A 72,089-nucleotide genomic window follows, 5' to 3' on the forward strand; every position below is an offset into this window, starting at 1 on the left:
TCATCTACTTTTGATTTCCCCTATCTAAATTTGATTTCTTTCTTTCAGGATCTATATGTATTCAAAATTAATCTATTTAATCATCAATTCAAACAATTTCATCCACAAATGCCTAATTTATCCAATTTACACTTTGGCCTTGAACTTTTACATTTCTTTCAATTTAGTCCCTATTTCAAAACAACACAAAATACACAAAATTTCAATAAACTCATATTAGGCCAAATTCTCATTAGATCCCTAGAAGCCCATATCTTTCATTTATTTTACATTTTGACCCCCCCAATTTACAAAATTCACAATTTAATCCTATGTAGACATTTTCATCAAAAAAATCACTTTACAAAACTTTAACATCTATCATTAAGCTTTCATATTTCATTATCAAACATCATAAAACTCAAGCTACCATCAATGGAAAATCACAAAATTCACAACCAATTCAAAAATTCAAGCATGGCTAGCTAAAACACGAAACAATGATCACAAAAACATAAAAATCATAAAAAAATCGAACTCAAAACATACCTCAATCAAGCTAGAGAAGTGCTGAACCCTAAAATGAATTTTATGTTTTCATCTTCCACAATATTCGGCCAAGATGAATGAAAATGAAGCTTAATTTAACTTCTGTTTTAATTATTTAAGCTTAAATAATCAAATACCAAATTTACCCTTAATGAACATACATTAAAAATCAACTAACTAAGGACACATTTGTCCATCCATTAAGCTAATGGTCAATTCAAAACATAAGGACCTCACAATTAATGCCTCATAGCAATAGACACTTTTGACTTATAGAAAGCAACTTTTGTATTTTACGCGATTAAGTCCTTTTATAAAATCAAGCACACAAACAATAAAATTTTCACACAAAATTTTCATACATATCACATATCATGTTTTAAATACAAAAAATAATATTAAAATATTTTTCTGACTTAGATTTGTGGTCCTGAAACCACTGTTCCGACTAGGGTCTAAACCGGGTTGTTACATGTATGGTAAGTACATAAATATTTAATGTGATGTTGTATCATGTTTTTATTGCCTAAATTGTATGATGAATTATGCTTTGATTACTCCATGAATATGTGATTGGTGCTCTGAGTATTAAAATCGGCGTTAGAGCAAGTTCAACAGAAATGTGGTATCGAAGAATCCCGTTTGAACCTTAGGAATAGTTTAGGATACAAGTGACATGTCACTAGGAACTATGTGATCTGAACTCATGAGTAGTGGTTTGAGTTCATGATATATGTGACATTTGAACTCATGAGTTGTGGCCTGAGTTCATGATATATGTGACACATGTTTTGGCGTTCCAGGTACTGGTCTTGTATGTTCTACCGGTAGTTGGGTAGTCCGGCATGTGTTGCGGATACCTGACAGCTTGTGTGAGTAGCCCATGTAGCTACATCTTGATCGATAACTTGTGTGAGTAAACCCGTGAGTAGCTCAAAAGTGAGAAACATGTGATATGTGATATGAGGTAGCGTTGGCTACATATGAGGCACTTAGGTGCAAGATTGTGATGTATCTGATGGTATTCCAAGTGTTCAACAGGTAGTTCTAAGAGAATTCAATGGGTAATATTGATGAATTTGTCAAAGACGAGAAAGTAAGTTATTATGTGCAAGTGGCACAGGTATGTACATTGAACTCGTGAGAAGGACATGAGATATGGTGAACTTGTGGTAAGAATATGTGTATATATATATGAATAACAAGTTTAAAAGATTTGATAAAATGCAAGATTATGTTCATTATGTTAAATGTATGATTAATGCTTGTTTAAGTTGCATTTTATTTGCATGTGAACTTACTAAGCTTTAATACTTACCCCCTTTTTCTTTTCCTTTCTTATAGTGTCGCCAAGCTAGCTCGGGGATTGGAAGACGTCGGAGATTCGATCACACTATCAATTGAATATTTGGGTATAGCTACTCTCATCATTTTGAGTATGGCATGTATAGGGACTTGGTCTTTTTGTTATGTGTCATATTGATTAGCCAAATGTGTTGGCTCATGAAGGTATTATGATTATTTTGTATACGGCCATGAGAGGTGGCTCATATTGATTATTTGGGTTGTAACCCTAATTATTTGTGCATGCATACAAATTTGCTATGCTTGATGTGGTTGCTTGATGGATGTGTGGTGATGTGTGATTTACATGTTATATGTATATGTTGGATGAGGCTCGTGATTGTTTGTGTTAATGACTGTGGTGGATAGCATGTTTGATTAATGTATGAAATATGATCAATAGGTATGACAATAATTGAGGTATAATGATGAATAGACATGAAATTGGTGTGGAATGCCATATGAAAGCCTAATGGTTTAAGTATGTGATATGTTAACACTACTAAGTCATAAATTAACCATTTTGTAAATGCTTGAGTAACCAAATGTGCCATGATCTATGCTATGAAGTGAGTTTGAGTGTGTAAGTGCTTACGGGTGGCAAATGGCTTGGAAAGTAGCCTAGAAATTTTCCACATAGTTAAACACACGGGTATGTTTCTAGACTGTGTGTGACACACAGTCTACCCCACGGGCATGTGATCCGGCCGTGTGTCCCTTGCACCCTAATTATGCAAAACAGAATGCTCAATAGTAAACACACGGGCAAAGACACGACGGTGTGTCTCAGCCGTGTGAAGGGCACAACCTTAGGACATGGGCCTGTGCCCAGGTCGTGTGAAGTCTGCACTTAATTTTTAGAATTTAATTCGCTAAACGGCCTAAGCACACAGGCGTGTGACTTGGCCGTGTGACCTTATTGTGTTGATGACGTCATATTTAGAGAGTTACACGGGTTGAGGACATGGACGTGTGTGACAACACGGCCTACCCACACGGGCGTGTGACTCTCCAAAATAAGGAAATTTTCTAAGTCTCCTTATTATTTTTAAAGTTCTCGATTTAGTCCCGAACTATTTCCAAAGTATGTTTTGGGCCACGTAGGCCCATACATGGGACGTTATGCTTGTAAATGAAAAGTTTTAAATTTGGACGGAAATTGATGAGATTAAATCCGATAATACCTCGAACCCTATCCCGGCGTTGGATACGGGTAAGGGGTGTTACTTATGAAATATGAGGTAGCATTGGCTACATATGTGGCATTTAGGTGCAAGACCTTCCCTGTATCCGATAGTATTCCAAGTGTTCAATGGGTAATCCGAAGAGTATGTCAAAGTTGACAAAGTATGCAACTATGTTATGAGTTGGTACAGGTATGTATGTAAAACTCATGAGTATGGACTTTAGTATGAGATGAACTCTTGGTAAGAATGCTAATGAGTAAGTTATGCCTAAGATATATGATGATATTTATGTTAACTTATGTTGAGTAGTTATATGATTAATGTATGATTTAGGTTGTTTATTATTTGCATGCAAACTTACTAAGCTTTAAAGCTTACACCCCTTTTTCTTTTCATTCCTTATAGTGTCACCAAGCTAGCTCGAGAATCGAGGGACGTCAGAGCTCGATTCACACTATCGAACGATTGTTTTGGGTATACTTGGTTTCAATATTTTGAGTATGGCATGTATAGGGACTTGGTCATTTTGTTATATGTCATATTGGTTTAGCCAAATGAGTTGGCATTGTTATGGTTAATGATTCATTTTGTATATGGCCTTGAAAGTTGGCTAATATTAATTTTATTGGTCATTGGTATGTTATTGTGATGATGCTTATCATGAAGATGAAATTGGCATTAATGGAAAAGAAAGTATGTGATGTTTATGCATGATAGATGTTAGTATGTGCAAATTATGTATTGAGATCTTGTTGTGGCTGAATTAGTTGAATGTATATACTTGGGATATTGTTATGTTTTATAGTGTAGGTTGGTGCAATATAAGGGTGACAAAATGGCTTGATACATAGTCTTATTTTTGGCCACATGGGCCGAGATACGGCCGTGTGGCTCAGCCATGTGTAGGACACTGCCTAGGGACATGGGCGTGTGTCCAGGGCGTGTGAAGTCTGCACCTATTTTATGAAAAATTTCAAAAATTAAATTCGCCAAACGGCCTAGTACATGGACGTGTGACTTCCTTTGGTGCATGTCGTCATAAATAGAGAGTTACACGGGTTAGGGACACGGGCGTGTGTGACCACACGACCTGCCCACACGGGCATATCCCAAGCCACATGGGCATGTGACCCTGTTTTGATGAAAAATTTTCCAAGTGTTTTAAAATTTTCTAAAGCTCTCGATTTAGTCCCGAACCACTTTTAATGTATGTTTTGGGTCTCGTAGGCCCGTTTTAGGGACGATATGATTATAAATGAAAAGTTTTAAACTTGGATGGAAATTTATGCCTCGGTTTTGTATGCTAGTTTGTGTTTAAGTCCGGTAATGCCTCGTACCCTGTTCTGGCATTGGATACTGGTAAGGGGTGTTACAAAGCCCCTGCTTTTTTTTTTTCACTCAATTGGGTGCTTAAACTGCCAAAATGCATCAAAAGTGCCCTTTGATTTTTAAAGTTAATCGCCCCTAATTTTTTTAGTTAAAACCACCACGTGCCACGACCACGGCATGACATGTGACAAAATGATAAAAAATAATCAATAAAAATTATTAAATTTTAATAAAATACTAAAATTGTAAATTTTATAAAATATATAAAACATATAGAAATATAGGAAAAATTATAAAAATGTAAAGAAATATAAAATTTATAAAAAAATTATAAAAATTATTGTACCAAAAGAAAACATTTTATAATTTTTCTATAACTTTATTGATTTTTTATCATTTTTCACATGTCACGTTGTGTTACAACACGTGATGGCTTTAATCGAAAAAATCTGGGGATCATTAACTTTAACGACCAACGATTAAAGGGCCTTTCTTATGCACTCTATAATTTTTTATGATTTTTTTTAAAATTTTACAATTTTTATAATTTTTTACGATTTTTATATTTATTTCTAATTTTAGTAAAATTTAAATATTTTTATATTTTTATTAAAATTTAATAAATTTTATAACTTTTATAGATTTTTATTTTTAATATTTTTTTCCACATGTCATGTCGTAGTTGTAAAATGAGGTCTTTAACTGAAAAACATTAGGGGTAGTTAACTTTAACGGTCAGCTGTTAAAGTTAACAATCAAAGGGCTTTTTTGATGTATTTGACAATTCAAGTACTCAATAGAGTGGAAAAAAAATTAGGGGCTTAATTGCTTTTTTTTTTAAGTTTGAGGGCTTTTTTATGCATTTTGATAGTTCAAGTACCTAATTGAGTGCAAAAAAAGGCAGGGACTTAATTTCTTTTTTTGAAAAAGTTTAAGGGTTTTTTTGATGCATTTTGAAAGTTCAAGTATCCAATTGAGTGCCAAAAAAAAAAGCAATGGCTTAATTACTTTTTTTCAAAAAGTTTGAGGGTTTTTTACACACTTAAACCTTCGATTAAAGAGTAAATGATATCTTCTCACTAGCATTGAATGAATTATGAGAAAAGATCGTGGTCACGGATCATTTGCCAGGGGTGAATGAGTATCATTACTATTTGTTAGCAATGGTCTTTTCACCATGGAATATGCAATGATGACTATGAGATAAGATAAGATCAAATTGGGTGAACGAATTTAACTTAAAGAAATTAATGATATCGTATGAGGGTAACACATAAATGACAAGACAATAGAACAAAAGCATAAAATTTAAGTTGCTTTTATAATGGTATATAATGATGAGATCAATCATCATACTTGTAAAAATACAATGTCGATAAAAACAAAAAAAAAGTAATAATAGAACCTAAACCTTAATATGAAAAATAAATCATATTAATACACATTATGAAATATATTTTTTTCAATGGTATTGTAAAAAGAAACCATCGTTTTTGCAATTTAATTTTGAAACATTGATTGCAGGTGAAAGAAGAAGAAAACTTCCAAGTTACTCATGCTGAATGCAGATAATTGCTTAAAAAATCGTGTTAGGAAGTGCTGCCATTGACCAAATTATGAAAAGTGTGACTCATTTTCATATATTAATTGCTTGTTGATAGGAATTTAATCAATGTAGAAAAAACCTTGTGGCAAGAAACAAATATGTATCCAACAAAGTAAAAATGAAAACTCTTTCTTTTCTATTACTCATTTTGATTCCATTATTGGAGTTGGTGGTAACTGAGAAGAAACACTCCCTTCCCCATGAACACAAGTTACGATTTAATTTCTCTCAAAAAAAAATACAATTTAATTTAGTTCTAGAAATCTTTATCAAAACTATGAAATCTAAAATGCTCATACTTGTAGAAGAATTTAGTTCAAGATGAGGGAAGAAGAAAGAAAATAAAATATAAAGTAAAAAGAATATATGTAAAGAAAATAATATTTTTATCTTTTTTATCGCATGGTAATTTTAATTGGTTCTTTTAAAAAGAAATAAACTTAATGGTTTGATTCATAATTAAGGTAACAGAGGTATAATTTGGGAAAAAGGTAGTTTAAGAATTATTTATGACCAAAAAATAGTTAAACACCAAAATGGGAAAAATGGCATCGTTTAAGTACCAATTTGTAGGTTAAATTTTTTTTAAAAAAATAGAAAGGTTGGAGTCATGGAGATACCAACTTCGGCGAAAAATAATTTAGATATCATTTGTGACAAAAAAAAAATTAAGTATCAAAATGATAAAAATGATTTAGTTGAAGTACCAATTTGCGAGTTAAGCCTTGATTATATGATGTAAAACTATACAGTACATTGAATATGGTGAAAATGCTTTAACTATGATTTGCAAATATTTATTAAGGTAAACTACTTAGTTAGACACCCAACTTTTAAGATGTTTTCATTTTAATCAACCTAAGTAAAATCATTTCAATTTGGTCACCAACTTTTAGGGCACTTTCATGTTAGTCATCCAAGCATTAAAACTCTAAAGGGGCAATTAATTGTATGTCATATCAAATTTGCGTATATGTCATATCAAATTTGCACATTCATTTTGATCACCTAACTTTTAGGTTACTTTCATTTTAGTCACTTAAAAAACATCTTTCTTAAGTATTGATTGTTGTAAAAAAAAAAAACTACAGTTAAAGTGAAAAGAGGTAGAAACTAAAAATACACCAAATTGTCAAATTGTACTTGTTTATCCCATTTCTGTAAAATTTAAATTTTTTAATATTGAAAATTTAAATTTCAAAATATCAAAATAAATTGAATAAATTGTTGAAAAATTTTTATCCATTAATGATGTCAACCAATTTGTTACTATAATTTTAAAATTAATTAATTTAATATACTTTTAAATTTTAAAATTTTATTTCACGTTTCTAGATTATTTTTAACGAAACCAACTCAAATAACTCATATTTAATAATTATCTATAAAACTTAAATTTCTTTTGATTATATAATCTTGAATATTCCATGCTAAGCTAAAAGTAAAGGAAAAGACCCTTGCAATTAATTAAATTTCTTGTTTTTCGTTTGGATAAAGAAGAAATGAAAATTTTAAGTTTAACTTGGAATGGAAGATAAAATTAATTAATTTTATTAATTGCAATGATTTTGCTTTGTTTTTAGCTTAGTATCAAAGGTTCAAGATCACTTAATAATAATAAAACTTGGGTTTCGTGAATAAGCGTGATAGATTAATTTTCATTGATAATTTTTTAAAATAATTTCAATACATCAAAATAAATTAAATAAACTGTTAAAAAATTTATCCATTGGTAATGTCAATAGATTTGTTACTATAATTTTGAATCTAAAAGTTTAAAATTAATATTTCAAAACCCAAATTTAAAATTTTCGCCAATGAGGTGAACAAATACAATTTAACATTTTTTTGTATTGTTTTAGTTTTTACTAATTTTCATATTGATCTTCGACTTTTTACCCTAATCAATACTCAAAAAAGATATTTGGGGACGACCAAAATGAAAGTAACGTAAAAGTTAGGCGATCAAAATGAAAACACAAACATGATATGACATGTATAGTTAACCGCCATTAAACCCTAAAATTGAGTAATCAAATTACATAATTTCATTTTGGGTGACCAAAATGTAAACACCCTAAAAATTAAATGTCAAACTAGATAATTTACCCTATTTATTTTTATAATATTTAAATTATTAAATAAGTAAATATATTTTAATTATTTTTAACAAATAAAATGAAAATGTTACTTTATACTAAATACAATAATTAAAAACATTATTAAGAAAAGTAAATAAAATTTAAATAATTACAATGCATTGATGAATAAAATAACGAAATTATTTGGAAATGTAAAAAAGAAAACAATTGATGATTAATTAGTACAAGTTTGTGAAAAGACAAAGGCGTCAGATTCCTGAATGTGGGTGGATTAAGCAAAACTCGAATTCAAGGATTATGAGAGAGATGGGATAGTAGCATAATAGCAATTTAACAAGCACTTAGATTCCTCAATTAATCATATAATAAATAAAGTCTCCGCCCAAAATCACTTGTTGGGTGCTATCACTATGATGTGTGTTTTCTATGATTCAACCCAATGCAGCAGTTTTTGTTTCTCCGCATCAATGTCCAAATTAAAGTAAATACGAAAATCGTGAAATATGAAACTGTTAATAGGCTGCTATATGACTTGCAATGTGACCGCAACAGTGACGCTGATGATGCGTCTGCTGTAATTGACGCAAACCCTTCTCGGGACTCTCTTCGCCTGCAAATAACACACCATATTTTAGTATAATAATGCCTCTTTACATAGAACCAGCACTTGCTAGTTGGATACCCTAACATTTTATGCTTCAAATCCGAGCATGAATTTTCTCAGGCTTTAATTTGGGAGATCAAAGAATTCAGAAGAATACAGTACCCCAAGAAGGTCTTAACTGAGTTCCACAATGATGCAACGCGACTGGTTTGTTTAATCGAAGCACGCTCTTTGGATTCACCAGCTTCATGCATCCCTGGAAGATACAATCACACAATAGTAAATGAAACATGTACCTTTTTTAAAGTCAATAAACACTTTCAATTAGAAGGAGAAAGAACCAATACCATCAGAAAGACAGCTTCTCTTAGACACTTTGAGTGAAGCTACTTCCTCAATAAGTTCGCGTTCTTTGTTACTACCATTACCATCATAACAACTCTTAGGTTCCAAACCAAAATAATTTCTCACAACAAAATCAGATCAGCAAACTATTGAAATAATCATTTCACACTTACCAAACCAAATACCTAAGCACCAAAAGATGTTCTAAAATCCAGACAGGAAACTAGCAACCCTCACTCAAACCCCAAACCTAAATACTCATCCTCAATACATTCAAAAAAACCCAAAAACTCAAAAACCTTTCAAAGCCAAAAAAGGACACAAAAAACTACCCTAAAATCAATAAAAAATTGGCCTATTATCAAAACCTAGCATAGTTGCCAGTTCAACAAATTCAATTGGCTGGGCTCAACTGAAAGGGTCATATGAAATGAGTTTTACTATTAAATGAGTACTAAATAGCAATAGATTAACTTAATGGTTTACATTGACTTAATGGTTTCATTATCAATTGAAAGGTAAGGTATGAGTTCAAACCCCACAAAGTGAAAGATATCCTTTCAAAAGATCAATAATAATTCAAAATAAGAAATTGATGCAAATCTGGAGTGTTTAACCAGAAAGTTGACTGCTCCAGTTATTATTTGGTTTAAGCATAACTTTTAAATGAATAGGTTACTAGTTCATGCCCACAGAGTCCAGTCCAATTTTTAAAACCACTGAGTATTGTTATATATGTATATCATCTTAACAAGGGATTTCCTAATTCATTTTGTATTAGGCATAGGAGTCAATTTTGAATTTTTCATTGATATAAATAGGAGTGGTTAACTGAGTTTAATCGATTTATATACTAAGCTGAACTTTTGATTTAAAAAGAATAGGTTGAACAAACTCTTAGGATGTGTCCGTCTCTTCAGATTAACATTCACACGTTTGACCACAATTGTGATTATTGTCATTAATCAAAATATCTCTCAATTCTATGAACAGAAATTTCAAAGAAAATATTCTTCCGTTTTTGTCATTAAGTTCCCTTTTAAAAGATAAAACATATTTTCTCCTGAATGTTTGTAGCATTTAAAACTTTTTACTCTACGTTGTGTGAATAAATAATTTTAGGAAATTATCATTTCTTATTTCAAAATCATTTCAAGTAGCTAAACTCATGCAAAGGGTTACCAGACATTGCCTCACTACAAGCAATGTATGTGAAGAGAATAATAGAATTTTGCTAAGTTTTCCCCTTGCACAGAATCTGTTTAACAGTGACTCCACACCTTAGGGTGATATAGCAGTTTTGACATGAGACCAAAATGGCACTGAGTACAACGTGTTTCTTGCACAAAAATGAATATTTGAACTTGACTTTTTCACAGAAGGTTCAAAACAAAATTTGGGTGGCAAGTAGCCGAATCAAGCTACTTGTAAGCTATTTGCTCAATGGCACTTGAGCTTGACTCATTCAATGTCGGGCTACTCTAGTAAAAATTGGAGTCAAGTTCAAACTTAGCTTAACTAGCTCTGTGACCTAACTTTTGAATACAATAATTTATACATAATATAATTAAATATATCCCTAGGTGTTCAGAGAGAATATGGAAATCAAGAGAGAGATTCAGAAATGGAAGCAATTAGAGAGAAATATACACTTGGGAAGACACAGAAGATTAGGGAGAAAACTAGACAGCATCATCTGAGGGGAAAATATCTCAAATATCACAATAACTAAATGTTCAATACCCAAAATCTATCTGAAACAAAAATGGTGAATGTACCTAAGAGATCCCTCTATTATAGGAACCTGGTCAAATTAGTCCCTCTACTATTAAATGGATCAATTTAGTCCTTGTACTATTAAAAAGAATCAAATGTGGCCAAATTGGAAAGAGTTAACATTTACAGTTCAAAAAATATCATTTACTATTTAACAGAGTAAACATTTTTAAAGTTTATATGGTTCTATAAATGAAATCTTTTGCTTGGAATAGAACTGCAATTGAAAAAAAATAATTTTCAGGACATTTTTATATAGTAAATGTTAACCCAGTTACAATTTGGACTTATTTGATTCTTTTTAATAGTATAGGGACTAAATTAATTCACTTAACAATAGGACTAATCAATCCAGTCCCTATAATACAAGGACCCCCCAGGTACTTTAACCAAAAAAAATAACATAAGCATTTATAGCTAAACCAAAACCTAAGTAAAGTGCAAATTACTTATATGTGCATTGGTGCACCCCTAATCACTTATATAACCACGCAAATTTTTTATATCATATCTTTTACAGCCAACTCCTACCTAATGTGCTACTTAACACAGAAGCTAATGCATTTTCAAGAAAACAATCCTCAGGGCGCAGCTTTTTCTTTGCTTTGTATGGAAAAGAAAAAGAACCAACACAGGTATAATCAAAATCTGATGCCTTGTGCTTTTATACATTTGGAGATACCTTTGATCATGGTTATATTTGGTGATTCATGCTGTTATTAGGATTTGGTTTAGTTCATTAGTTATTTTTATTATTTCAATTTAATGTAGGTTTCAATGACAGAGAAAATTGAGTAAGCAGTATTTCTCCTCCTGTTGATTATTGTGGTTTTCTCACCCTATTTCTTCTATAGCTCCCAATTTTCTCCTCCCTTGGTAATTCTTGTTTCTAATTATAAGTTTCCATGTTATCATTTTTCTCCTATTCCATGTCACAATCATATCATTCCAAAGTATCTTCCAACAAGCTTTAATCTCAATGTTAATCGCATAATAGAAATAATATTTTCACTGTTCCCTATTAGTAACTACGGAACAGGTCTCATACCCTCAATAAAAAGGTTAGGTTAACACATCTTCAGGAGCAAAAAGAAACACATCTTCAGGAGCAAAAAGAAATTCAGAAATAAGGACCATAGAAACTAAACTATTGCAATTGTAACTATTGAAGATGCATGAAGTAGTATGCAGGTATTGCCGGATAAATACCTGATATCTTTTGGGATCAGAACATTCACAATAAAGTGATGATCACCTCTAACTGAAGGTTTGTTGACATCTGGAACTCCCAAGCGTGAAAGTTTCACTGCATCACCAGGCTGAATCCCACAGGGGATTCGAAGATCTTTAATACCTTCAACAGTTTCTACCTGAAATTTAAAATTATTGATTAAAGATAAAAAGAATTCTCAGACACATGGAAAATTAAGGACCAGAAGTGCTTCAGTGTATAATGACTCGCTTAGAGACAAACTTACAGAACATATAGATACTTGCTTTACATTTTATGGTGCTTGATATGAGCACAAAAAACCAAAGTACTTGATATGAATGGAATATGTATGAAAAAACTAATTTTAAGTGGTTTTATCCTTGTATTCAAGTAGGCCTCCCACAATTGCGGAGTCAATGTAGACTGGATGTCTAACTTGGCATGATAAGCCAAGTAGTTTGTTGTGACATTTGTTCATCATAGCCACAGTTTTTGAAGTTACTATCCCACATAGGTTCCTTTGGAGTTTTTGGTGGCATTATATTCACTTGGACTTAATTATTCTAACTATGGCCAACTTATTCTCGTTTGGTTGCAAGGGAAATTGCTGGTCCTAGGTTCCTAAGCATCTCGACAGTAGGCTATGTTAAGAATGTGGTGCTCCTAGAAGCTGATGAGTAAAAAATAATTTGCCCAAAAAAATAATACAAAACATAATCAAGTTCCCATATAGGACGTTGGTAACAGAAAACCAATAGGGTCAGATATTAGCATATGCTTTAGAAGCTATTTTTAAGTTAACCTGGAAGCAGGGAGAATTCAAACACCATGGGGTATTCAGTCTTGAGAGAAAACTAGACTCCAATTCATCACAAGGTACTTGTTTGAGGCATGATATAACACAATTCTAACTAATTTATCCATATGAAATGCACTAACAGCCTCCAAAAACTGGACAAAGTCCAAGTTAGATTCAGAAGGTAAAAGACTAGCCATGCCCAATCCCACTTTCAATTCTTGCATTTCTTGGCAAGATTCAAAAAAACAAAAAAGTTGAATAAGGCATAGAAATCATCTTTAACAGCAGTTTATAACTAATGTCTTTTCCCTTGCGTTCTACTTATTTCATAATTTAGAAGGGGCTATTGGTCTGTGTTAAGTAAACAGCATATGTATGTTGAGGAATTTAAATTTGTTCCTCCGACTGCTTTGTGGGTTTATTTATGGTTCAAGCATAACTAGTAGAAGTCTTTATGAGGACAAGAAAAATATCATTTAGCATTTTATAACTTAATTCCATATCACATCAAAATTTTTCTATTTTACTGGTTTTAATTAGAATTATTTCCATGTGATATTTTGTGACTTTGAGGTAATGTGTGTGTTAATTTTCTGAACTTATGTACAACTTTTTATAATAATGCATCTATCAGTATAAACTTGTATATTCAATTTGGAATGATGCTCTCTGAACAATATCTTATGGGCTACCCCTCACCTTAAAAAGAATTGAAACCCCTTGTAATATATTAAGGGCTACATTCACTTTGTAATATACTAGCCAAACACATTAAGGCTGATGATTAAATTAATATGGGGTAACAAAAAGTCAACAAGTACCTTCACCACTGTCCCGAGTATTGCCTCGGTGTAGTCAACATTGATCTTTGAGTAAAGATTGAGACCGTCCCTCCAAATTCCTTGCTTTACTCCTATACGGAGGACTACGAAGAGGTCACCAGCAAATCCCCTAGAGAGAGAAATGGCTCTGTTATTGCAAGATACAAGTTTCCTATGTACAAAAAAATTCTAACCAAAATATATAAGATGGAAACAGATGTGAGAAGAGAAAGATTCTCAAAACAAAATGACTAATAAAAATAAGACGCCCAAAGCTCAAGCTGAATCTCCCTTCTTGTGTCTGATAGAGACTATTGCATTAAACAAACTAACAAGCTTTACTTCAGAGCACTCACCTTCATTACTTAATACCATTACTCTTAGCTAACAATAAAAACAAAATAAGAAATCAAAAGAATACAGAAATATAAAAATGAGTCATTTACCCAATATTGAAGAAAAAGATTCCTGAATATGGATAGAATCAAAGGAGTCATTTAGCAGATTGACCCCATTAAGCATGGAGGGGTCCAGCTTCAATATAAGACCACAGGAAACCTACTAATACATAACAGACTGGGACAACACCACTTAACAAAACCAACAAGAGAAATAGCCCCTTTTCAGGAAAGAGAACCAAGCTTCCAAAGTTCGTCATTTCTTCATATTGCTTTCCGCTTCTCTCAATTCCAACCCTAAGATCAATCCTACTCAATTTGGCTGCTTAGCCAACTATAAGTCAAAAACCAGAAATACCATCACAATCTACTATCAACTCACCCTACTTGCCGGCCAAGGAAAAAAGAAAACACTCACCCAACTTCATATCTCCGAATGAATTCATATATAAAAGGGGAAAAAGAGATCCCCATATGCAAAGACCAACATAAAGAAAACTTGACTAGATTGATACCTTTTCTTATCAACATTGCCTTCTCCACGTATTCGCTTTGTGAAACCATCAGCAACACCAGGGGGTATGATTACTCTCATACTCCGTTTCACTTTTACTTTACAGTAGCCACTACATCTTCGACATTTTTCAGTGATTATCTTGCCCTTGCCACCACAGCTTGAGCAAGTAGAAACCTAGAAATATAACATATTATCTATATAACATATGCTAAAGATAAAACTGATTTCTAAAATTAAATAACAGGTCAGGTAACAAAAAGTTAAAGTTAAACAATTGCTCTTGGGCTTACTACTTATAGTTTTGATTAATGACAGAAATTGTGCAGCCTGTCCTTTTAGCGATGCCCAGGGCGCAAGATGCAATCTAGGCATAGAACCATTATACTGCCTAAGGTCTATATACATGTTCTTAGTGTCTAACTCTCATCCAAATTTCCAAAACTCGTAGAGTCAGCGCAATAGGATACAAGTATATTGTATGTTCAAAGCTAACGGGAAAAAAAATAATTGCAGAAAGAAAAAGGACTAGGAAATAATCAAATAATATTAATCTAAAAGATTCCTAAGAATCTGCTAATCTATCCCTACAATCACATGGAAAAGGAGATGAGATGTATTTTACTACTAATTTACAAGAGTATTCATACAGAGATGAGAACTTTATACAAGGAAATAATCAAATAATATTAATCTAAAAGATTCCTAAGAATCTGCTAATCTATCCCTACAATCACGTCTAGAATCAAGTTATAGTTTGTAACAAAATCCAAGCACATAGCCACCAAAAAGTGACAGCTCTTTATTCTTTCCTTCACCCTCCTTGTTCTTCTTCAAATTTTGCTTCCTTTTTGACTTGTTTTTGCATATCCTCTTTTTCTTTACCTACCAAATTTAGCTATTTCCCACAACATGGAGGTACAAAAGTTTATTCCATTCTTCCCATTTAATATGAGAATGCCAAGTTCAAATGTAACACTTGAGTTTTGGTGCCCAATTAGCTCAACAAATAGCATGATTTAATCCTATTATTCAAGTTTAATATAAAGTATATAGATACTACGAATGCAGATCTACAATTCCTTCCACAAGTTGGCAAGAAAACTGAAAATAGAAAACAACAATTTAGAGAAGAAAAATTGGAGAATAAACAACTATTGCATCATCAATCACTTTAATGTAAATTGGAGAATAAACAATTATTGCATCATCAATCACTTTAATGTTGCCATGAGGATATAATACCTCTATTGCCACTCCAAATGGAGTCCTTTTGGATTTCGTTGACCCTCCTTTACCTCCACAATCGGTACATGATTTTATGCAACTACTAGTTTTAGCACCTGTTCCGCCGCAATCATTACATGTTTCAAGATAGGATACCATAATTTCACGCTCTCCTCCAAAAATAGATTCTTCAAAGTTCAAATGAAGTTCATACCTACAATATTATGAAATTCAAAGTTAGAAAATAAGAATTATTTACTCAAATCAACACAAATAATAATATAACAATAATTAAAAGTATAGCTTCTACCTCCTTTTTCAATCTAATATTTTAAACATTAAGGTTATATTGAGAAATATACTTTTATATTACAATTTGTAATTTTAGTTTGCATTTTATTAGACATAAGGTTAAGTTTGACAGTTTGCTTTTTGGTGTCCAACATTTTTCTTAAAGATCTAAGCATATTATGTGATGGCCAGGAAAAATCGTCCAAGTAGACAGTTACCAAATATCAAGATCGTTGCTTCCATTATTTCTCAAATTGAAGTTAAAGCCTCCTGGTTCACCCATTCCACCAAAGAACCCATCGGAACCACCAAAGAATGCATTATACACTTCGAATGGATCAACCTAAAGATGAACATTGATCATAGAACATGAAGCATAATCATGCATCCCAAATATTACAAATATATAACCACAAAACAACCACACCCACCCACCTAAACTATGCGTTGACCCAAAACAAATTAATAAAAAGAAGAGCAAGGTGGGGTAGATGAGAGGAGATTACTAGTGAACATAGAGCATGCCATTTGATACTTGCAGAGTGCAATAGAATTAGCCATTATCTTACCGCTGCTGAATAATCACCTGATCCATCATATTCTCCTTGTAAACCTGCCTCACCGAAGCGATCATATAAAGATCTTTTCTCATTATCTGATAGGACCTACATAAATGCATCATTATGACACAACATAAAAAGATGAATATAGTGCAAGTGCAATACTATCAATAGCTTTGATGCTTGGACTCCTCAAAAATGGAGTAACTGTTTCAACATGGCACGATCTTAGACACAAGTAACATTGCCTAATATCCAAGATATAGGAATATAAGGATATTTGAGCAAGGGCTTGTTATGAATTCAATAAAATAGGATATGTTTCTTAAATTAAAAAGTATTGAGTAATCAATTTAATTTAATGAAGATGTGAGTAAGGATAACAATGGCTTTTCTTTTCCTTTAGTTAATTTTTCTTTTAAAATGACAGAAAATTATAATGAGCTTCTTTTCTTTGAATCACAAATAGGCCTCTCGAATAGCAATATGCAAATAGGCTTTTCAATTTTCCAAACAGGGTTTTGAGTTTAAAAACCTGGACCTTAAAAATTTTGTAGGCCTAAGTAACACTTGTTAAGTCACCTGCCTAGGTGCTAAGGCACAGTGGAAAATCAAGATTTCACCTTTGACCTTCACAGGCGAGGCTACTTTTATTGGGTGCTTACTTTACTGTGCTTTGGCTACAACACTAGGCGACAAAAAAGCTAGCTTTCTAAAGCCAATTTTTGTGTAAAACTCAAATACCATTATTTATTTCACTGACGCGGTGAAGCAACTATTTAAGTTTCTTTATTTATTTATTTTTATTTTAAAACTCAAACATCATTATTTACTTCACTGAAGCGGTGCAGCTAACTTTTTAAGTTTCTTTTGCTTTTTTTTTTCTTTAACTCAAATAACATTATTTCCTTCATTGAAGTAGCGAAACTGACTTAAATTTCTTTTTCTTTTTTTATTTAATTTAAAACTTAAAATACCATTATTTCTTTTTATTGTATTAATTATAAACTTTCTAATCATCAATTTTATTATGTTAAAATTTTGTTAAATCATCAAAACACAAAACTTCAACATCCTTCAAACACTCAAGCTCTTCAAAACCAAAGGTAGACACTGCCAATCAAAAGTAAACATGTTCCCCCACCCCCTACATTCTTTATCTATTCTACTATTTGTTTTCCTTTTAATTCTTTTCTCCTTGTCTATTCTTTATTTATCTTTCTATATAATTTTTTTTCACTAACTTTTTGTAATAGACTAATCAAGGAAATTTAGAGCTACTGTCTAATGATGACTTTTAATTTCATGCTTATGCTGTTTTTATTTGAAATATATTAGTAAGTGAATTATTAGACTTGAACAAAAATTTGAATTTATAAAATTGAATTATATTAAGAGTTAAAACAACAACTACATTTTTGAGAGTCCAGGAGGATTGGAAGAAAAGAATGCACTTCTACAAGGAAAAGCTTTAAAAACAACAATACTAACCTCATATGCAGCACTTATCTCTTTGAACTTCTCTTCTGCACCAGGAGTCTTATTCATATCTGGATGATACTGTTTTGAATGATATATCAATTATTGCACAATATGTGAACTAAAGAATAAGTTAAAACATAAACGGGCAAAGTCACACAACTAGGACTTGACCTAGTAGTTTTTAACCATCCAATCAAGGATCAGCATCTAAGGTCTCTCTCTCTCTCTCTCTCTCTCATATCAAATGTAGTAAAATAACTGGTGCTAATCCAATTAATCGTGACATGTGCCAATGGCACATATATCGTGTTCTTTATTTTCCGTATTACTAAAATTGAGCTCAAGAGGAAGCTCGAGATTGCAGATTTACTTAAAGTAACAACATGACAACATCCGTTTGTCCGACCAGAATGTTCTTACTCTTACAAACAAATGCACTATGGGCAAGTTATCCCCAAAAAAAAAATAAATAAAAGCAACACTCATTTTATAATCTTACACAAACAACATGCTACCCGTAAAGAAAGGGGAATAGAGAAGGGAAAAAATATATTAGAAGACTTTCGAAAGCTCTTTTTTCCATCTCAGTTAGTTAATGTAATGGAAATGTAAGGAAGGATATGAAATGAACTAAACAGTGTATATATTTACTACCATTTTGAGCCTTATTACTCCATCAACTTTGCAGTGAAAAAAATTCTAGGGAAGTCAGTCCACCCAAATATGTTGCAGCCTATAGCTTTGAAAATAGGGGCATAGGGAATCGAAAGAAGCAAACACTATGCAACCTAGAAGAAAAGGAGAATGAGGGAAATAAAATATCATAAGGTTTATGAAAACTCTTTTTCCTTCCTCTAATTCAGTTAAGATAATGGAAATTTAAGGGCAAGAAATGAACTAACAAGTCATATATTTATTATCCTCTTAAGCCTTTAACATTCCATCTACTTTCCAATCATCCTCATGCATAGAGAGTCAATTTACCCAAATATTTAGCAAAAATCCTGGTACAATCAAGCAAAAATCATAAGCTGATCATCAGAAACCTGACCTACATGCAAACCCAGATAGTTCACTGCCCCTGAAAGATTTTAAAAGATAATACTAATCATTTTAGGATTCTAATTACATTCTTTCTCTACATAAACTAGAAAATATTGGACTGATTCCACAGGTGTTAGAACCAAAGACAGTCCATAGCTTCAGATTAAAGTGAAAATAAGGATACAAAGACATCACAATAATTAAAATTCACCATTCCAATTATAGAAGGTAGCATGAATATCTCAAAGGAACACTCGGCATTTGAAGCAACTAGGTCATTGGTTTGAGATCAACTTGATGCAAGAACTCTATGGAACTGGACTATCTTATAGGTTAATTCAGTCTTCCAATGGATGAATATAAAAATAGAGGACGAAATATGGTAATGGCGTGTAAACATTAAAAACTCGTATGAGTTCCTAATAGTTTAATCTATAACCTATGTTTTTACATTTTTTTTCAACTCTGATTAAAAACCTAGACAGATTGTTTTCTAAAATGGTTAATCTTAAATCAAATAGACGGTCTCATTAATCTACTACTTTATATCCCTTAATTTCATTCCATTTAGCATGAAAAAGAAAATGGCAAGGCAACAACACTCGTTACTTTCAAGCTATCCATAAGAAGCAAAGATTATATCATTTCAAATTTAAAAAAAAAAAAAATCAAATCCAATGTTATAAATTCAATCCTCCCAAAAGATGGAGTAATGTTAGACAACTGCGAAATTCTAAAATAAACAGCAAGCTAATTGGAGAAAGCGACGAACCTTGCGAGCAAGACTCCTGTAAGAGGTCTTAATCTCTTGCAAAGTGGCACCACGACTGACGTTCAAAGTGGAATAATAATCGGAGCCAGAGGAGGTGGCCCTGATTACGGCGCTGTGACGGCATTTCCTCTTGATGATACCAAGACGATAGTAAGGGGCGTGGGTTTTGCAGAAGAATTGAGATTCGCTCCATCTCAAGCCCAAGACAGAGGTTCTACTGCCACTGCCAGGAATTAGAAACGAGTTCTGTCTAATCCCACAATTGTGCAGCGGATACGATGTTGCCATTATTCTTGCACTTATTAGCAGAGGCTTGGGGTTTTGCAATTTTGTTGAGGTTTTAGCACCAATCTGCCCTGTTGTTTCCTTTCTGGGTAAATCATCCAACAATGCATATTTTTTTTTATCATTCCATTATTAAACTTACAAAATCGTTTTTTCTTAATTGCTACTAAAAATTTGAATAATTATATTATAACTTTTCAAACACGTTTCTATATTATTTAAATTTAAAAGCTAGTTTTATACAATAATAATATTTTAGTTTTAAGATATATGTTATTTTAAATATAATTATTTATTATTTTACTAATATCCTTCAAATAATCTCAAAATATAATATAATTTCTCATACTTTTAACCTACTAAATAATTATCTTATTTATTATAAATTATTCATACTAAATTTAAGTAAATGATAGAGTCACCCAATTATTAGCCTATTTCTATTTTGGTCATCAAGGTTTAAAATTTTCTATTTTAGTCATTAACATTATTGAAATTTTATATTTTGGTCACTCATTCTTTAAATCACTAATGGTGACTTCTTTTATTGACATAATAACAAATTTAGCCTTTCAATATTTATAGATTTTATTGATTTAATCCTAAATCTAAAAATTAAACAATTTTAACTCACAATTTTACATATTTTGTAAACTCAGTCTTTATTCTTAAAAATAATAAAAATATTTAAAAGTTCATTTTCAATAAAAATACATACAAATTTATAAAAATATTTTAAAATAAATGAACATGTATTTTTAGCAGTTTCTAACATAAAATTTGTCTATTAAAATAAGTTTATAAATAAAATAATAACCTTATAAATAAAACAATTTAAGGAGGAAATCCATGAAAAAGACTTATGATTCAACTTTTCCCTTTTTTTCAATATTAACGACAACCATATTCAGGTTGGGTTAAAAATTATAGCTTGTGGTCAAAAAGGGTGAGAATCGATGCCTATAGGTTGTTGCCTGTAACGAGTTTGTTACGTTTGAGGGCGGGCATGATTAGAGATATATAGGTGAGAATGGAGTCTTAAAGACCCATTAGGTGGAAGGCCTGTGGGTAGCTCCACAATTGATTCCTAATTCAATGGCGCGATTATGGAGGACAATGAAATAAAAAAGTTTAGAGTAAGTGATATTGATGATTGTAAGAGAAAGTGGTGCCCAACGCTCAATAAATTTGATGATGACTAAGGAACAAGGCCAGACGTATGATAAAAGTTATTATTTATAAAATAAACTAAAAGGAAAAGGAAAAGTTTGAATCGATTTAAATCTTGTTTGTGAGGTTTTTAAAAATATTTTATTCATAAAATAAAATAATTGTTTTAATAAATAAATTTATGTCGAAAAAAGAAAAATAGGTATTCATTTATTTATAACTTTGTATGTATTTTTATCGAAATATGAACTTTTATTTTTTTTGTTTTTAAAGTCTTTTTTATTTTAAATTTTTAAGAAGTAAGACTAAATTGAAAGAATATATAAAGTAAATAGTTAAACTTAGAATTAGAACTAAATTGATAGAATCTATAAATATTGGAAGGTTAAATTTTATCATCCAAATAAAAAAAAAAAAGAGGCCATTGTTAGTGATTTAACAGAGGAGTGACCAAAATATTAAATTTCAATAACGTCCATGAATTAAGGAGCCATTAAAAACCCAAATTAACATGTGAATTAAAGGAGTCATTAAACTCAATTTAATATTTGTCCTTTTAATTCCAAACAGAATTTAAAGAGATAAGTTTTGCTAAGGAAAAATCAAAATTACGTATTGGGCTAAAATATTTGCAGGGCCTAGAAGGGCTAGGTTGGTCCAAACATTTCGCGTCTCCCATGTCGTACGGGTGCACCCAAACCCCGACGAGTTTGGATTTGCACCCCCTACACGTGAGGGAAAGCATTAGCTTAGTCATTCAATAACCACCAAGTTGATTCATATATATAAACATATTCCAGATTTGATATCTAAGTAATATGGAACTGAACTTTCCATTTTCCTCAACATAAATTCACAAGTGGCTTACTTTGAGCATCAATTTCTCACTCATCACTCAACCATTTTGAGCATATGATATACCATTGTAAAGGTCTCATGAGGTAGAATATAAAACCATAATTTTATGATTTAAATCTTCACCTTTACCAACCGAGAATATGCTTCAAAGCTTCTAAAAATTTATTTTTTCCAACAATCCCCAACATTAATGAAATTGATAGTTTTAATGAAAAACATTGACTCGATGTGGTGATAGAATTTATGATTGATAGTTGCATGGGATAGGTAGGCGTCAGCCCTTGAACCTTCCCTTGTGAAAGTATATTTACTTTAGTAGCTGACCTGTACACAGAATGTCCTTGAATGGTTCTGTCGTTTGTGTAAATGTTGTTATACCTCACACAACTACTTATTTGGCAAGATTTTAGTTCTCATGAGTATGTTCATATGGTTGTGAACATCTCCTTGTTCTGCAAGAGTTTGAGAGAATTATGCCCTAGTAGTCTCCTCGAATCGACCCTACTTCACTCTCACATAGGTGACTTATGTTGCTCGGCTCACTGAAACATACAATGGCCATTAAAAGCATTGCTTAACATATCCCAGTTTTTATCATTGTTTATATCATAGGAATGAACTAGGGATAAAAACCCCCATAGTGATCTCACAAGGTCTATGCAAGTAAGTTATCCTTTTGAACCTAGATCTTAGGATCCCTAGTCAACTAAGTTGGGTTTTCCTTCACATAGCTCTTTTAATTTCCATGGGCTTTAGTCTCATTCCTTTCGATGTTTTATCAACTTGATCTTGATTTAAGCCTTTAGTTAGCAGATCCGCAATGCTATCTTTTGATTTTAAAAAAATAATAGAGATAACTCTATTTGAGATTAGTTGACTAACGGTATTGTGTCAACGATAATTCTATTTGAGATTAGTTGTCTAACGGTATTGTGTCGACGACGCATATGTCTCGACTTACCATTATACATTAAGTTCTGTGCTTTACCAATTGTTGCTTTGTTGTCACAATATATGCATATTGTGGGCACAGGCTTTGTCCTGTAGGAATATCCTCCTAGAAGTTTTGAAGCCATTCAACCTCTTCTCCAGATTTGTCTAGAGCTACAAACTCAAATTCTATTATGGGTCTGATTATAATCATTTGTCTTGAGGATTTCTATGACACAGCTTCTCCTCCCAATATAAAAACATATCCACTTGTGCCTTTAGCATCTTGAATATCAAATATCCAACTAGCATCAAAGAATCCTTCTACAATAGTAGAATATTTGGAATAATGCATTATGTAATCCTGAGTATATCTGAGATATCTCAGTACCCTCACAATTGCTTTCTAGTGGTTTTCCCCTGGATTGCTTGTGAATCTGTTTAAACTACTCACAATGAAAGTAATATCTGATCTAGTACAACTCATAAGGTACATTAGACTGCTTATGACCCTTGCATATTCCATTTGGTCAACACTTTCACATTTGTTTTTGGACAAATGTTGGTTCGTATTTATTGGAGTTCTGGCTATACCAGAATCATCCTTGCTAAATTTCCCAAGAATCTTGTCCACATAATGTGACTGAGTCAATATGAAACCTTCAGATGACCTTTTGATTTGGATGTCCAAAATCACATCAGCTAGCCCCATATCTTTCATGTCAAATCTTGAAGTTAACATGTCTTTGGTACGTTTTACCATTTCATTGTTACTTCCAACAATAAGTATGTCATCAACATATAAGCATATGATTATATACTTAATGTCGGTAGTTTTTACATACACACATTTGTCACACTTATTAATCTTAAAGCCATTTGTCATCGTGAGATTATCGAACTTTTCATGCCATTGCTTTGGTGCTTGTTTAAGTCTATATAAAGACTTCACCAATTTACAAACTTTCCTTTCTTATCCTAGAACTACATGACCCTCAAGTTATTCTATGTAAATCTCTTCATTAAGATATCCATTTAGGAAAGTTTTTTTAACATCCATTGATGTACTTCTAGATTCCACAATGTGGCAATTACAAGTATCATTCTTATAGAAGTTATTTTGGATACTGGAGAAAAAGTATCAAAGTAGTCAAGGCCTTCCTTTTGTCTATAATCTTTTATAACCAATATGGCCTTGTACTTATCAATTGTTCCATCTACTTTTATTTTCCATTTGAAAATCCAGTTAGAATTTAATGGTTTAATTCTTGAAGAAAGATTCACTAATTATCACGTATGATTTTTCATGATAGAGTCAATTTCACTTTTAATAGCATATTTCCATAAAATACTTTTGGATGACTATATAACATCGTTATAAATTTGAGGTTCAGCCTCTAGCATAAAGGTTAGAAAATCATATCCAAAAGATTTTTCCACCCTTGCTCGTTTACTCATTCTTGGCTGTAACAGCCCGATTTTGGGCCTAGTTGGAACAGTGGTTTCGGGACCATGAATCCGATATAGAAAAAATTGTTTTTATTACATTTTTATGGTTTACAATTTTACAAAATGATTTCGTGAAAATTTCGTTCGAAAATTTTGACATTTGAGCACTCAATTTAGCAAAAAAGACTAAATTGTAAAAAGTGCAAAAGTTGAGTTCTACATGCTAGAGGTGTCTAATTGTTATGAAATTTTAAATTGAAGGTCCTTAGATGGTACCATTTTACTTTAAGTTGGAAAAAAATAGACATGAGGTAAGAGAATTTTAGTATTTTGAGAAAAGGGCATTTTGGTCATTTGGTAATTAAATGAATTAAAAACCAAAAATCAAGCCAAAATTTAGTCCATCTTCTTCATGCTTCGCCAAAATTTGCAAGGAAGGCATAGCTAGGGTTTTTCCACTTTTCAAGCTCGATTGTAAGTCCGTTTTAGCCCCGTTTTTAATGATTTTTATGTTTTTGAAATCCTTGTAAACTAATCTATCTATTTCTACCATTAATTTGAGAGATGATTGAGGTCTAGGGTTTGAACCATGTTAGATACTTGTGTATTTTGATGTCTAACGCTAGATTATGCAAGTTTAATGCTAGATAAACAACTTTTACTGATGCATTGAGAGCACCAAAAATATCCTATTCCCTGTAAAATAGCGAAAAAGAAATAGTAAAGGGGAAGTAGGGTCGAATCCTCAGGGACCAGATTATACGAATGCTTGTTTTTCGAAATCCTAGGCAGAATCGTGCCCAAGAAAACCTACATTCCTAGAAAAAATAAAAAATAGAATTTAAGAATTGATTTTGGAAGCGAAAATAAATAAAAACAGAATTTAAAGTTTACTGAAATTATGATTACGAAAATAATAAAAATAATAAAGAGAGTTTTAAGAGAAAAGAAATTCTTATGGGAAAGTTCTAGCCTCCGGTTGTCTCATTCCACCTTGGGCTCAATCCTTGGCTTTTGGATGATCCTTCTCGACTCAAGTAAGCCAGTTATAGTGGAAGAGGACGCCTACAACCACCAGCTCCAAAGATTAGACTTACGATTTTTAGGGAACCTAACTCTAGCCAATAATCTATGTTAGATCAACGCTTCTCAATGGCGAATCCCACGCCATTTTGTCTCTTTGGCTTGCCAACCTCTGACGCAGTAAGTTAACGAACCGACTGTGTAATCCTTCCAAAACATACAAAGCGACCGCCTTTGCATACGTTGAAAAACTTACTTCTTAAGGGCCATGGACGAAAGCGTCAGCCTGTAGTGCGGAGAAACAATGAATACTTGGCGAGAAGGCTAAGTACGGATTCTAGGCCTCAAGAACCCTTTTTGGGGAATATTGACAACTTTCGGCTAGATAGGTTTTAGTGGCTCATGATAATGGTGGGAAAGTAAATAAAATTATGGAAAAAGAAATTTTATTGAAAGTAAAAAAAAAATATATGGAAAGAGCAAAAGACTTTTGGGGGGAGAGTGTTTACAGAAAAGATGAACCCCAAATAGAGTCACTTCACCCCCTATTTATAGTGCTAGGAAGATAGTCTAATTTAACTTAAATTCTAAAAGATAAATACATTTAATTAAAGATAAATAAAGATAACTAAAATAAAATCCTAAAATTAAATAACCCTAATATTTATCTTAATATTAATTATCCTAATATAAATAAAATAAAATAAAATAGAGTCTTCCAAAATAAAATCTCTTCTATTTGCTTTTAAGTCCTTGTGCCTTCCATGTTCGCACTTTTGGCACCATATTTGTCCCACGTTGCATATTGGCCCATTTAATCTCCAAATTGACACTTTTTCCCTTGAATTTACTTTTCGCCTCCAATTTAGTCCCTAAAAGATAAAAAGACATAAATAGCTCAAATTAGTAGGATTAAGCTCAGAATAAACACATGATTAATACATAAAAATACGTTATTCTAGAGCATTATCAAATTCCCCCTACTTAGCCCATGCTTGCCCTCAAGTATGGTTCCTGTCCACCGTGAAAGTTGGATTCTGCCATAAAAGAAATACCACTCCAAAGTTTTATAAGAATTAGTTAAAAAGGCATATGAAAAATAAAGAGAACCCTAAGCTTGCTTTATGTAAAATAGAAAAAGTTTTCCAATTAATACACACAGATTTGAATTATTTCATGGAAATTAGGTGGATTACTAAACCTACCAAGACACCCTCTTTGTTTCTTCCTTAGTCCCAAACTTTATTTATTTACATATTTTTTTTCTTTTTTTTCTCCTTTTTTTCTTTTTTCTTTTTAATTTAATTTAATTTATTTTATTTATGTATGTGTGTATGTATGTTGAACCTTTTGACGCGAAGAGTGATGACAGCCAAGCACCAAACCCCGGTTACTCAGCCCAACATACGTTTTATTTTTCTTTATTTTTTCTAAGAACCTGTCGAACCTTTTGACGCGAAGAGTGATGACAACCCAAGCACCAAACCCCGGTTACTCAGCCCAACGCATTCTTAAGAATTAATTCCGGTTAGCAGAGCTTTAACTATCACGGCACACAACCTTTTGACGCGAAGTAGAATGACAACCCAAGCACCCTACCCCGGTTACTCAGTCAGTCACGTTCTAAGCTGTACTCATAACCATGGAAAAAATTATTAACAATTAAATTAAAATTTTGAGAACTTCGGGAAAAACAATTTAAGTGTCAAGAACAAGTTTCAATAATCACCTAATAGCCATGAACATTAATTAAGCATGCAATCATTTTAAGCGTTCACTTTAGATTAAACTTGATCAATTTTACAAAAAGCAAGATAGAGTTAACTCTATTAATCACAATTATTTTTAGCCTAATAAAAATAAAATAGTGGAGATGGCATCATCTATGGGAAAAATCATAACTTCCCTAGAAGGTAAGAATCATGCATGAAAGTCAAACAGTGGCAAAGTCATGGTTAAATTCTTGGGCATGAAAAGAGGCAAGATATTCCAAAAAAAATAGTGAGCCAGCAACAATAGCAACAACCAAACCAGCAGCAACAACAAAAATTCAGCAGCTAAAACGACATGAATAACTTCCTCCCCCTACTTAAAACACATAGTCCTCGATGTAGACTAAATAAATAAATGGGTAGAAGAAAAGTTTAGAAGAACTCCCATGTAATCACTGTCGTTCACGTATGATGGTGATGAGATCCGCTAGTTGCTGGCCAAAAGTGTCGAGTCGAGCCTCGATACGCTCGAGGCGTTGTTCAACGGTCATCGAAGGTTGGGCTTGAGTGGGTGCGTTGTCATGATGTCTCTGTCGAAAAACTCGTTCAGTCGGTGTGGTGCGACGCCGTTTAGATGGCACTCGGGTGGTAAGACGGATGTGCGAGACCGATAGGTTCGGCCATGAGTAGGCAGTGGTTGCTGATCGTGGCGACTCTCAGCACTAGTAGAACTTGCGGCATGGTCAGAGGTGTCAGTATTGGTGTTGGAGTAGGTCCCGACATGTGTGGATGTGGGTTGGGCCGAAGCTCGGGTAGTCCTATCTCGGCGGGGCCAGTGGTGCGACGGTTCGGGTGCCACTCCTAGTGGTGGCATCGTGGCGTAGGTAGCAAGGGGTGACGGCGGTGGTAGGGAGAGAAGGGGGTGTTCGGCTTGGAGAGGTGATGGTGGTGCGGCGTTGCTTGCATTGTGTGACGAGAAGGAGGCCATTTTGTCGGGTGGCGTCATGGCTTCGTCGGGGTTCGGCGATGGCGTGGGCGAGGTGTGCGTTGTGTCGTCAGACAGCTCGGTCGGTGTTGCGCGAATCGGCAAGGGTGACGCAACTTCCGCGATGTTGGGCGATGACGTGGGAAAAATCGGTGGCGAGAGAGTAGCGCCATGCATCGACAAGGAAGAAGAAGAAGCGGAGGGGATGTCGACACTCAAGTCGACGGCTTGAGGAGCGAATTAGCGGCGCTGGCGAGGTTCACGGTGAAAGAGGGTTCGACAGCGGCGCGGCTGCGAGTTTGCACCATGGTGGACGGCAATCGACAGTGAGAGGGGTTGGGGAGATGGGTGCGGCGGCTATGGAAGAAAATGAGGGAAAATTTTAGGGATTGGGGGTTTTTTAGTTGCTGAAAAGTGGTGTTTGGCTGCAGGTGTAGGGCTGTTTGGCTGCAGGTTAGGGCTAGTCTAGGGCAGGAATAAAGATAGTGATATAGGCTGGAGTGGGGCTGTTTGGCTGCAGGTTTAAGGCTTTTCTTCCCCTTGCACTTTACTTTCATCTCGGTTCAACTATTTAAAAGAAGAGAATTTTATTAATATAATAAAATAATTAAAAAGAAAAAAAGAAAATATAATAAAAGAAAATAATAATAATAATAATAATAATAATAATAATAATAACAGAAATAAAATTTAAAATTGAAGATTGGGTTACCTCACAATAAGCGCTTGTTTAACGTCGTTAGCTCGATGCCTTGAATGGTTTTATGGTAGTTCTAACTGAATTTTCTCAACCGTGTGGGCCTAAAAATTCTCGTAAAATGGCTTCAGCCGTTGACTATTGACTGTGAACCGCTTTTCTAATTCTTCACTTTCTATTTCAACTGCGCCATGCGTAAATACTTCAGTCACAATAAAAGGGTCCTTGCCACCGAGATCGAAGCTTACCTGGGAATAGCTTTAATACGGAGTTCTAAAGCAAAACTCTTTGTCCTACTGAGAAATGATTCTGAACTATATTTTTTTCATGAAATAGCTTTGTTTTGTCTTTATAAATTCGAGCATTCTCGTAGGCATCATTGCGAATTTCTTTCAATTCTTGAATGTCCAATTTCCTTGCCTTCCCTGCGGGCTCTAACTCCATGTTACATTGTCGAATAGCCCAATAAGCTTTATGCTCCAACTTTACTGGTAGATGACATGCTTTGCCAAAAACAAGTTGATATGGGGTCATGCCAATTGGTCTCTTATACGCCGTCCGATAGGCCTAAAGAGCGTCATTGAGCCAAAGACTCCAATCCTTACGGTTGGGTCGAACCATTTTTTCCAAAATTGACTTGATCTCCCTGTTTGAAACCTCTTCTAGGCCATTCGTTTGGGGATGGTAGGCTGTTGCTATACGATGATGAACTCCATATTTTGATAATAGTGCCTCCATGACCTTATTGCAAAAGTGGGTGCCACGATCACTGATCAAAGCTCTAGGTGTTCCAAACCTAGAAAAAATAGTTCGTTTTAGAAACTCCACAACAGTTTTAGCATTATCATTACGAGTAGGCTTTGCTTCTATCCACTTAGAAACATAGTCTACTGCAAAAAGTAAATATACGTTTCCAAACGAAGCAATAAAGGGGCCCATGAAATCAATGCCCCATATATAAAAAATCTCACATACATGAATCGGGGATAGGGGCATTTGATTTCGTTTAGTGATATTACCTGTATGCTAGCATTTATTGCAAGACTTACAAAAGTTAAACGTGTCACGAAAGATTGTAGGCCAATATAGCCCACACTCCAATACCTTGTGAGCTGTTCGCTTAGGGCCAAAGTGACCTCACAAGCTTCTGTGTAACAAAAAGTAAGGATAGAGGTTACCTCGATTTTTGGAACACATCATCGTATTATCTGATCTGAGCAATGTTTCCACAAGTATGGATCGTCCCATATATAATTTCGAGCTTCGTGTCTAAGCTTGTTTTTTACGGATCGAGCTAACTCAGTGGGCAACGATCCCGTGGTTAAGAGATTAACTATGTCTGCATACCACAGATAGTAAGCCTCGGTTGAGAATAAGCTTTCGTCAGGGAACTCATCCTTTATGGGATCATCATCAAACGGAGTTTTTATCCTACTCAAGTGGTCGGCCACCAGGTTTTCACACCCCTTTTTGTCACGAATCTCGATGTCAAATTCTTGGAGCAGTAAAATCCACCTAATGAGCCTTGGCTTTGCTTGCTTCTTTGCGATCAAGTACCTAAGAGCTGCATGGTCAGAAAAAATAATCACCTTAGATCCCAGTAAATATGATCGAAATTTATCTAAAGCAAACACAATAGCTAAAAGTTCTTTTTCTGTGGTTGTGTAGTTGCTTTGTGCAGCATTTAGGGTCTTTGAGGCGTAACAGATGACATGAGGCTCCTTGGCTATCTTTTGTCCCAATACGGCTCCCACGCTGCGTTCGCTTGCATCGCACATAATTTCAAAGGGATAGTTCCAGTTTGGTGCTTGTACTATAGGGGCGGTTACCAACTTTTGCTTAAGTGTATCAAAAGCCTCATTGCATTTTGGGTCAAACTCAAATTTCTTGTCTTTCTGCAATAGCTCGCACAATGGTTCAGTTATTTTTGAGAAGTTTTTTATAAAACGCCTGTAAAATCCTGCATGGCTAAGAAAAGAACCTATCTCTCTAACAGTGGAGGGATATGACAGAGAATTTATAATGTCAATTTTGGCCTTATCAACCTCAATTCCCTTAGATGAGACTATATGTCCTAGAATCAAACCTTTGTTTACCATAAAATGACACTTTTCATAGTTCAAGACAAGATTAAATTCTATGCACCTGTTCAAAATTATCGTAAGGTTTTCAAGGCATTCAATAAAACAGTTTCCATACACGGTAAAATTATCCGTAAAAACTTCAATAATTTTTTCTACATATTCGGAAAATATACTCATCATGCATCTCAGAAAGGTAGCTGGTGCGTTGTAAAGTCCAAATGGCATCCTGCTGTACGTAAATGTGCCTAACGGGCATGTAAAAGTGGTCTTCTCTTAGTCCTCTAGCGTAACAGGGATTTGGAAAAAACCTGAATATCCATCAAGACAACAAAAATGAGTTTTACCAGCTAAACGTTCAAGCATTTAATCTATAAAAGGAAGAGGGAAATGATCTTTTCTAGTATAAGCGTTCAACTTCCTGTAATCGATGTAGACACGCCACCCGTTCTGCACTCGGACCAGTACTAAGTCACCCTCAGCATTTTTCTTTACTGTCACGCCCGTTTTCTTGGGCACGACTTGTACCAGACTTACCCATCTGCTGTCAGAAATGGGGAAGATGATGTCAGCATGCAGCAACTTAATTATTTCCTTTTTCACCACCTCCATCATATTCGGGTTTAAACGTCTTTGTGCCTCTCTCATTGGTTTTGTGTTCTCCTCCAAGTAAATCTTGTGGGTGTATGTCAAAGGGCTTATCCTTTTCAAGTCAGCAATGGTCTAGCCAATCGCCTCCTTATGACTCTTTAGTACCTGGATCAAACTTTCCTCCTCAGGTTTAGAGAGTTTATTTGAAATTATAATGGGTAAGGTATTACCTTTTCTTAAAAATGCGTACTTGAGATGCGCGAGAAGCAGTTTCAATTCCAAATCTGGAGCCTGCACAATAGAAGGTAGAAGTTTAGTTTCTGATAGGGACAATAATGTATTAACAAATTCATAATCATCATATCTATATTCAGATTTGTCTTCATAAGTTGACTCAAAAGTATCGTCTACTAATGAGTCAACCAGGTTGACACGGTTTACGCTTAAGATTTCGCTTGGATGGCTAATGGCATCGTGAACATTAAATTTCATGATCTCCCTATCAAATTCCATTGTAAGAGTGTCACTTCGAACATCGATCTTGGTGCTAGCAGTACTAAGGAAGGGTCGGCCCAACAGGAGGTCCGAAGATCCAGCAGTGTTGTCCTCCTCCATCTTTATTACGTAAAAATCTGCAGGAAAAATAAGTTCATTAACTTTTACCAAGACGTCCTCAAGGACTCCTTCGGGATGCACGATAGACCTATCTGCCAATTGAATAATAACACCTGTCTTTGTCAAAAAACCCACGTTAAGTGATTCATAAATAAAATAAGGCATTACATTTATTGAGGCCCCTAAATCGGACATAGCCTTTTTAATTCCTAAATGGCCAATTTTGCATGGAATAGCGAACATACCCCTATCTTTGCATTTAACCGGCATTTTCCGCTGTGGCACTGTGGAAACATTCTCACCAACACTTACCTTTTCATTACCTGTTATTTTTTGTTTGTTGGTGCAAAGCTCTTTGAGGAACTTGGCATACCGCCGAATCTGTCTAATGGTATCTAATAGTGGTAAATTGATCTCAACATTCCTGAATATTTCGAGGATCTCCTTGTCTTCCTTACTTTTTCGACACTGATATAATCGTCCTGGGAATGGAGGTTGGATTTTCGGCAATGGGGGTTTCGCTCGGACCTGTTCATCATTTTCTGGAGTTTCCTGGGCGATTTCTTGACCAAGATTCTTGCTAGGAATTGGTTCCAACACCTTTCCACTTCACAACGTTACTGCATTTGCATTCTGTCTCAGGTTTGGTTCTGTTTGCGATGGCAACTTCCCTTGAGAACTCAATTTCTCAATTGGCGTGGTCAATTCTCTTATAGACGCCTTCGTTTCTTTTTGGAAATTAAGAGTTTGCTGTTGAAAATCAGGGACATTAGCTGCTAATTTATTGACCAAAATTTCTAGAGAATTACCTGAATCTTGTAGCTGTTGTGGGGCACGATTTTGGTATGGCTGGTTATATCGTAGATTAGCCCCACAAAAAAGTTAGGGTGGTCCCTCCATCCTGGGTTGTAGGTATTGGCGTAAGGGTCCTATCGTATTTGTGGTGGCCCAGGAAAATTTCCCACAGCATCTAAATGGGCCATAGTATCGTAACACAGACTAGGGCACGCATCAGTCCTATGTTCGGGTGTAGCACAATTCCACATACTCGGGCTGGTTTTGCTTTTTCTGCAACAAGGGAATTCACAATATTAGTAAGTCTATCAAGTCTATCCTCAAAGGTAGAATTACTTAGCTGGTGAACCCTTCTAGAGGGTTCAGGATTGGCTCAAAATTGCTGGAAATTTGCGGCCATTGTGGAGATTAAGTCTCTTACTTGTTGTGGAGTCATGTTGACTAACGCTCCTCCACTCGCGTCATCTACCATATTCATCTCCATGGGTTTCAAGCCTTCATAAAAGTACTGGAGCAAAGTCTGTTCTTTTATACCGTGTTGTGGGCAACTTGCACACAACTTCTTAAATCGCTCCCAATAGTCGTATAGAGTCTCTGCGTCTTTTTGTCTTATGCTCACGATTTCTCTTCTTAACTCGGCTGCACGCGATGCAGGGAAAAACCTGTTAAGAAATAAGCGAGATAGATCAGCCCAAGTTGTAATGGATCTAGGAGGTAAATAAAATAACCATTCCCTAGCTGAATTTACTAGGGAAAAAGGGAAAGCGCGCAATTTAATTTGGTCCTCAGTTACCCCTTGAGGTTTCATACTCAAACAAACTATATAGAATTCTTTTAAATGTTTGTGGGGGTTTTCATTTTGTAACCCACGGAAAGTTGGCAATAGCTGAATCAAGCCTGACTTTAATTCAAAATCAGTATCTATAGTAGGATACGTGATGCATAGTGGCGGTTGTTCTGTCAGCGCTTCGGCCAATTGCCGAATTGTCTGAGCCATAGGTTGAGGTGCTAAATTAGGGATTTCATCAACCCTAGCGTTAAGCACTTCTTCTAGGGAACCGACTTCTACTTTTTCGCTTTCAAAAGTTTGAATAGGGTTTTTGTTAACCCTAGACTCTGCTTCGTCGTCGATTTTGATTTCTGGCGGTAGATTACTTTGAGTCCCAACCACCACTGACTACTTTTTCTTTAGCTTTGTTTCCTTGAGATTAGCTCTCGCAGTCTTTTCGGCCTCTAAATCAAACACAAGAGTTCCTAGAGCAGATCTGGTCATAAGAAACAAAAAAAAACAAGATTAGTACGTTACCTATCCCTGGCAACGGTGCCAAAATTTGATGCGGTCGTTGAGAGCACCAAAAATATCCTATTCCCTGTAAAATAGTGAAAAAATTAGTAAAGGGGAAGTAGGGTCGAATCCTCAGGGACCGGATTATACGAATGCTTGTTTTTCGAAATCCTGGGCAAAATCGTGTCCAAGATAACCTGCGTTCCTGGAAAAAATAAAAAAACAGAATTTAAGAATTGATTTTGGAAGCGAAAATAAAATAAAAACAAAATTTAAAGTTTACTGAAATTACGATTACGAAAATAATAAAAATAATAAAGAGAGTTTTAAGAGAAAAGAAATTCTTATGGGAAAGTTCCAGCCTCCGGTTGTCTCATTCCGCCTTGGGCTCAATCTTTGGCTTTTGGATGATCCTTCTCGACTCAAGTAAGCCATTTATAGTGGAAGAGGACGCCTACGACCACCAGCTCCAAAGGTTAGACTTACGATTTTTAAGGAACCTGACTCTAGCCAGTAATCTATGCTAGATCAACGCTTCTCAATGGCGAATCCCACGCCATTTTGTCTCTTTGGCTTGCCAACCTCTGACGCAGTAAGTTAACGAACCGACTGTGTAATCCTTCCAAAACATACAAAGCGGCCGCCTTTGCATACGTTGAAAAGCTTACTTCTTAAGGGCCATGGACGAAAGCGTCAGCCCGTAGTGTGGAGAAACGATGAATACTTGGCGAGAAGGCTAAGTATGGATTCTAGGCCTCAAGAACCCTTTTTGGGGAATATTGACAACTTTCAGCTAGATAGGTTTTAGTGGCTCATGATAATGGTGGGAAAGTAAATAAAATTATGGAAAAAGACTTTTGGGGGGAGAGTGTTTACAGAAAAGATGAACCCCAAATAGAGTCACTTCACCCCCTATTTATAGTGCTAGGAAGATAGTCTAATTTAACTTAAATTCTAAAAGATAAATACATTTAATTAAAGATAAATAAAGATAATTAAAATAAAATCCTAAAATTAAATAATCTTAATATTTATCTTAATATAAATAAAATAAAATAAAATAGAGTCTTCCAAAATAAAATCTCTTCTATTTGCTTTTAAGTCATTGTGCCTTCCATGTTCGTACTTTTGGCACCATATTTATCCCACGTTGCATATTGGCCCATTTAATCTCCAAATTGACGCTTTTTCCCTTGAATTTACTTTTCGCCTCCAATTTAGTCCCTAAAAGAAAAAACATAAATATCTCAAATTAGTAGGATCAAGCTCAGAATAAACACATGATTAATACATAAAAATACGTTATTCTAGAGCATTATCATTTACTAGGTGATTTTTGATGAAAATGTCAAAAGGACCAATTTGTAAAAAAGATTTCAAAATGTGTATAAAAGTGTGATTAAATGGAAAATGTGAGTTGTTATAAGCATTAAAAAGGTTCAACTAGGCTTGGTTCTTGATGAAATTGAATAGATTTCATTTTATGAGCCTCGGGACTAAAATGTAAATATGTCAAAGTTTAGGAGAAAAATGTAATTTTGCCATCATATAAGTTTTGGATTGAATTGAGTAATATGATTAATAAAGAGTTAAATTTGCTATTATAGATCAAGAGAAACGAGGTTCAGACCTAGATCGAGAGAAAAACAAAGTATTTGACAATTAGGTCCATTTACTACTATTTTTGTACCGAGGTAAGTTCTTATGAAATAATGCAGTGCTTTAATTATATTTTAAATGCTTTACTATTGTACGAATTATGATCAACTGTTGAGCGTGTTCGACAAAGTTACGACAAGCGTGAAATCCCGATTGAACCTTAGAAATAGTTAGGATACAAAAGTCATGCATTAGGGTTGCCGAGGCTATGTGTATGAACATATCTGGGATATAGATTCATTATAAGAGTTCGTGTAAGACCATATTTGGGATATGGCATCGATATAAGGTTTCGTGTAAGACCATAGTTGGGCTATTGGTATCGATACGAGATCCTATGTGAGATCATATATGGGATATGGCATTGGTGTGGTACTATGCGTACGAAATACCCGAGTATCCTTAAATATTCCAAGTGGTTCAACGGGAAATGCAATGAGAATGTCAAAGTTGTGAAAGACTATGGTATATGGTAAATTGGTATAGGTATGTACATAAAACTCATGCTAGTGAGTTCGATATGTGATGAATCCTTCAGTAAGGTTGTGATTGAGTAAGTTGGATTATGAGATTTAAAATGACATTTATGTTAATTTACTTTAAGTTAATTGTATGTTAAATGTGAGTTTATAATGCTTATTATTTACATGGAAACTTACTAAGCTTTATAGCTTACTCCTTTTCTTTTCCTTTGTCTTATAGTGTCACCAAGCCAGCTCAGAGATTGGAGATTGTCAGAGATCCAATAACACTATCAATTTAATATTTTGGGTACCATTGATTTCAATATTTTGAGTTATGGCATGTATAGAGACTTGGTTATTTTGTTATGTGTCATAATTTATTTGGCCTAATGTGTTGACCCATATTGGTTCATAATTCATTTTGTGTATGGCTATATGAAATTGGCTAATATTGGTTTAAGTATATATACATATGATAATGTTTTCATGGATGTGGATATTTTCATGGTTTAAGTTGATTAGTATGTGATGTTTGTGTATGATCAATGATAGCATGTGAATGAGGTATTGATGCCTTGGTTGTGGCTGATTTGGTTGAAATTATATGCTTGAAATGGTGCTATTTTGTTGTATAGGTTTGTGTGTGGAAGGGTGACAAAATGGCTTGGTAAATAGCCCTGTTTTAGTCCACACAAGTACACACAGGTGTATGTCTAGACCGTGTTTGACACATGGCTTGCCCCATAGGCGTGTGTTCCGGTCGTGTGTCCCCTGCACCTTAATTGTTGTAAAATAGAATGCTCAGAATTGAGCACACAGGCAGAGACACGAGCGTGTGTCTCAGCCTTGTATATGACACGGCTTTAGGTACGGATGTGTGCCCTGGGCATGTGAATTCTGCACCTATTTTATAAAAAATTATAAAAATTAAATTGACCACAAGGCCTAAGCACACAGGCGTGTGCCTTGGCCGTGTGACTTCTATTTATTCTTGGATGACAAATAAAGAGTTCCACGGGTTAAGGACACGGGCGTGTGTGACCATATAGCCTGCTCACACAGGCATGTCCCAAGCTATATGGGCGTGTGTGACCACACGGCCTGCCCACACGGGCATGTCTCAAGCCACATGGGCATGTGTGACCACACGGCCTGCCCACACAGGCATGTCCCAAGCCACATAGGCGTGTGACTCTTAAAACATGAAAAATTTTCTAAGTGTTGTGAAAGTTTCCAAAGTTCTCGTTTTAGTCTCGAATTACTTCCAATGTATGTTTTGGGCCACGCAGGCTCGTTTTAGGGACGATGTGAGAATGTAAATGAAAAATGTTAAATTTAGAGGGAAATTTACGTCTCAAATTTGTATGTTTGTTTATGTTTAAGTCCGGTAATGCCTCGTACCCTGTTCCGGCATCGAATACGGGTAAGGGGTGATACATTTAGTGGTATCAAATCTACAGTTTAGTCAATTCTCATACTAATGTAACGTGTGTAAGAGCCTAGCTATACATGCCATAAATGAATTGTGATAATGTGATGGCTTCTGACAAATTTAAATTGTGTTTTCATATAGTAAATGGATCACAATCGAGCTGAGGTTGATGAAGTTGAAAGTAATGCACCGGCTCCCACTCAAGGGGTAGTGTCGTCTAATAGTAGGCCTCCTATGGTTACTTAGGGAGAAGGGGGTAGGGAAGCCTTTCTCCATATGATGAATGAGTGCTATACGAAATTTGTTCGAACAAATCCGAATGCCCAACCTCTCTACCCCCACCTGTTTCTTGACCGGTTCCCGTAGCTCCACAAGGTATGGAGTTTGTAAGAATGAACAAGCCTCCAGTTGATAAGATCTAAAAGCATGGGGCTGAAGATTTTAGAGCTAATATGGATAATAATCCCGAGAGAGTCGAGTTTTGGCTCGAAAACTCCATCAGGGTATTTGATGAATTGTCCTGCACACTGGATGAGTGTTTAAAGTGTGCCATCTAAATTCTGAGAGATTCTGATACCACTAGTAGAATACACTGCTATCAGTGGTACAGAGAAAGAGGGTTACATGGGAATTATTTTAAGAGGAGTTCCGAAAGAAACATATTAGTCAGGGGTTCATCGATTAGAAATGTAAGGAATTTCTTGAGTTGAAATAGCTTCATATGTCAGTAACTGAATATGAGCGAGAATTTGTCAGGCTTAGTAAATATGCTCGAGAGTGTGTTTCCACCAAGGCTATCATGTGCAAGAGGTTTGAGGATGGATTGAATGAGGATATTCGTGTGTTATTTGAGATCTTAGAACTGAAAGAATTTGTGTTATTGGTCGAGCGAGCCTGTAAGGCCGAGGAGTTGAATAAAGAAAAGAGAAAGCTGATATTGAAACTAGAGATTTGAGGAAAAGACTTATGAGTAAGTCATTCCTATCTCAGTTAAAGAAGTCTAAAGAAATGAATTCTCGTTCGAATGTTTCAGCGGGATATTCACACAGAGATTGTGGGAAGCAATACTCGAGTTTTAAATCACAAGCCACTTCAATGGCAAGTGTGGGTAACGTGAGGCCTAACAGACCTAAATGTTAGCATTGTGGCAGATGTTATCCCGGTGAGTGTAGAATGAATGATTGAGCTTGTTTCAAGTGTGGCTCTCAAGAGCATTTTATTTGAGATTTCCCTAAAATGGCTGAGAAAGAAAAGCTTCAGAGCGTAAGGCCGAGTAATACTACTAATAGGGATAGGCCACCAAGAAATACCAAAAATGGAACTAGTAGTAAAGGTGTAACGAAAGATACAACCGTGAGATTCGAAGCTCGAGCACCTGCTAGAGCATATACCATCCATGCTTGCGAAGAAGCGACATCTCCCGATGTTATCACTGGTACTTTTGCTCTCTATAATACTAATGTAGTTTTATTGATTAATCCTGGATTGACTCATTCTTATGATTGTGTGAAATAGGTAGCTAGTAAGCTTGCCTGTTGAGTTTACTGAATTTGTAGTTAGAGTGTCAAACCCTTTAGGCAAACATGTGTTAGTTGATAGAGTTTGCAAGAATTTTCCTTTGATGATTCGAGATCACTGTTTTTCGGCTGATTTAATGTTGTTACCATTTGATGAATTCGATGTTATTTTGGGTATGGATTGGTTGACACTGCATGATGCCGTAGTGAACTGTAAAAGAAAGATTATTGAACTAAAATATGAAAATGGTAAAACTCTTCGGATAGATTCAAATGAGTCGAATGAGTTACCTGTTGTGATTTCTTCGATGTCTACCCAAAGATATGTAAGAAAAGGCTGTAAAGCGTATCTTGCTTATGTGTTGAATGCAAAAGTGTTTGAATAGTTCCGATAGTTTGTGAATATCCAGATATGTTCTTGGAAGAGTTGCTTGGGTTACCATCGGTTAGAGAAGTCTAATTTGGTATTGAGTTAGTACCAGGGACCTCACTAATATCTATTGCTCCGTATAGAATGGCTCCGACTGAATTGAAAGAATTAAAAGCTCAGTTGCAAGAGTTGACGGATAAGAGTTTTGCGAGACCAAGTTATTCTCCCTGGGGTGCTCCAGTGTTATTTGTAAAGAAGAAAGACGGGTCTATGAGACTTTGTATCGATTACTGACAGCTCAACAAGGTGACTATAAAGAACAAGTATCCTTTACCGAGGATTGATGACTTGTTTGATCAGTTAAGAGGAGCAAGATATTTTTGAATATTGATTTAAGATCTGGCTACTATCAGTTGAGAGTCAAAGAGCTTGATGTGCCGAAGACCACTTTCAAAACAAGGTATGGGCATTATGAATTTCTTGTTATGCTTTTTGGATTAACAAATGCACCTGCTGTTTTCATGGACTTGATGAATAAAATTTTCCATTTGTATTTAGATAAGTTTATGGTTGTGTTTATCGATGACATTCTGATTTATTCTTGAGATGAGCCCAAGCATGCTGAGCACTTGAGAACTGTATTGCAGACTTTAAGAAATAAGAAATTGTTTGCTAAATTTTATAAAAGTGAGTTTTGGCTCCAAGAGGTCGGATTTTTGGGACATATTGTTTCAGGTGATGGTATCTGTGTTGATCCAAGTAAGATTTCGGCAATTGTTGATTGGAAACTGAAGAGAAATGTATCTAAAGTTAGAAGCTTTTTGGGCTTAGCCGGTTATTACCGACAATCTGTCAAAGGATTTTCAATGATTGCTACTCCACTGACCAAGTTGTTGCAAAAGGATGTTAAATTTGAATGGTCCGAAAAATGTCAGCAAAGTTTTGAGAAGTTAAAAGCATTATTGACTGAGGCACTGATTTTAGTACAACCTGAGCCAGGAAAGGAGTTTGTGATTTATAATGGCGCGTCACTGAATGGATTGAGATGTGTGTTGATGCAAGAGGTCAAAGTGATAGCTTATGCCTTGAAATAATTGAAACTGCACGAGAAGAATTATTCGATGCATGATTTGGAATTAGCCGCTATTGTATTTGCTCTGAAATTTGGAGACACCATTTGCACGATGAGAAATGTCATGTCTTTTCCGATCATAAGAGTTTAAAATACTTGATAACTTAGAAAGATTTAAACTTGCGGCAATGGAGATGGTTCGAGTTATTGGAAGATTATGAGCTAGTCATTTATTACCACCTGCATAAGGCAAATGTAGTCGCGTTGAGTAGAAAGACTTTGTTTGCCTTGAGAGCGATGAATACATTGTTGACTTTGTCTAATAATGGTTCGATTCTAGCTGAGTTAAGAGCTAGACCATTGTTTCTTCAACAAATTTGTAAAGATCAGAAATGTGACAGTGATTTGCAAGCCAAAAGAGTTCATTATGAATTGGGTAGGTATTCAAATTTTCATATCGGATCCGATGATCGTTTGATGTATCGAGGTAGAATTTGTGTACCGAAAAATGATGAACTTATTCAGAAAATTCTTCATGAAACACATAATGGTTGTTTGTTTGTGCATCCGTGTAGTACAAAAATGTATAATGATTTGAAGAAATTGTATTAGTGATTTGGTATGAAGTGGGACATTTCAGAATTTGTTTTGAGATGTTTGATTTGTCAACAAGTGAAAGTTGAACACCAAGTGCCTTCAGGTTTACTTCAGCCAGTAATAGTGCCCGAGTGGAAATGAGATAGGATTACGATGGACTTCGTAATGGGTTTGCCTTTAAATCTGAAAAAGAAAGATGTTGTTTGGGTCGTTGTCGATAAATTGACGAAGTTGGCTCATTTTATTCCGGTACGTACTGAGTACTCACTTGATAAGTTAGCTGAATTATACATTTCGGAGATTGTGAGATTACACGGAGTGCCTACGTCTATTATTTCGGATAGAGATCCGAGGTTAACTTCGAGATTTTGGAAGAAGTTGTAAGAGGCTTTGGGTACAAAGCTGAACTTTAGTACTACATTTTATCCGCAAACCGATGGTCAGTCTGAGAGAGTAATTCAGATTCTCGGAGATATGCTCCGATGTTGTGTTCTAGAATTCGAGGGTAGTTGGGAAAAATATCTACCATTGGTCGAATTTGCTTATAACAACAATTTTCAGTCAAGTATTAAGATGGTACCTTATGAAGCATTGTATGGCCGCAAGTGTCGAACACCTTTATATTGGACCGAGCGTAGTGACAAATAGATTCATGGGGTTAACTTGGTTAGGGAAACTGAAGAAAAAGTAAAGGCAATCCGTGATTGCTTGAAAGTAGCTTCAGATCGACAGAAGTCATATGCGGATTTGAAAAGAAAAGAGATTGATTTCAAGTTGGTGATAAAGTATTTCTGAAGGTATCTCCGTGGAAGAAGATTTTGAGATTTGGCCGTAAAGACAAGTTGAGTCCACATTTCATTGGGCTGTATGATGTTATCGAAAGAATAGGGCTAGTGGCATATTGGTTAGCTTTACCGAAAGAGTTGGAAATGATTCATAATGTGTTTCATATGTCAATGTTGCGCCGTTATCAATCAGATCCCTCACATGTAAGTTATCCATCAGAGATTGAGATTCGACCGGATATGACGTATGGTGAAGAGCCGATCAAGATCTTAGCTCGTGAAGTTAAATAGTTAAGAAATAAGAGTGTAGCCCTAGTGAAAGTGTTATGGCAACGACATGGGTTGAAGAGGCTATGTGGGAACCCGAGGAGGCTATGAGAAAACAGTACCCATGTAACAGTCCAGTTTTGACCCTAGTCAGAATAGTGATTTCGGGACCACAAATCCGAGTTCAAAAAATATTTTAATATTATTTTTTGTGTCTGTGGAATGTGAATTTACATCTGTGAAATTTCTGTAATTTAATTTCTCTGTTTCTGTGCTTAATTATGAAAAAAGGATTAAATCGCGTGTAAAAGTTGAGTGCTAAATGTTAAAGCACCTAATTGGTTTGGCTTTTAAAATAAGAGTCCTTGCATGTCAAATTTACCATTTGTATTAATGGTGGACAATGATGGACATTAGTAGGTGGATTTTCATGTGTTAATAATAAGGGCAAAATGGGAAAAAGTATTATAATATGTGTTAAATAAAATATAACATAAAATAATGGCCATTTTATCATTCTCAAGGCCGAATGAAGCAAGAAAAAGAGAAAAAATAGGGTTTTGATATTCGGCTAACTTAATCCTTAATTAAGGTATGAATTTTCGTTTGTTTTTGATAATTTCTACGTTTCTGTGATCGTTGCTTCGTGTTCTTCAAAACCTATGTCTGAATTTCTGTTTTTGTTGAAGATTATGAAATGTGCCATTAATGATTATATGAACTTTGTGATGTTTTTATATGGATTATGAAATATAAATGTGAGATTATCATACTTTGTTCTTGAATTTTGATGAAAAAGAGCTATTTGAGCTAATTTGTAAAAATACTATTTTAAAGGACTAAAATGCGAAATAAAGGAAATGTATGGACCTGTATGAGAGTCATAAAAATTTGGCCAAGCTTGTGTACAAGCAAATTTTGCAGATTGGTGATTTTGTGAAAAATGGACTAAATTGTCAAAGTGTGAAAATGCAAGGGCTAAAATGTAAAGTGCCCTAAATATGTGTATATGGATTAATTGAATAAAATGAATGATTGAATAGTTGAATTTGTATTGTATTAGATCAAGAACAAAGAAAATCGGACTTAGATCGGGGGAAGTCCAAAATAGTTGAATAGACGACTCATTTTATTCGAAATCCGTTCGAGGTAAGTCAAATTACAATTACGTGTTAATTGAAATAAATTCTGTACATATAAACTGTAATCTATATTGGATGGCCTTAAGTGCCTGATGAATATCTTTGGAGTAAAGTATGATAATATGTTAATATCTGAAAAGCTCTGTATGTTTCTAAGAAAAGTTGACATCCATCGAGACATCGTAAGAGGCGTGTCTAGGACACAGGCGTCGATTGAGATTTATGTATAAGACCATGTCTGGGACATCGGCATTGTATTTGATTTCGTGTAAGACCCTGTCTAGGACAGAGGCATCAATATTGAATTACATGTAAGGCCACGTCCGGGACGTCGGCGTTGTACTTGTTTATGAGCATCTATATTATTTCTGACCCGTTTGATGATAGCGTATGAAATCTGAGTTTATGTATATGAAATGTATAACCTATGCAGGTACGGTTGTATCGTACTAAATTTTTGAATATGAAAAACTCTGTCTCTGTGAAATATGTATGAAAATGAAGCATGACATATATGCAAACAAAAGAGTATGGTTAAGTTTATGAATTATTCTATGAAATGGTTATGAATCTATATGGTTGAATTGTATTTATATACTTTAGTAGTTAGACCAATTGTATTTGGCTTACTAAGCTCTTTGTAGCTTACTCTGTGTGTTTACTGTCTATTTTACAATTACTGAAGGCTCGGGGATAGTCGAGGATTGCCACCACACTATCGATCTCATTTTGGTACTTTTGAAAGTGTAAATATGCATGTATAGGCTAGAAGGTTTATGTATTATGTTTTGAATTGTAAATATAGATTATGCAATGAAAGTTAGCTATCAAATGGTATGTTTGTGTTAAGTTTTGGTATTGTTTGAATGAGTTTTGAATGATGATGGAATAGTTGTAATGAAGCATGTTTTGAGCATGAAATTGGTTGAATATTTGTATGAATGTTATTTAATTTGGCTGGTAGGAATGACCCATAAAGGGGTGGCAAATTGGCTTAAACCAAGCCTGCATTGTGCCACACGGCCATAGCACACGGGCTTGTTTGTTGGCCGTGGGCTTAAGTCAGTAGCTAGCTAAGAATCACACGGCAGTAGCACACGGGCGTGTCTATTGGCCGTGGGAATAAGTCAGTATGTAAGCTCTATTTTGGCACGGCTAGTTCACATGGGCGTGTCTGATGTTCGTGTGGGGCACACGGCCTGGTCACACGAGCGTGTGACCTCTATAGAATTGAAATTTTTTTAAAGTTTTGAACTTTATGAATGTGTTTGGTTTAGTCCCGACCGTCTCTTAAAAGTGCATTTTAGATCTCGTAGACCATCTTAAGAGATGATTGCTTATGAAATGATGTTATATGATATTTGTGATTCTGAATTGGTTTGAAATGTTCTGTTTGTCTGGTAATGCCCCTTACCTATTTCGGCGACGGATACAGGATAGGGTTGTTACAACCCAAACCTATTTTCTGGAAATATTTTTGGGGACGAAAGTCCCTAAAAAGGGGAGAGTTGTAACAATCGATTTTGGGCCTAGTCGGAACAGTGGTTTCGGGACCTCGAATTCGACATAGAAAAATTTGTTTTTATTACATTTTCATTGTCTACAATTTTACGGAATGATTTTGTGAAAATTTCATTCGAAAATTTTGATGTTTGAGCACTCAATTTAGCAAAAATGACTAAATTATAAAAAATGCAAAAATTGAGTTCTACATGCTAGAGGTGTCTAATTGTTATGAAATTTTAAATTGAAGGTCCTTAGATGGTAATTAGACCATTTTACTTTAAGTTGGACAAAAATAGACATGAGGTAAGAGAATTTTAGTGTTTTGAGAAAATGACATTTTGGTCATTTGGTAATTAAATGAACTAAAAACCAAAAATCAGGCCAAAATTTAGTCCATCTTCTTCATGCTTGACCGAAATTTGCAAGGATGACATAGCTAGGGTTTTACCACTTTTCAAGCTCGATTGTAAGTCCATTCTAGTCCCGTTTTTAATGATTTTTATGTTTTTGAAATCCTTGTAGCCTAATCTATCTATTTCTACCATTACTTTGAGAGATGATTAAGGTCTAGGGTTTGACCCATGTTAGATACTTGTGTATTTTGATGTCTAATGCTAGATTATGCAAGTTTAATGTTAGATAAACAACTTTTACTAGGTGATTTTTGATGAAAATGTCAAAAGGACCAATTTGTAAAAAGATTTCAAAATGTGTATAAAAGTGTGATTAAATGGAAAATATGAGCTGTTATAAGTATGAAAGAGCTAGGCTTGGGTCTTGATGAAATTGAATAGCGTTCATTTTATGAGCCTATGGACTAAAATGTAAATATGTCAAAATTTAAGGGAAAAATGTAATTTGCCATAATTAAGTTTTGGACTGAATTGAGTAATATGATTAATAAATGAGTTAAATTTGCTATTATAGATCAAGAGAAACAATGTTCAGACCTAGATCGGGGGAAAAACAAAGTATTTGAATTTAAGTCCATTTACTACTATTTTTGTACTGAGGTAAGTTCTTATGTAAATAATGCATTGCTTTAATTATATTTTAAATGCTTTACTGTTGCATGAATTATGATCAACCATTGAGCATGCTCGACAAAGTTACGACAAGCGTGAAATCCTGATTGAACCTTAGAAATAGTTAGGATACAAATGTCATGACATTAGGGTTACCGAGGCTATGTGTAAGAACATATCTGGGATATGGCATCATTATGAGACTACGTGCAAGACCATATTTGGGATATGGCATCGATATAAGGTTTCGTGAAAGACCATAGCTGGGCTACTGTCATCGGTACGAGATCCCATGTAAGACCATATCTAGGATATGGCATTGGTGTGGTACTATGTGTACGAAATATCCTAGTATCCTTAAGTATTCCAAGTGGTTCAATGGGAAATGCAATGAGAATGTCAAAGTTGTGAAAGACTATGGTATGTGGTAAATTGGTACAGGTATGTACATAAAACTCATGCTAGTGAGTTCGATATGTGATGAATCCTTCGGTAAGGTTGTGATTGAGCAAGTTGGATTATGAGATTTATAATGACATTTATGTTAATTTACTTTAAGTTAATTGTATGTTAAATGTGAGTTTATAATGCTTATTATTTACATGGGAACTTACTAAGCTTTATAGCTTACTCCTTATCTTTTCCCTTATCTTATAGTGTCACCAAGCCAACTTGGGGATCGGAGATTGTCAGAGATCCAGTCACACTATCAATTTAATATGTTGGGTACCATTGATTTCAATATTTTGAGTTATGGCATGTATAGGGACTTAGTTATTTTGTTATGTGTCATAATTGATTTGGCCTAATGTGTTGACCCATATTGGTTGATAATTCATTTTGTGTATGGCTATATGAAATTAGCTAATATTGGTTTAAGTATATATGCATATGATGATGTTTTCATGGATGTGGAAATTTGCATGGTTTAAGTTGATTAGTATGTGATGTTTTTTTATGATCAATGATAGCATGTGAATGAGGTATTGATGCCTTGGTTGTGGCTAATTTGGTTGAATGCATATACTTGGAATGGTGCTATGTTTGTTGTGTAGGTTTGTGCAAGGAAGGGTGACAAAATGGCTTGGTAAATAGCCCTATTTCTGTCCACATGGGTAGACACATGGGTGTGTGTTCCGGCTGTGTGTCCCCTATACCTTAATTGTTGCAAAATAGAATGTTCAGAATTGAGCACAGCGGTAGAGACACAGGCGTATGTCTCAACCGTGTGGATGACACGGCCTTAGGCACAGGCATGTGCCCTGGGCGTGCGAAGTCTGCACCTATTTATGAAAAATTATAAAATTTAAATTTACCACACGGCTTAAGCACACGGGCGTGTACTTTGACTGTATGACTTCCATTTGTTCTTGGATGACAAACAGAGAGTTACACGGGTTAAGGACACGGGCGTGTGTGACCACAAGGCCTGCCCACATGGCCGTGTCCCAAGCCACACGAGCGTGTGGCTCTTAAAACATGAAAAACTTTCTAAGTGTTGTGAAATTTTCCAAAGTTCTCGATTTAGTCTTGAGCCGCTTCTAATTTATGTTTGGGCCTCGTAGGCTCGTTTTAGGGATGATGTGAATGCAAATGAAAAGTTTTAAACTTGGAGGGAAATTTACGTCTCAAATGTGTATGTTTGCTTATGTTTAAGTTCGGTAATGCCTCGTACCCTGTTCCGACGTCGAATACCGGTAAGGGGTGTTACATTGGCTTTATCTTAGTTTCAACCTCTTGTTAATCATCTTGACTAGTTTCATCCATAGTATCTGAAGTTCATTTCGTTGTACTTGAAACAACTTCCCTAGTTTTACAAGGGAAGATATTTTCAAAGAATAATACATTCTTTGTTTCCAATATAGTATTCTTGAAAATGTTAGGATTCTTTGATTCATACACAAAAAATCGATATGCATTGTTATGATCTGCATAACCAATGAAAATACAATCCATCATTTTAGGACCTATTTTCATTTACTTTGGTAACGGAGCTATTACCTTCGCAAGACACCCTTACACTTTCAAGTAGTTGGATAAAAGTTTTCTACCTTTCCATAAATCATATGGCGTCTTGTCCCTTTTCTTGCAGGGAACCTTATTTAAAAGGTAATTAACTGATAGAATAACTTCCCCATGCTCTTATTCTGACCTATTTTTCAAGAATGATGAAGCGTAATTTCAGGACCACAATTTTCTATCGTGTTGGCCTGTAAATATTATTTATAGAATACTTACAGAGTCTTTAGGGTCATATTAAAATTTGAATAAGAAATCTTACATTTAGATAACTAATTAAAGAGAAAGGACTAATTTGTAAACGGTGCAAACCTTAGCAATTATTGTAATTAAGTGATTTATAAGATTAATTAATAAAGTAGGGAGGTTTTATAAAGCAAATGTACCCTTATTAGTTGCTAATAGATGGTAATTAGAATTAAAATTGAGGAAAATATGTTGACATGGCAATTTTGTAAATAAGTGGAAATTAAAATAAAACATAATTGAAGAAAATGTCATCATCTTCTTCATTTTTTCATAGTTTTGCTGAAAAAACCATGAGAGGTTAAGGTTGGAGGTTCAACTAGTTCATTCCCTTGCATGAGCAAGTTTTTTAGCCTCGTTTTTAATGAATTTTATGTTTTTGAGATCGTTTCAATTAGGTTTAGCTAGTCTGTACCTTTGTTTTTGAATCTGTTAAAAATTTTAGAAGTTTGCACTGATGAATCTTGGTTTTTTTTTTTAATGATAATTATGTGTTTGAAGTCTTGATTGTGACACTTGGTTGTTTTGTAAAGTGATTTTAGTTAGTTTTTTTTATTAAAGGATTAAATTGATAAATGTTAAAATTACATGGTTTATTGGTGAATAATAGGTGTTTTGTGGACTTTTTAGAAGCTTTGAATATTCAGCTGTAAATTTTGACTTGAGAAAATGGTTAATTCGATGATTTCTGGGTTAAGGGACTAAATTGCAAAAGTTGTAAAAGTTAGGGGCCATTGTGTAATTAAAAAATAAAAAGGTATAAAATGTAGAATAATTTGGAATATGAAATGTAAGATAATAATTGGAAAATTTTATATTTTAGATCAAGACCCTGTTGATTTACATGGAAAAAGGAAAATTGCAGAATAATCCTTGAACTTTTAAAACTATGACAATTTAGTACAGGTAAGTTCGTTCGGTTTGTAGTTTAATATCCATATGAGTTGTATGATGATATGATATGAAATAGCGGATATAAATTTTTCTATTGATGATGTAAACTATTTGGAAAATGTTGTTGAATATGGAAACCTAGGCCAAATGAACGCGCGATAGAGTACAACTGAATGATGGCATGTTATGCAAGGTTGGAGTGGAGATTGATGTGACTTGATTTATACGTTTTTCCTGAGTATAACGAGGTTCATCATTTGTTGTGAACTCTCGTGTTATACTACCCTAATTTGGTTTGTTATGTGGGCGGATGTAAGGCCTACGGGCTAGGCACTTAGTGCGGAGGCGTGTTATCGGTTGGATTAGCTCTCATGAGCATTTGGCGTGTTATCAGTTGGATTAGATCTCATGAGAATTTTGCATGTTTTGGTTGGATTACTTATGTACTCGTATCTGTAAGTCGTTCATCAAGTCGTAAATTGTTGTATTATAACTTGTTTATTGACTTCGAATGGCATGACATGTAGTCAATTGACTCTGTTGTGGACATATATGTTTTCTCAGAAATTACTATTTGAGCTTTGAATTGAATTATTCAATTCACTAGTTTGAAACTATGGATGATAGGAAACACTTGTCGTTGAATTATTTTTGATTGAATTATTATAATTACTTCGATAAGATTTATTGTTTATGTACATCGAATTACTAAGTGTAACGACCAGATAGTCAGGGGTGTCAGAAAATGAAGTTCGTGTAGCAGCCCATTTTTCAGTGAAACTGGAACAATGGTTTCAAGACCACAAATCCGATCCTAAAATAAAATTTATTTTTATTTTATTACATGGTTCGTAATATGTTAGAAATGTCATGTGAAAATTATGATAAGAAAATTTTATTGATTATGTGCTTAATTACGAGAAGGACTAAATCGCATAAAATGAAAAAGTTGAATTCTAGCAGCTACAAGGATTAAATAGCTATGGAATTCAAAACTAGAGGTCCTTATATGGTAATTAGACCATTAAAGAAAAGTATGTAAATATTTGGGTGACTTATCTATGGAAGTTTAGAAAAAGGGCAAGGACTAAATTGGAAATTGAAATAATTTAATTAATTAAAAGATGAAAAAAGAAAATATCATCTTATTTACTCATCTTCTTCTCCAAAAATACATGGAAACCCTAGGAGAGAGAGAAAAAAACTTTAATGGCTTAATTGGGTAAGTTTCCTTGTCTCGTTCTTAGTAATTTTGATATTTTTGAGACCGGGAGAACTTAATCTATCTATTTGGGAGATCAATTTGAAGAGTTATCAAAGTATGGAAATTAGGTCATGGATGTATATGCTGAAAATTAGAAATTTATGGTAGAAAATGAAAGGTTGTTTATAGATAAACAACTTTTACAAAGTGATTTTTGATAAAAACATGATTTAGGGACTAAAATGTAAAGTTGTGAAAACTGATGAAAAATTCTAAAATTTATAGAAAATATGTGCTGTAAATTTTATAGTGAAATTTCGGTTAGGCTTGGAAGAGGGAGTAAATTGCATAAATTTCATTTTCCGAGCCTAGGGACAAAATTGGAATTTATGAAAAAGTTAGGGGCAAAATGGTAATTTTGCTTAGGATGTAAATTGAGTCCAAACGAGTATGAAATGTGTGAAATTGATGATTAAAGTTATTTACATAGATCCGGACAACACAAATTTGAGATTAGATCAAGGAAAGGGAAATGTTTCGGATTAGTAGATTATTTACACAAACAAGTGTCGAGATAAGTTCGTGTAACTTAATCGAGCATGTAAATATGTTAACTTGAATGTTATGATTGTATGCAATATGAATTATATTTATGTGAATGTTATAAATGTGTGAAAGGATTACATGTTCAGAAATGTTGGAAAAAGGGTAAAGTCTCATTTGAATATTGAATTTGAATGGATAAATGTGATTGACTTATAAAATAAGGTCCTGGATTTGTTGCTGACGGGATTTAGCTTGGACGAGTAATCCTATTGATCTCATTATAGAAAGGATTTAGCTCGGACAAGTAATCCTGATATAATCCCTCTTGAGCATATGTTACAATTAGGATTTAGCATGGACTAGTAATTCTAATTGAGCTCTTCTGAGCATATGTTACATAAAGGATTTAGCCTGGACTGGTAATCCTATAATACGATATGTGGCTCGAGAGTAGGTTCTTTGATTAACTAATTTCTAGTAACAAAATTGTTACTCTCAAACAATTATTGTTAACAATAGAAATATAATATATTCTATTGAACTGTAGGAATAGAATCCTAAAACAGAATTGTTCAATTGATTTCTATTTGGAAACAGAAAATCGAACAAATTTTGTTGAATGACAAGAATAAAATCTTGAAACAGAATTGTTCAATAGATTTCTATTTACAAACAGAATACAATTTTACATCAGTGTTATGTTCATCTCGGATTAGAAAGTGGTAAAGAGTTTGTATTAATATTGTTATAAATACATTAGTGAAATAAAAAATAATGTAAAATATTGATTTAAATCACAAGATTGAACCAGAACAATATAGATATATATATAATCTGAAAAACAGAAATTGGAAATAAAACTGGATGAAATTATGTACTCGTAGTTAGGCAGAAATTCGACTGGTAGTTGAGGGCTGTTTTCATAGTTTCCTTAAGACAAATTCGGTTGCTCCTTTGATGCTGGAGAAACATTGGTCGATTGTCTCCTAGGATACAACAACGAGATGAGTATGGCAGTAGCATGGCTGCAGTGATCAATGAACTATAACCTAGCTTCCTTCTATCATAGAAAATAAGCTCGAAATATGTAGGGAAAAGATCTCAAAATTTTTGCAGGAAAAATAGAGAAAAATTCAATGTGTTTTTCTCCTACAGATTATTTCGGTTTAAATAAAATATTCAAAATTAAAGAATTTTTGGAATTTTTTTAAGTAATGGAGCCATTAACATCCATGAATTAAGGAGCCATTAAAAACCCAAATTATTGTCTGAATTAAAGAAGCCATTAAACTCAATTTAATATTTGTCCTTTTAATTCCAAACAGAATTTGAAGAGATAAGTTCTACTGAGGAAAAACTAAAATTACACATTGGGCTAAAATATCTACGTCGCCCATGTCATATGGGTGCGCCCCCGACCCCTGCGGGTTTGGATTTGCACCTCTCTCTACGCGCGAGGGAGAACATTAGCTTAGTCATTCAATAACCACCAAGTTGGTTCATATATATAAACATATTCCTTACTTAACATCTAACCAATGTGGAATTAAGCTTTTCATTTTCGTCAACATAATTTACAAGTGGCTTACTTTGAGCATCAATTTCTCATTCATCACTCAACCATCAACATGATATACCAATCGAGAATATGCCTTAAAGCTTCCAAAAATCTATTTTTTTTCAACAATAATCTTTTTAAGAATTTAATCTGTTAGAAAATGATTCCAACATTTGATAAGTCAAAGTTTATTTACTTTATTTAGAATTTAACTTTCTCTAGGGAATTGCTTTCCCATAAATATGAAAATGTGAGAAAGTTACTTTCCCATGTAGGTTGGAAAGTTAAAAATAAATTAATGACAAAATTCACGCTATTTTATTTTGGTTTAGGATATTAATCTATTAAGCGTAAAAAAGAAAAGCCATTACAAATTACCCTACTATTTTACCTTTTATGCAATTTAGTCCCTAAGACCAAAACTTACAATTTAACCATTCACAACTAAAACCAAGTTTAGTAGCACTAAAAAGGACCTCTCTACAGCCCCTATTTACTGTTAATTCACAACAAGTACATGTAATTTTACTATTTTCAAATTTTAGTCCTTAAACATTAAAGTCACCAAAAATTACTTTACAAAATAGTCCTATTTAAACTTAATAATCTTCCATAAAACTTCAAGAACACACTATAACCATCAATGGAATAATCCACAAAATTTAACAGTTTTACAAATTAGTCTCCAGGTTAGCTAGATCAAGCTAATACGAACTCAAAAACATAAAAATCACTAAAAATGGACAAGGTCTACTTACCAAATCAAAAGGCTTAAGCTTGGCTGAATGTTTCTCTAGCTCCCTTAGTTTTTAAAAGGTGAAATAAAGAAGATGATAATGTGTTTATAACATGTTTTTTTTTTTAAATTCACTTATTTACTAAATTACTAATCTACCTTTCTTTGATTTACACTCAAACTTTAACATTTTACTAGTCCAATACCATCAACTACAATAAATGATTGTTTAATTTCCATAATGATCCACTATTTCCTTATTCTATAGTTATTTAACTCCTTTAAATAATAGAAACTATTGTTTACAACTTTTACGATTTTGTCCTTTTAATTAATTAACTATTTAACGTTAAAATTTTCTAACCAAATCTTAACACAACATTTTTATGACTCTATAAATAATAATTAAATACTAATATTTAATTTCCAAAATAATCCACCACTTCCTTATTCTATAGCTATTTAACTCCTTTAAATAGTAAAAACTAATATTTACAACTTTTAAGATTTAGTCCTTTTTAATTGATTAACTATTTAACGTTAAAATTTTCTAACCAAATCTTAATATGACATTATTATAACTCACTTATTGGAATTATGATCCCGAAACCATTATTTTGACACCATTAAAAAATAGACTGTTACAAGTTAATTCATTAAAACCCAAATTCTGAAGTTAATTATGAACATTGGCGTGAGTTAATTTTTTGTTTTTCAATTAAGTGAATTTCGATTGCTAGTTTTACTTTTTTCTATTTTTTTCTTGCTTAATATTGATTTGGTTTTTCATACTATAATTTCAATTATTATTGTTTAGTCCTATTAGTGGAGAAATTAGTTTTTGGTTTGATTCAACCTCCCTTAGGTATGATCCTCGAAATACTTCCTGAAGTGTTTCGTTGTAAACTTACTATATTACAACTTGACATGTATACTTGTAGACACTATTGTTCTATTTTATATCTTTTTGTTGCAGTATTTTCAGCTAGATGTTCGCATGTCTGGTTGCGTTCATGCATCATTGGATAAACTAAAGTAAATATACTAGCCCAAAGTGCATCATCGGATAAGCCAAAATATAAACTCGTACACAATTTAATCTTATGGCATGTCAACTATATCTGACTCTGCACAAACATTTAATAGGGTACCAATATTCCAATTACATGTTATAAACCAACATATCATGATTTCATACCTTTTCATCAACAATTCACATCACATATCTTTTATCAATTTATATCATGCTTGTTTCTACTATATTCAATTCCATCCAATTTTCAACAAACAATATCATCTTATGTAAACCGAGTCAAGAAGCAATAATATGCTTACCTCAATAGATAGATTTCAAGCAATCACATATATGTATAAATGCATATGTATATGCATTTGTGTATTGAACTCGAATCATAGAAGTAAAAACTGAATTTGTCACTAGTCTACGATTCTCGTCTTTCCCTTCTCTCGCGACGGCCCAGTGTCATCTTTAGTTACGTTCAACAATTCAATTATTAAAAAAAATATCAATTTACATTCAAATACATAGCTAATTATATTTTGCATTTTATTCATTTTAGTCCCTATATCCGAAATACTCATATTTTTGAATATTTAACATCGAATAAAAAATTTGATTTCACATTCTTTCATTAGAGACCTATACTTTTCATCTACAACATAATCTCATTACAGTTTTCAATTTATTCAATTTAGTCTTTAATGTTACAAAATTCTTTAATAAGTTCAACTTGTTTTTTTATTTAGTGCTTATCATTATCTAAGCTTATTAACTGTCAATTTCTTCAAATCAAACTCAAAATAATCAATTTTACTATAATGACAACTTACTAATTATCAACTAACCGAACAAATTAACACATGGGCTAGCTAAATCAAACTCCCATGGTCATTTTATAAAATTTAAAAGAAAAAGGCTTGGTTACCTTAAGGAATTGAATGGTTGAATGTTGGTTAAAATGTGAAGCATTTCTTCCTTTCTTTTAAAGGTGGATGGTGGAGGAAGATGATGAGAATGTTTTCATCTTCCATTTCATTAAATTTAATAAATATACATTGATTAGATATAGTTTATTTTAATTAATCATGTTTAATTGGTTAATTAATGCATTATTATACATGTTTTAATTATAAATTAAACTAAGTGGAAACAACAATCGTCATCCATTATTTCATGCTAAAAAATGGTTAAATAACCATTTTGGCCTCTTAGATAATTACGATCTAGGTCCTCAAGTATTTTTTAAATTAAAATTCAATAGCAATTGGACTTTTACAATTAGTCCTTGAGCTTTAATTAACAATTTTCTCGATTAAATTACTTAACCAATCTTCAATTTATTTTCATATTAACTTCCTTAATCTTTATATTTCATCTTTATGTACTTAGTTTTTGAAAATGAGATTCTGAAACCATATTTTTCGACACCATTTAAAATCGGGTAGTTAAATGTCCCATTTAGCTTCTAGCATATTCAGTTCAAAGGTTCTAAGGGAGTCATTTAGCTCATCCAACTTGAGCGTAGTAATGTCTTTAGCTTCTTAAGTCATTGTCACCTTGATAGAAAACTGCTCCAACAACGATTGTAAAACTTTTCACACTAATTTGGTCTCATAGAATCATTCGCCAAGGCAAAAAGCCTCATTAGAGATATCACAAAGACGAGTATAAAACTCAAAAATGGTTTCTTCATCATTCATCTCTAAATTCTCAAACCTGGTAGTCAAAATTTGTAGTTTTAACATCCATACGACAACATTTCCTTCATGTTGGTTTTGAAGAATTGCCCAAGCTTCCTTGGTAGTCTCGCAAAATGAAATGACCTTGAATTGCTCCATATCCACACCTTTGAAAATAAAATTCAACACCTTTGAATTTTCATTAGCTAATCTACTTTCTCTAGTAATGTATTATGCCTTTTCTTTTGGGCGACTAGTTCCATCTGTTCAAGTATCTGTTGGCCAAGTCCTACTTTCTTCAATTGTCTCCTAAGTTGTAGCATTAATAGACATAATGAACATTTTCATACGGGTTTTCCAATAGGCATAATTTGATTAGCCTAATAGAAGCGGAGCTCAAGATATCGAACTTCCTTCTCTCATAGGTTCTATACCTGTAAACTTATCACCAGATCATCTTCAAATACCTTATGGAGCTACACTCTAATACCAATTGAAAAATATTAGTTTACAATAATGAAAAATTTTACTGAACACAGAGTTTGTTAGAGTGATAAATAGAACGAAAATAAAACGTAGAAGGAAGTAAGGTATGGAAAGAAGAAATGGCAAAATCAATATTTGTTTATGCATTTCAGACACAATTGTCCTACATCTGCAGAGCCTCACTTAGGATATTCTTTCATTCAATTACCAAATCAAATAATCGTAAAAATTCATCTTTATTGGCTAAAGCCCATAACCCCTTACAAGGCAAGTTCATGCAGCCCCAATAGAGAACAACAATTCACTCAACATACATTAAGAATAACTCTCAACTCCACTCAAGAGTTTTCACCAGCAATCAACAAAAGAAACTATAAACTCAGCATACCAACAAGATAATCTCCTTTAAGCAACAAATAAATACTTGAAAAATCCCTTGAGAAAATATGATAATTATCTCTTAATTAATTCTTCATTCAACAAAGTGAAAAGGATAATAATGCAATCTTTATCCAATAATTCCGTAGCATCAACAATAGGGGCGATTGGGGAATTAGAGTTCTAGTCGAACATCGACTGGTGCTTTGTCAAATATGTTACAAATTTGTAGGCCATATTGTAACACCCCTAACCCGAATCCGTCACGGAACCGGGTTATGAAGCATTACCAAAGTTTACAAAATTAATTATCAGACATTTCATTTTATCTAGCATTCATATTAGAAACCAATCAAAATTATACATATTTCCCGTTAAACGAGCCCTTAAGGCCCAAATTATGCATCAGAAACAAATAGGGACTAAGTAGAAAACTCAGAAAATTTTTCGAAAATATTTAAAATTTTCAACACTGTAGGGGTCACACGGTCATGTGGCCAAGCCATGTGGCTCACACGATTTGGAGACATGCCCGTGTCTCAGGCCGTGTAGGCATTCGAAATAGGGAAATACGACCATGTCTTAGCCAGTGTCCGTGCCCGTGTGAGTATACTGATTTGGGTCACACAGGTAAGTCACATGCCCATGTGCTAGGCCGTGTGAGCATTCTGTTTTGTGCAAATTTAAGATACAGGGACACACAGCCGTATCACCTGGCCATGTGTCACACACGGTTGAGACACACGCTCGTGTCTCTGCCCATGTGCATGAAAATTAGTCATTTTACAAGCCATATTTCTCACCCAATTCTATGTTAATCTATATATGCCATTATAAACAAAATCAAAACATTTGAAAGTACCGATAGAATCGACGGATACTGTGATACAACTCTGACAAGCTTCCAACCCGATTGAGCTTCCGATAATCTGAAAAGTAACGGAAAACACATACATAAGCAATGAATGATTAGTAAGCTCGTACAACTTCAATCATAATACTTCTTTTCAAATATGAAATTTAAACATATTAAGAATAATCCAACATTGATACCACAATACTCATGAATTTATATTTAATAGCTCACTAAGTGAATAAATCTATAGTATCACTATATATATATTATTCGTAACATAGTAGGAATTTTAAACAATTTAAACTCTTCCAAAATTTCTTTATTTTTATTTGTGTTTCTTTACCTTCCACACTCATTCCGTATGTATAACACACCAGTTAAAAGCATATCATTCAACCATAGCTACAAGCTAATGCATTTAAACATAGACCCTTTTTTTTTAATTAATCACATGATAACTCATTTTATACGAAATTGCATAACTTCAACCTTACCACTCATTCATGAGCATAAGCATATTTCCATTTGAGCACTTAGCATTTCAATATACCTTATAATTAAACATATTATCATTCAACCTGTAATTTGGCATTTTCCTAAGCATCAAACAACAACACTTGCTCGCGTACTTAAATAGATTTCATATAATCTCAACATCAATAACCTTTTTATCTCAACATGTCACACTTGAATTTATACTCGTCTCAACTTACATAATTTTCATGTATCACATATCAATATATTAATATTGTAACGCCCTGACTTATTTATTTCTGCATTTGTAAATATTTGTCATAATTAAGTATCTACTATAGTGGTTAAGTGTTCTTGGTGTGTGTGAGGTCTTGGGTTCAAGTCCCACTTCTACCAAATTTTGTTATTCTTGATCCAAGCCTTATCTTTGTAGAGTTGGCTTATATTAAATTGCTTGCAAATCCATATCAGAATGAGCCTGCTGGTTTGAGTGGTAAGGGAGTTAGTGTATTAGAGGTTCTATGTTAGAATCTTTGTGCGAGCGTGAATGTTAATATTTTTACTCATTTGACTTGTAGAGTCTCGGTTAAACTAAAAGTCTGAAGAGGTTATGAGTTAGTGGATTAGTGGGAGAAAATCAAGGGATATGTATCATATCTCTGTTTTTTTCAAAATTTCCAACTAGTTTCTCTTTCTTCCAAAATCAACTGACGTTAGTTCTCTCCTTCTTTGTCATTTTTCTTTTTTCTATTCTCCCATTTGGTTTTATTTTCTTTTTGTCAGCTGTCACACATTTGTTCTCGTTATTTTCATTTTCGTCGCATGATTATGGTAAGTAAGGCTATGTTATTCTTTAATTTGTGTTTTTCCAAAATGCTGATTGGAGTTATACTATTGTTTTGGCAATAGTGAATCGAGAAGACCGTGACTCTACTTTTTCAAAATCGTAGTTAATCATTCGTAGTGTTGGGGTAAGTAATAAGCGCTTGATTTGAGCTATTTTTGGTTTTGAGTTTTCGATTTAATCATGTTTTAAGGCTAATTTTAAGTGTTAGAATGTCGACTCTTAGGTTTTGAAGGGCTCGTGGTTGCGTAACGTCTAAAACGAACCAAGTGTGTTCCCAAAATGCAAAATTCTGAGTTTCAGCAAAAGCTAAAAATGGCCACTGTCGACACCACATGAGCGTAAGGTCAACCGTGTGGGTGGTCGTGTGTGAGACACGACCGTGTGGTCGATGAAGGCATGGTCATGTGCTTGACATGGTCGTGTGGTGGTCAGAGTGTGACCTTGTGAGCCACACGGGCTAGGTTAAGTTGGACATATGGGCCCACACAAGCATGTGAGTTTTTGGGCCAATTCGTGTGGACCACACAAGTAAGGCAATCTGGGCGTGTGGGCCACACAGGCAAGCTACACGGGTATGTGGGCCCATATTTTTGAAATTTTCCCTAGGGTCATACGGGTCGTTCCAATCGACTGTGGGCCTATCGTAGGGTCAGTAAAGGCTAACCAAACCCTAAAACTGTAGATTTGATGTCTGATATGCTGTTCTAAGTATGATAATGCTATGGATGTCTGATTATTCTGATATCTGTACATAAGCATGTTTAGCATGTCTAGTATGTTATTTTGTATCTATTTCTATATATAATTGTAGGGTGAGATTTGTATATGAGGAGAAAGTATTCTGTACAATGATTATCACCTATATTCTGGAAGTTTAGCTACATATTATCTGACATGTGTCGTAATGGCACGATATGGTGTGTAGGGATAGGTAGGTGTTTTTAACCCCACATGATGTGATGGGATGGTCAGAGTTAGTGTGTAGAGGATGGGGGTAGGATTCTGTATATCTGATTTTGTGTACTATATCTGTAAAGGCCATGAGTCTGACTCTGTATCTGTATGATTGGATGCTTATTTCTGTTGGGTTACACACTGAGTTTCTGAAAACTCATATCCGTTTGTCTATTTTGTTCAGGTAATCCACAGACTTAGGTGGATCGATGTGGCGGAGACTCAACGGTGACCACTCGAACGTAAACTGTATAAAGTTATTAATTTATGGTTTTATTTATGATCTTTGTTTTATTCTCAGAGTTTGTAATTTATGAGACTCTCTGGACTTTATGGTTTTTAACTGTTGATTTTTGGTTTGTTAATAATTTGCATCCTTTGATAAACTATTTTATGAAATCGATGGTTTTTAAGCAAAAGAGGGTTTCTTTTCTAAAAATAACAAATTGAGTTTCAAAAATTTATCACGTTTATTAAACTTCCACTGTAGTAAGTATTTGGTAAACAAATTAGTTAAATAAATGTTTTCAATATAACCATGACGAATACGAAATATCAAAATTGAATGATTTATCAAGTCAACACCGTTTTCAAATCTCATTCCTTGTGACATCACTAGATTCGACTATAACGTCTAGGTCAGGTTTAGGGCTTTACATTTAGTGGTATCAGAGCCAGGTTACAAAATTTAGGCTGTGAATTTTGGGTTTCAGAATTGTGATTTAAAAAGAATTGGTTTTCAAAAATTTTGGGTAATTTGAGAAAGTATATAGTGCATCGAGTCTCCGGCATCAATCCTATAAGTATCTCTGTACTTAGATAGAAATATTCTGAAAACATTGTAGCTAGTACTTTCTGAAACTGTATTGAAATAGTTAGAGACTGAAACTTCTGAAAACACCTCTGAACTTTTGATAATTTAAGCATAAAAATAAACACAGGAACTGATGCGTAAAACTTTATAATGTAGATAAATTCGAATTATACAATGAGCGTTTGTGTAACTCTCAGACGTTGTATTCGTGGTCGTGGTAGAGACCTGGGGGCTCGAGATGAATCTTCATCTCTAGGTAGTATGCCAAACTTAGATACGAGTGAGACACATTTTTCACTTGCTATTGAGACTAGGTCTCAAAGCCATTCGGTTGGGGACAATGGAGTGTCCCAAGTCATACTGAGGGTATTAGAGAGGGTCGCTGGACCCTATTTTGGATTTGGGGGCCGTGGGTTAATAATGGAACGACTTCGGTCCAATCGTGCGGAGTTGTTTAGGGGTGTCACTAGAGTCGCCCCTACGGTGGCGAGTATTGGTTAGAGGCCACTGAGAGGATTATGAATGATTTAAACTGTACTCCTGAGCAGAAACTGAAGGGTTCAGTCTCTTTGCTTCGCGACGAGGCATACCAGTGGTGGTTAACGGTTGAGGAGGTACTCACCCTGAACGTATGAACTGTGATTTCTTCAAGACCACCTTTTAGAGTAATTATGTAGGAGCGAGTTATGTGGATGCTCGTAGGTATGAGTTCATGAATCTCACGCAAGGTGATAGATCTGTGGCTGAGTATGAGGTCGAGTTTCTAAGGTTTAACTGCTACGCTCGAGGCATGGTGGCGTTTAAGTATGAGAGGTACTCCTGGTTTGAGGATGGCTTGAGGGATAACTTAAGGATACTGATTGCTCCATAGAGGGAGTGGGAGTGCGCGGTTTTGGTAGAGAAGCCAAAGACCACCAATGATGTTAAGCGCATTGAGCGCCAAAATAGGGACTGAGAGAGGGGTAAGAATAAGAGGGATTTAGAGCCTTTTAGTTTTGTTTAGAGGCTGAAGAAAAAGGCCAGACCTGATGGGCCAGTTAGAGTGGGAGCCCCTGTTGCTTTTATTGGGATTCAATTGTGTGGAGGTTGTGGTAGGTGCCATTCGGGCAAGTGTCAGAGGAGGATTGGGGCATGTTTGAGGTGTGGATCTTTGGAGCACTACATTAGAGAGTGTCCACAGCAAGCAGATCAGATACAAGCCTTGAGACTAGGTTCTATACAATCTCAGGGAGCAGTTCAGTAGCCAACTAGGGATCGTGGTCAAGCTAGGGGTGGTAATGGTATGGGTCGTGGGCAGAAAGCACCAGGTAGAGGTGCTAGTTAGATTGAGGCGAGGCAGCTTGGATTAGATTATGTTGTTGGAAGCCGAGAGGATAGAGATGCTCCTGATGTTATCACCAGTACGTTCCTTATTTTCGATGTACCTTATATTGCTTTGATAGACATAGGTTCAACATATTACTATGTAGCTTGTTCTGTTTCTAGAAACCTGGGAATATCTATTGAGAGCACTTCTAGTGAGGTTACTGTATTGAATCCATTAGGGTAGTCTGTTCGGGTTAATAAGCTTTATAGAGATGTTCCGTGAGTGGTTCAAGGGGTTGCTTTTTTGGCAAATCTGATGGAACTTCTATTTGGGGAGCTTGATTTAATTCTGGGAATGGACTGGTTGGCTAAGCACCGTGTTAGCTTGGACTGCGCATCTAAGAGGTTTGTTCTGAGGACTAAGGATGATAAAGAAGTGGTTATGATCTGTGAGTATCTAGATTATTTATCCAATGTGATCTTCACTCTTCTGGCTGAGAAACTGGTTTGGAAAGGGTGTGAGGCATATTTGGCTTACTAAGTGTTTCTGCTTCTCGGGACTCTACTATCGGGAATATCAAAACTGTAAGGGATTTTTTGGATGTCTTTCATGAGGTTTTACTGGGATTACTTTCGAATCGAGAAGTTGAGTTTGAGATCGAGCTTATACCGGGAACAACTCCGGTGTCAATCACTCCCTACCGTATGCCACCAAAGGAGCTTACGAAGCTTAAGGCTCAACTTCAAGAGCTTTTGGATCATGGTTTCATCTACCTTAGTGTGTCTCTGTAGGGGGCATTGATTCTGTTTGTGAAGAAAAAGGATGGGACCATGAGAATGTGCATCGATTATTGGTAGTTGAATAAACTAACTGTGAAAAACAAGTATCCACTTCTGAGGATCGACAATATATTTGATCAATTTCGAGGGGATTTTGTGTTTTTGACAATTGATCTCTGTTCTGGGTATCACCAGTTGAGAGTTAAGGAGGTGGATGTTCACAAGACTGCGTTTAGAACTCGTTATGGACATTACGAGCTCCTAGTTATGTCTTTTGGTTTGACGAATTCCCCGGCTGCATTCATAGATCTGATGAACTGAGTTTTTCAGCCATATCTGGATCAGTTTGTTGTGGTGTTCATCAACGATATTCTGGTTTACTCAAAGACTGAGGATGATCATGATAAGCATCTTAGAGTAGTGCTTTAGATAGTCTGGGAAAAATAGCTCTACGCTAAGTTGAGCAAGTGCGAGTTCTGGCTACGTGATGTAACTTTTCTGGGGCACGTGGTTTCTGCTAAGGGGATCCAAGTTAATCCTAAAAAGATTGAGGCGGTGTTTGATTAGAAATAGCCTAAGAATATATCTGAAATCTGTAGTTTCCAAGGTTCGGCGGGTTATTATCAGCGATTTGTCGAGGGATTCTCTTTGATCGTATAACACCCCTTACCCCGTGTCCGACGCCAGGACGAGATACGGGGCATTACTGGACTTAATCACAAGAAAACATACAAAAAAGGACTGTAAAATCTCATTCAAATCCATTCCATTCATACATAAGCAAATTGTCCCTTATATGGGCCTAAGAGGCCTAAAACTTACATCAAGAGTAGTTCGAGACTAAACCAAGTACTTTAGAAAAACTTAGATTTTTTTTTGAAACAGGGTCACATGCCCGTGTCCTCAGCCCGTGTAACTCTTTGTTTATGATGTCATCAACTCAATTAAGTGACATGGACAAGTCACACACCCATGTCCTTAGGACGTGTGGCAAATTAAATTCCAAAAATTACGTGTAGACTTCACACGACCTGGGCACACGTCCATGTCCTGAGGTCGTGTTCTTTACACGGTTGAGACACACGGTCGTGTCTTTGCCTGTGTGTTTACTACTGAGCATTCTGTTACACCTAATTAGGGTACAGAGGACACATAGTCAAATCATATGCCCATGGGGCAGACCGTGTGTCACATACGGTCTCTACACACGTCTGTGTGTCTATATAACGCCTCTTACTCGTGTTCGACGCTGGAACAGGGTACGAAGATTATCGGACTTAATTGTTCAAAAACATGCAAAAATCAACTACAGAATTTCTTTCGTATAAAAAATTTTCATGCACATACATAATGTCCCATACACGGGCCTACGAAGCCCTAAATATGCATTGAAAGCAGTTAGGGACTAAACCGAGAACCTTAGAAAGTTTTGGGGAAACTTAGAAAATTTTTCCATGACACAAGGTCACACGCCCGTGTGGACATAGGGACACACCTGTGTGCCTTCGACACGCCCATGTCCTCAAGCCGTGTAACTCTCTGGCTACGATGTCAGCAAATAATTTGAACCACACAGGCAAGCCACACACCCGTATGCTAAGGCCGTGTCCCCCACACGGTTGAGACACATGGCCGTGTCTCAGCCCGTGTGGCCAGCTCTTAGGCTATTTTCCAAACCTTTATGTTACCCTTAATCTTTTACATCTTTATACACACCGAGGACACATATCATGACACCATTTTAATGGTTTAGCATCTCATATTAGACACATTCATAACATGAACACCAACCATATAAGGCCAACAAGCATAATCACATCATTTCATCACAAGCATTAGAACATAGCATAGATAGATAGGTTCACAAACCATAATCAATATGCGACACACCACTTGGCCATATACCAATAACTCAATATAGACCAATACATTAGACTAATCATAATAACACATATCATAAAAACCTAGTCCCTATACATGCCACTCACATAAACATGCTTAACAAATATCAATATTCCAAAGGTGATGGCTTAATAGGGTGATGCTGCCTCCGACGATCTCCAGTTCCGAGCTAACCTAAAAATACTAAAGAAAAGTAAAGGAAGGGAGTAAGCTTTATAGCTTAGTAAGACCGTATGAAAATAATAAGTAATTTATCAACTTGCTTCTCAAGGTAATACAACCATATTTGTACTTTTATTTATGTTTAAGTCAAGCTATTTTCTTGAGTCACAGTCATTAAATCATTTATATCTGGAGCTACGGAACTCCAAATTAAGTTCCGCTAATTTTTCTTGAAACTAAACTCACATATATTCTTACCATAAAATTTTCAGAATTTTTTATATAGCCAATAAGTACAGTTTATTCTTTAAAGTCACCCCTGTTTTGCTATCTGATAGTTCTGACCCCTTTTCACTAAAAATTAATTATCTCCCCATACGGGATTTGGATGATGTTTTTGTTTATTTATTTTACAAATAGACTCATTAAGGTTTCTATGAAAATAAATTATAATCCATAACTATTTTTGTATAATTTTAATGATTTTCCCAAATCGGAATAGGGGATTTCGAAATCATTCTGATTTTGTCTTACAAAAATTTCAAATACCTCATAATATGAAATTCTCTTGCATGCACCGTTTCCTCTATGTGAAACTAGACTTATTAAGGTTTAATTTCATATGTTATTCAGCCTCTAACTCAATTTCCATAATTTATGGTGGATTTTCGTAGCCGGACTGCTGCTGCTGTCCAAAACTATTTTAGTGTAAATTAATGATGCTAAGTTTATCACACCTTATTAATTCATTTTTGCCACATTGGTAAAAATACATATTCATACATCATAAGCATAAACCTATAATCACAAGGTCACCACAAAATCATTCTCATAGGCATGAATTACCCATGTACATCTTCATCAAATGTGCATCATAAATTGAAATTATTTCTCATGAGCTTGGCATACATACCTGTGTTACTCAACATGCTCATATTCATTCCTTACTAATCATACAACATGAATTGAGTTCACATCTCATCAATTCCATGTAAGTACCTGTACCACTCATAACATAGCATAAGCTCTATCATTTCAACTTAAACCGTAAATTTCCCTTGAACTATTTGGAATACTATAGGATAATCACTAAGCCTCAAACATAGGGTACGATGCCAATGCCATGTTCCAAACATGGTCTTACATTGGCTCACACATCTAAGTCGATGCCATGTCCCAGACAGGTCTTACACTGACTTTCATATATCGAGGCCGATGGCATGTCCCAAACAGGTCTTACACTGGCTCTCATCTATCGGTGTCGATGTCATGCCCCAGACAAGTCTTACACTGACACATGTTAAGCCGATGCCATGTCCCAGATAGGTCTTACACTAGCTTGCATATCTCGAGGCCGATGCATGTCCCATACATGTCTTACACTAGCTCTCGTCTTAATGCCGATGCCATGTCCCAAACATGGTCTTACACTGGCTCTCATAATGTGGCTGATGCATGACCCAGACATGTCTTACACTAGCACATATCCATAACACCCAAATGTCATGGCATGGATATCCGATCTATTCCTAAGGTTCAACCGAGAGTTTTTACCACATTAAATCTCACTGTATATTACTCATAGGTACATTCAAGCATTATATACATAATCAAATACTCAATGCAGAAATACAACTAAGTTGCATTATTTACATACAACTTACTCGTTTCAATAGAATGTCCCATCAAATTTCCAATGTATTCAATCATCACAAAAATGTTATTAACATTTGGCATCACTTTCTAATACATAACTCCATCAACATATAATTCAACACAATCATAGCAAAATATATTTCAAGTATATTAACAATAACATGGATAACATGTTTATTTAGTCACACGGGCTTACCTCGAATGCAATTTCAGCTAATTACTCCATTTTAGTCTATAACCTCGTACTTTTCGATTTAAGCCCGAATATCAGTTTTATTGATTTGCAAGGGAACTAAGTGACTGAAAATTTAAGCTCTCAAAACCCCCATGTTTGCTACCATTTTCTGTGGAAGAAGAAGAAGAATTGAAAAAGATGACAACTTTTTCTTTATTTTATTTTATTACTAAAAAAAGTCATCTAATGTCCACCAAATTTGACTTTTCAACTTTCTTTTCCCCTATGGCTAGCCATCACTCCCCAAATGGCCTATTTTTAGTTTAAAGACCTCCAGTTTTGTTTCTCTAGCTATTTAACTTATTTGGGAAGTAAAACAAAACATTTGCCCTTTATGCGATTTAGTCCTTTTTCGCAATTAAGCTCACAAACGCTAAAATTAATTCACCAAAATTTTCATGCACTCATATAATCATGCTATAACACAGGAAATAATATTAAAATAATTTCTCGACCTCGAATTTATGGTTCCGAAACCACTGTTCCGACTAAGCCCTATTTTGGGATGTTACAGTCTACCCGTGTGAACAACTTTGAAGCTATTTTCCAAGCCATTTGTCACCCTTAAATGCTCACTCACTCATACATTTTTGATGGCATGCAACATAGTATATTTAGTCACTCAAACACTCATAAACATGATTAATCCATGACTTTGTAATGTTAACATATCGCATGCTCAAACTATCATACTTTCATATAGCATTCCACACCAATTTCATATTTATTCATCATGGTAAACCTATTTTCAATTTACTCAATTATACTATAGCTTTGGTCATACTTATTAGCCACAATTCATTCATTAAGCATATATGCCATTCATCTCACATATCATCCACAAGCAACCACATCAAGCAACACATTGCATGCATGCATAATTAATTAGGGTTACAACCCAAATAATCAATATTAACCATACCACATGGTCATATACAAAATTAATCAAATATTACCATAAGCCAAAACATTTGGCTAAACTAATATAACATATAACAAAAAGACCAAGTCCCTATACATGCCATACTCGAAATGTTGAAACTAACTATACCCAATTTTCCAATTAATAGTGTGATCGAAAACTTCGACGTCCTCCGATCCCCGAGCTAGCTTGGCGACACTATAAGAAAAGGGAAAGGAAAGGGGGGTAAGCTTTAAAGCTTAGTAAGCTCACATGCAAATAAAATGCAATTTAAACAAGCATTAATCATACATTTAATATAATGAACATAATCTTGCATTTTATTATCAAATCACTTAAATTTATTCTTCATATATATATATATATATATATATATATACTCTTACCACAAGTTCATCATATCCCATGGTATTCTCGTAAGTTCGATGTACATACATGTGCCCACTTGCACATAATAACTTTCATTCTCATCTTTGACGTATTCATTAAGATTACCCATTGAACTTCTCTTTGGACTACCCATTGAACACTTGGAATACCATCGGATACATCGAAATCTCACACCTAAGTTTCTCATATGTATCCAACGCTACCTCATATCACATATCACATGTTGCTCGCTTTTGAGCTACTCACGGGTCTGCTCACTCAAGCTATCAGTCAGGATGTAGCTACACGGGCTGCTCACACAAGCTGTCAGGTATCCGCAACATATACCGAACTACCCAGCCACTGGTAGAACATACAAGACCAGCACCCGGAACCCCATAACATGTGTCACATATATCATGAGCTCAGACCACATAACTCATGAGCTCAGATCGCATAGTCCCTAGTGACTTGTCATTTGTATCCTAAACTATTCCTAAGGTTCAAACGGGATTGTTCAATACCATATTTCTGTCGAACTTTCTCGTAATGTTGATTTCAATATCCATAGTACCAATTGCATACTCATGGAATAATCAAAGCATAATTCATAATAAAATTTAAGCATTAAACACATGATACAACATCACATTAATTATATATGTACTTACCATACATGCAATATTAAAGCATTTAAAATATGGAACATATTGCATAATTTGCTATGAACTTACCCCGGTACAAAATGATAGAAACGAGCCTAATCCTCATAAACCTTGTTTTTCCCCCGATCAATACCCGAATTACATTTTTCTTGATCTATAATGCCAAATTTAGCTTGTTCAATATACACATTTTTTGAATTGACCCATAATTCATACTTTGGTAAAATTGCCTTTTTACCCCTAACTTTTCACTTATTTACACTTTAGTCCCTAGGCTCGTAAAATGAAATGCATGCATTTTCTTGATTATCCAAGCCTAACCAATTGATATTCTAACTCATATCAGCCCACATTCTCATTAAATCACATTTTTACTACCCATTTCTACATCTTTTACAAATAAGCCCTTTTCAGGTGTTTTCACTAAAAATCGCTTAGTAAAAGATGTTACACTTATATCAAACTTGCATATTCTTTCATTAAACATCAAAATACAAGCATGACACACATGGGTCAAATTCTGAACATGAACGCTAGCTCAAATAAATGGTAGAAATGGCTAGATCGGTTGATAACAACTTCAAAAATACAAAGAACTTTAAAAACGGGGCTAAGATGCGCTTACTATTGAGTTTGAAAAGTTGGAAAACCCTAACTATGGAACCCTTGCAAAACTCAGCTAGCACTTGGAGAAGATGAGCAAATTTTTACTTATTTTCCCTTTTTTATTCTTTTATTAACAAATGACCAAAATGCCCTTTTTACTAAACTTTAAATTTTTGCCCATGCATGTCCATTTTTGTCCAAAATTATAGAAATTGGTCAAATTCTATTTAGAACCTTCTAATTTATAATCCATAGCAATTTCAGGCTAAAAGCTTCTAGAACTCATATTTTGCAACTTATTCAATTTAGTCACTAACTTCATGATCGCAATTTTCGTGTGACAGGTTTTAAATATTTATAATGAATCGTTCTTGAAACTAACTATTATCACGATGTAGGCAAGTGTACCTATCGAACAGTAGTATAGTTCTAGCAAGACCAGATTGTCGAACCCAAAGGAACTAAAAGTACTACTAATGACTGTCTTTCTATTATCTAGCCTAAAAATAAAAAGGGGTTTTGTTTTAACTAACTAATTATCTAAACTAAGAATTCACAGAAAGTAGAATTGGGGGATTACTTTTTGGAAAATGATTGAATTAAGACAATGCCTAAGGAAAAATCCACCTAGACTTCACTTGTTATTCTGACTCCGAATCGGACGATTTATTCATTTAACTTGTTCCGTAGAGATCCCTAAGTTATGTTATTATCCCTATTCAAGACTAATAACGTCTAATCCCTAGATTGAATAATTGAGACTTTTCTCTAATTAACACCCTAGGGTTGCATTAACTCGATCTATGGATCCTCTTATTAGGTTTCACCCTAATCCGGCAAAATCTTGTCACCCTATCTCTAGACGCGCAATCAACTCCACTTAATTATGACAAATGTACTCTTAGACAGGGTCTATTCCTCCTCCGAATAAGAGCTTATCTTGAATCAGTATCTTGGGATATCAAAACAAGAATTAAGAACACATAATTAAGAACAAGTTAAATATTTATCATACAATTCAGAAATTAATTACAAGATTCGTCTTAGGTTTTATCCCCCTTAGATATTTAGGGGATTTAGTTCATAACTAAAAAGGAAAACATCTCATAAGAATAATGAGTACAAAACATAAAGAAAACATAAAACTCCTGAAGGGAAATTGAGGGGAGATCTTCAGTCTTGATGATGAATCCGGCTTCTGAGATGGAACAATCGGCTTTCTTCGAGTAATTGCTTCCTCCCTCTCTGTGCCTCCCTTTTCTTCCTCATTTAGGGTGTATTTATAGGCTTTGGAATGCCTAAGAACCTTCGAAATTAGCCTTTTTCGAATTGGACTCAACTTGTGCTCGGTAGAGACAGCCCTGTGTGACACGCCCGTATGCGATTACTTCAGGCTGTACTCGAGCCTGTTAAATAGGCACGATCGTGCGATCCACTCGTGTGATTCGTGCTTCGATTTTTCCAAATTGACACGGCTGTGTGGTCTACCAGTGTGAGGAGGTCCAGGCCGTGTTGAGTTTGTACTTTGGCCCAGTTTCTCTGTTTTTGGCCCGTTTCTCGTTCCTTTCACTCTCCTATGCTTTCCTAAGTATAAAACATGAAATTAAGGCATTAGGAGCATCGAATTCACCAATTCTAAAGGAAAATCATCCATAAAATGTGTTAAGCATGGAGTAAAAATATGTATAAATTACGATTTATCAAATACCCCCACACTTAAGTATTTGCTTGTCCTCAAGCAAAATTCTCAATTCATAATCAAAATAAATCCTTCTCAACTTATAATTCATATCGATAATATCTCAAAATAATCCATAGGTAATCATACATTGAAAATTCAACTGAAAGAATATCAAAGTTTCAATCATTCCAAGTTAAGCACTTTATCATGAAAATATAGGTGTCTCCCTTCATCTAAGTAATTACCTTGGATTCAAAATGTCACAGAGTTTCACATCCTCACTAAAGATTCACTCAAATCACTCGAGGTGTTTAAGGCTAACAAATGAAGCACTCAATAGTCAATAATGAAAAGTCATTACCATAGGCTTGCATGAAAATCAAATCTCCACCACTATAAATTGAGATGATACATCAATCAAAAAGTCTTTAGAGGGTTGTAACATGGCTTTGGTTAGGGGTGTGGTCACAGGTTGAAAGAGACGGTTAGAATCGAGATTGAGCTAAAAAATCACTTAACCAGAAAAAGATTTAATCATCACTTGCATACAACAGAGCTTCTTCTAAGAATATGGAATTTAAATACTTAAGCTCAAAAACAAAAAAATTACTACTAATGTGTATACACAGTTTTGTTTTTTTTTTCTTTTTTTTAAGAACAAGTTAAATAACATAAACTAACTATTAAGAACAAGACATAGCTGAGCAATTATTTCAATTCAAATCTCAACAAAAATAGGGATAAATTAATTTAAGGGATTTCAATAATAATGGGTTAAGGGTTAATATTAAGGGTAATACAAGAAATGGCTTGTTAGGCTCAAGGGGGTTTACTAGGGGT

General features: G+C 34.5%; 1 protein-coding gene across 6 annotated transcripts; it reads right to left on the bottom strand.

Moving 5' to 3' along the window:
- Positions 1 to 8,349: 8,349 nt before the first annotated feature.
- Positions 8,350 to 20,404, bottom strand: LOC108464537 (uncharacterized). 6 transcript variants are annotated; one of them, XM_053025736.1, is made up of 11 exons: positions 19,943 to 20,404; positions 18,136 to 18,204; positions 16,654 to 16,749; positions 16,303 to 16,427; positions 15,812 to 16,007; positions 14,568 to 14,743; positions 13,655 to 13,784; positions 12,031 to 12,191; positions 9,048 to 9,118; positions 8,879 to 8,956; positions 8,350 to 8,706 (listed from the first exon to the last, which is right to left on the bottom strand). In XM_053025736.1, exons 1-11 carry the CDS (start codon positions 20,228 to 20,230, stop codon positions 8,609 to 8,611), a joined length of 1,488 nt encoding a protein of 495 aa, XP_052881696.1. In that variant the 5' UTR covers positions 20,231 to 20,404; the 3' UTR covers positions 8,350 to 8,608. The 6 variants fall into 6 exon arrangements, 5 of the variants coding, with proteins under 5 accessions (XP_052881696.1, XP_017620377.1, XP_017620376.1 ...); XM_017764888.2 differs by having other exon boundaries at positions 8,863 to 8,956; positions 16,671 to 16,739; positions 19,943 to 20,403; XM_017764887.2 differs by having other exon boundaries at positions 8,863 to 8,956; positions 19,943 to 20,403.
- Positions 20,405 to 72,089: the final 51,685 nt, after the last annotated feature.

The sequence above is a fragment of the Gossypium arboreum genome, chromosome 3, assembly GCF_025698485.1.
Source record: "Gossypium arboreum isolate Shixiya-1 chromosome 3, ASM2569848v2, whole genome shotgun sequence".
Lineage (NCBI taxonomy): Eukaryota > Viridiplantae > Streptophyta > Magnoliopsida > Malvales > Malvaceae > Gossypium > Gossypium arboreum.

Bases quoted from the DNA above. Each gene is read 5' to 3' on its own strand.
- LOC108464537 (XM_017764887.2), bottom strand. From the start codon at position 20,230: ATGGCAACATCGTATCCGCTGCACAATTGTGGGATTAGACAGAACTCG. The intron at 16,428-16,653 runs GTAAGATAATGG...GTTCATCTTTAG, and splicing joins CAGGTGATTATTCAGCAGCG to GTTGATCCATTCGAAGTGTA. The intron at 16,008-16,302 runs GTAACTGTCTAC...ATAATATTGTAG, and splicing joins AGCAACGATCTTGATATTTG to GTATGAACTTCATTTGAACT.